This window comes from Oncorhynchus masou, chromosome 12 (genome assembly GCF_036934945.1).
Source record: "Oncorhynchus masou masou isolate Uvic2021 chromosome 12, UVic_Omas_1.1, whole genome shotgun sequence".
NCBI lineage: Eukaryota > Metazoa > Chordata > Actinopteri > Salmoniformes > Salmonidae > Oncorhynchus > Oncorhynchus masou.
This window is the reverse complement of record NC_088223.1, coordinates 27044947-27117035: the sequence shown is the minus strand read 5'-3', so window position 1 is coordinate 27117035 and position 72089 is coordinate 27044947. Positions and strand designations below refer to the sequence as shown.

Here is a 72089-nt window from a genome sequence, read left to right as displayed (position 1 = left end):
CTCATCCATGCTTCACAGTGGGAACTACACATGCGGAGATCATCCGTTCACCTACTCTGCATCTCACAAAAACACGGCAGTTGGAACCTAAAATCACAAAATTGGACTCCTCAAACCAAGGACAGATTTCCACCGGTCTAATGTCCATTGTTCGTGTTTCTTGTCCCAAGCAAGTCTCTTCTTCTTATTGGTGTCCTTTAGTAGTGGTTTCTTTGCAGCAATTTGACCATGAAGGCCTGATTTACGCAGTCTCCTCTGAACAGTTAACATTGAGACGTGTCTGAACTTTGTGAAGCATTTATTTGGGCTGCATTTTCGGAGGCCGGTAACTTATCCTCTGCAGCAGAGGTAACTCTGGGTCTTCCATTCCTGTGGCGGTCCTCATGAGAGCCAGTTTCATCATTGCACTTGATGGTTTTTGTGACTGCACTTGAAGAAACTTTCAAAGTTCTTGAAATTTTCCATATTGACTGACCTTCATGTCCTGAAGTAATGATGGACTGTCATTTCACTTTGCTTGTTTGAGCTGTTCTTGACATAATACGGACTTGGTCTTTTACCAAATAGGGCTATCTTCTGTATACCATCCCTACCTTGTCACAACACAACGGATTGGCTCAAATGCATTAAGATGGAAAGAAATTCCACAAATTAACAAGGTACTGTTAAATAAAATGCATTCCAGGTGACTAATCTCATGAAGCTGGTTAAGAGAATTCCAAGAGTGTGCAAAGCTGCCATTAAGGCATAGGGTGGCTACTTGATTGATGACTACATGATTCCATATGTGTTATTTCATAGTTTTGATGTCTTCACTATTATTCTACAATGTAGAAAATAGTAAAAAGAAAGAAAAATCCTTGAGTAAGTAGGTGTCTAAACCTTTGACTGCTACTGTATATACTGTACAGTACTTTTTTGGACGCATTTCAGTTAATAGGTGTGCCTTTTAAAAGTGAATTTGTGGAACTTCTTTCCTTCTTAGCCTTCTTAATGCATTTGAGCCAATCAGTTCTGTTGTGACAAGGTAGAGGTATAGTTTTGATGAATTCGCTATTATTCTACAATGTAGAAAATGGTAAAAATAAAGAAAAACCCTTGAATGAGGTGCGTCCAAACTTCCGACTGATATTGTATATATGCATGCCATTTTAAGTATGTGTATGTGATCCCGCCAGGAATTGAACCCCCAACCTTGACAAGGCTAGTGCCAACTGAGCCACACACAAGACCACTCACAGTCTTTCGTAACCAGACATTGTAATTCCTTAGGCAATAATATCTCAACCATACAGATTTTTCCCCTTGTTCTTATTTCAGTTAATTGCCAAACATGAGCGAAAGGGAAATTGGTAATCTGGTGAGTTTATGCAGCCTCACAAAGAGCAGCAATTAGGTATTATATTATATAGGGGGGGGGAAAGTGTTTTTTTACTGTATTGTATCGCCCTTTCCTAAACATTACAGTGTCATAGTATTACAGAAGAGGTAATCCTTCCTGAAACCTCAGAGGACGAGCCAGGAGGTAGATATGTCAAACGATCCCCCTCTACGGTTAAATTGGTCCCCTTTGACACTCTACTTCCCCCTTTGAGCAATGTTCAGTTTCATTGAGACAAAATGAACACTCACTGCAGAGCCTAATTGGGACTAGGTCTGCAACCCAAATGGAATGCTATTCACTACATAGTTCACTACTTATGACCAGGGCCCATTAGGGTGCCATTTGGGGTGCATACTAGGACTGCCGGTAGAGGAAGTCCTTATCTAATCCAAAACCACTTGTTATGGTGGCGGTGTACCTCTCATACCAGAGGTACTGGAGAAGGTTAAGTGGTTGATTGGCTCATACAAAAACCATCACTGTGGCTTTCATCAGAATTATGGTCATATCAAATAAAACATTCACAACCCAGCCACTGAACAAAGCTTTTCACACTGTCTGAGTGGATTTGTTGCAGGTTTATTAGACAAGACCATCAACAAACCACTACACTTCTCCACCTGTTTTACGTAGCATACAACTATTTCTGCATGCCTTTACTGTATATGTATGATGATATCAAATGAGGATCTCCTGTCAATCTGTCTTCCTATGATGATATCCTTTGACACAAGGCATTAGCTCATCCACGGCCTAAATTGCGTATTTACAGTGCCTTGCAAAAGTATTCACCCCCTTGGCGTATTCACCCCCTTGGCGTTTTTCCTATTTTGTTGCATTATAACCTGTCACGCCCTGACCTTAGAGAGCCGTTTTATTTCTCTATTTGGTTAGGTCAGGGTGTGATGTGGGGTGGGCATTATATGTTTTGTGTTTCTATGTTTTGGCCGTGTATGGTTCTCAATCAGGGACAGCTGTCTATCGTTGTGTTATGTACTTGAGTGAAGACCCAAAAGCGGTTTTAACAGAAAACAGAGTTCTTTAATGAAAAACAGGAATGGCATAAATCCTCTTCCAACGTTGACAATGGAACAAAAAGAACGTAGTATAGTGCAGGATGCACCTGCCAGGCAGACTCCGACAGGATAGGACAAGGTGGAAGCAAACGAGACGACAGCTTGCTTCTGGCATCAAAAACACAAACAAGAATCAGACACTGAAAGTAGCAGGAACAGAGAGAGAAATAGAGACCTAATCAGAGGGGGAAGAGAGAACAGGTGGGCAAGAGTGAATGAGCTAGTTAGGGGAGATGTAGAACAGCTGAAGAATGAGAGACAGAGAAGGTAACCTAAAAAGACCAGCAGAGAGAGACAGAGTGAAGAGAAAGGACAGGAACAGACATAACAAGACATGACAGTACCCCCCCACTCACCGAGCGCTCCTGGCGCACTCGAGGAGGAAACCTGGCGGCAACGGAGGAAATCATCGATCAGCGAACGGTCCAGCACGTCCCGAGAGGGAACCCAACTCCTCTCCTCAGGACCGTACCCCTCCCAATCCACTAGGTACTGATGACCACGGCCCCGAGGGCGCATGTCCAAAATCTTACGAACCCTGTAGATGGGTGCGCCTCGACAAGGATGGGGGGAGGGACGAGCGGGGGGCGCGAAGAACGGGCTTAACACAGGAGACATGGAAGACCGGGTGAACGCGACGAAGATAGCGTGGAGAAGAAGTCGCACTGCGACAGGATTAATGACCTGGGAAATACGGAACGGACCAATGAACCGCGGGGCCAACTTGCGAAAAGCTGTCTTAAGGGGAAGGTTCTGAGTGGAGAGCCATACTCTCTGACCGCAACAATATCTAGGACTCTTGGTCCTACGCTATTAGCGGCCCTCACAGTCTGCGCCCTATTACGGCAAAGTGCCGACCTGACCCCCTTCCAGGTGCGCTCGCAACGCTGGACAAAAGCCTGAGCGGAGGGGACGCAGGACTCGGCGAGCTGAGATGAGAACAGCGGAGGCTGGTACCCGAGGCTACTCTGAAAAGGAGATAGACCGGTAGCAGACGAGGGAAGCGAGTTGTGGGCGTACTCTGCCCAGGGGAGCTGTTCTGACCAAGACGCAGGGTTACGAAAAGAAAGACTGCGTAAAATGCGACCAACAGTCTGATTGGCCCGTTCGGCTTGACCGGTAGACTGGGGATGAAAGCCGGACGAGAGACTGACGGAAGCCCCAATCAAACGGCAAAACTCCCTCCAAAATTGAGACGTGAACTGCGGGCCTCTGTCGGAAACGACGTCAGACGGAAGGCCATGAATTCGGAAAACATTCTCGATAATGATCTGAGCCGTCTCCTTAGCAGAAGGGAGCTTAGCGAGAGGAATGAAATGAGCCGCCTTAGAGAATCTATCGACAACCGTAAGAATAACTGTCTTCCCCGCTGATGAAGGCAGTCCGGTGATGAAATCTAAAGCGATGTGAGACCACGGTCGAGAGGGAATGGGAAGCGGTCTGAGACGGCCGGCAGGAGGAGAGTTCCCAGATTTAGTCTGCGCGCAGACCGAACAAGCGGCGACAAATCGACGCGCGTCACGTTCCCGAGTGGGCCACCAGAAACGCTGGCGAATGGAAGAAGCGTACCCCGAACGCCGGGGTGGCCGGCTAACTTGGCAGAGTGGGCCCACTGAAGAACGGCCGGACGAGTAGGAACGGGAACGAACAGAAGGTTCCTAGGACAAGCTCGCGGCGACGGAGTGTGAGCGAGTGCTTGCTTTACCTGCCTCTCAATTCCCCAGACAGTCAACCCGACAACACGCCCTTCAGGGAGAATCCCCTCGGGGTCGGTGGAGACCTCAGAAGAACTGAAGAGACGAGATAAAGCATCAGGCTTGGTGTTTTTGAGCCCGGACGATAAGAAATAACAAACTCGAAACGAGCGAAAAACAGAGCCCAACGAGCCTGACGCGCATTAAGTCGTTTGGCTGAACGGATGTACTCAAGGTTCCTATGGTCAGTCCAAACGACAAAAGGAACGGTCGCCCTCCAACCACTGTCGCCATTCGCCTAGGGCTAAGCGGATGGCGAGCAGTTCGCGATTACCAACATCATAGTTACGTTCTGACGGCGATAAGCGATGAGAGAAAAACGCGCAAGGATGGACCTTGCCGTCAGAGAGAGAGCGCTGAGAAAGAATGGCTCCCACGCCCACCTCTGACGCGTCAACCTCAACAACAAACTGACTAGAGATGTCAGGTGTAACAAGAATAGGTGCGGATGTAAAACGATTCTTAAGAAGATCAAAAGCTCCCTGGGCGGAAACGGACCACTTAAAGCACGTCTTAACAGAAGTAAGGGCTGTGAGGGGAGCTGCCACCTGACCGAAATTACGGATGAAACGACGATAGAAATTAGCGAAGCCCAGAAAGCGCTGCAGCTCGACGCGTGACTTAGGAACGGGCCAATCAATGACAGCCTGGACCTTAGCGGGATCCATCTTAATGCCCTCAGCGGAAATAACGGAACCGAGAAAAGGGACAGAGGCGGCATGAAAAGTGCACTTCTCAGCCTTCACATAAAGACAGTTCTCCAAAAGGCGCTGGAGGATTTGGGCCGCACGTGCTGAACATGAATCGAGAGAGACGGTGAAAAAATCAGGATATCGTCCATGTAAACGAAAACAAAAATGTTCAGCATGTCTCTCAGGACGTCGTTAACTAGTGCCTGAAAGACAGCTGGAGCGTTAACGAGGCCGAAAGGAAGAACCCGGTATTCAAAGTGCCCTAACGGAGTGTTAAACGCCGTCTTCCACTCGTCCCCCTCCCTGATGCGCACGAGATGGTAGGCGTTACGAAGGTCCAATTTGGTGAAAAACCTGGCTCCCTGCAGGATCTCGAAGGCTGAAGACATAAGAGGAAGCGGATAACGATTCTTAACTGTTATGTCATTCAGCCCTCGATAATCCACGCATGGGCGCAGGGACCCGTCCTTCTTCTGAACAAAAAAACCCCGCTCCGGCGGGAGAGGAGGAGGAGACTATGGTACCGGCGTCGAGCGAAACCGACAAATAATCCTCGAGAGCCTTACGTTCGGGAGCCGACAGAGAGTATAATCTACCCCGGGGGAGTAGTTCCCGGAAGGAGATCAATACTACAGTCATACGACCGGTGTGGAGGGAGAGAAGTGGCCTTGGAACGACTGAACACCGTGCGCAGATCGTGATACTCCTCCGGCACCCCTGTCAAATCGCCAGGCTCCTCCTGTGAAGAAGAGACAGAGGAAACAGGAGGGATAGCAGACATTAAACAGGTCACATGACAAGAAACATTCCAGGATAGGATAGTATTACTAGACCAATTAATAGAAGGGTTATGGCGCACTAGCCAGGGATGACCCAAAACAACAGGTGTAAAAGGTGAACGAAAAATTAAAAAAGAAATGGTTTCGCTATGATTACCAGAGACAGTGAGGGTTAAAGGCAGCGTCTCACGCTGAATCTTGGGGAGAGAACTACCATCTAAAGCGAACAAGGCCGTGGGCTCCCCTAACTGTCTGAGAGGAATGTCATGTTCCCGAGCCCAGGTCTCGTCCATAAAACAGCCCTCCGCCCCAGAGTCTATCAAGGCACTGCAGGAAGCAGATGAACCGGGCCAGCGGAGATGGACCGGAAAGGTAGTGCGTGATCCAGAAGGAGAGGCCTGAGTAGTTGCGCTCACCAGTAGCCCTCCCCTTACTGATGAGCTCTGGCTTTTACTGGACATGAGGTGACAAAATGACCAGCGGAGCCGCAGTAGAGACAGAGGCGGTGGTGATTCTCCGTTCCTTCTCCTTGGCCGAGATGCGGATACCCCCAGCTGCATAGGCTCAGCATCCGAGCCGGCGGAGGAGGGTGGCAGTGATGCGGCAGGTGGCAGTGATGTGGAGAGGGGAGCAACGGAGAACGCGAGCTCCTTTCCACGAGCTCGGCGACGAAGATCAAACCGTCGCTCTATGCGAATAGCGAGGGCTATTAAGGAGTCCAGACTGGAAGGAACCTCCCGGGAGAGGATCTCATCCTTAACCTCGACGAGGAGACCCTCCAGAAAACGAGCGAGCAAAGCCGGCTCGTTCCAGTCACTAGAGGCAGCGAGAGTGCGAAACTCAATAGAATAATCCGTTATGGATCGATTCCCCTGACATAGGGAAGACAGGGCCCTGGAAGCCTCCTCCCCAAAAACAGAACGGTCAAAAACCCGTATCATCTCCTCCTTAAAGTCCTGAAACTGGTTAATACACTCAGCCCTCGCCTCCCAGATTGCCGTGCCCCACTCACGCGCCCGTCCGGTAAGGAGAGAAATGACGTAGGCGATGCGGGCTGCGCTCCTGGAGTAAGTGTTGGGCTGGAGAGAGAACACCACATCACACTGAGTGAGGAATGAGCGGCACTCAGTGGGCTCCCCAGAGTAACAGGGCGGGTTGTTGATCCTGGGCTCCGGAGACTCGGAAACCCTGGAAGTGGGCGGTGGATCGAGGTGGAGTTGGTGAACCTGTCTTGTGAGGTCGGAGACTTGGACGGCCAGGGTCTCAACGGCATGTCGAGCAGCAGACAATTCCTCCTCGTGTCTGCCTAGCATCGCTCCCTGGATCTCGACGGCGGAGTGAAAAGGGTCCGGAGCCGCTGGGTCCATTCTTGGTCTGATTCTTCTGTTATGTACTTGAGTGAAGACCCAAAAGCGGTTTTAACAGAAAACAGAGTTCTTTAATGAAAAACAGGAATGGCATAAATCCTCTTCCAACGTTGACAATGGAACAAAAAGAACGTAGTATAGTGCAGGATGCACCTGCCAGGCAGACTCCGACAGGATAGGACAAGGTGGAAGCAAACGAGACGACAGCTTGCTTCTGGCATCAAAAACACAAACAAGAATCAGACACTGAAAGTAGCAGGAACAGAGAGAGAAATAGAGACCTAATCAGAGGGGGAAGAGAGAACAGGTGGGCAAGAGTGAATGAGCTAGTTAGGGGAGATGTAGAACAGCTGAAGAATGAGAGACAGAGAAGGTAACCTAAAAAGACCAGCAGAGAGAGACAGAGTGAAGAGAAAGGACAGGAACAGACATAACAAGACATGACACGTTGTCTCTGATTGGGAATCATATTTAGGCAGCCTGTTTTGCCACCTTAGGTTGTGGGATGTTTTTTTGTTAGCGCTGTAAAGCCTACAGAAGGTGACGTTCGTTATTAATTTGTTGTTTTGTTTAGTGGTCTGAGAAAATAAAGAATCACGAACATATACCACGCTGCACCTTGGTCTACTTCATACGATGAGTGTTACACAACCTGTAATTTAAATGGATTTTTATTTGGATTTAAAAATAGTCCAAATTGGTGAAGTGAAATGAAAACAATTACTTGTTTCAAAAAATGTAAAAAAAAAATGGACAAGGGGTGGTGCATATGTGTTCACCCCCTTTACTATGAAGCCCCTAAATAAGATCTGGTGCAACCAATTACCTTCACATGATCTGTCACATGATCTCAGTATATATACACCTGTTCTGAAAGGCCCCACAGTCTGCAACACCACAAAGCAAGGTGCACCATCAAGCAAGTGGCACTATGAAGACCAAGGAGCTCTCCAAAACTGGTCAGGGACAAAGTTGTGGAGAAGTACAGATCAGGGTTGGGTTCTAAAAAAAATCTGAAACTTTGAACATCCCACGGAGCACAATTAAATCCATTAAAAAATTAAAAGAATATGGAACCACAACAAACCTGTCAAGAAAAGGCTGCCCACCAAAACTCACGAACCAGGCAGGGGGGGCATTAATCAGAGAGGCAACAAAGAGACCAAAGGTAACCCTGAAGGAGCTGCAAAGCTCCACAGCAGAGATTGAAGAATCTGTCCATAAGACCACTTTAAGACTTACACTCCAAAGAACTGGGCTTTACGGAAGAGTGGCCAGAAAAAAATAAGCAAACATGTTTGGTGTTCACCAAAAGGCATGTGGGAGACCCCTCAAACACGACTGGCAGGGATATCCTTGTCTCATTGTGCACTAGTGACTCCTGTGGCAGGCCGCGCAGTGCACGCTGACCAGGTCGCCAGGTGTACGGTGTTTCCTCCGACACATTGGTACGGCTGGCATCCAGGTTGGATGGGCATTGTGTCAAGAAGCAGTTGGGCTGTATTTTAGAGGACGTATGGCTCTCGACCTTCGCCTCTCCCGAGTCCATACGGGAGTTGCAGCGATGAGACTGTAACAATTGGATACCACGAAATTGGGGAGAAAAAAGGGGGTAAAAATCTTTTAATAAAACATTTAAAGTACATTCATCTCTAGGAGACAGAACGTGTTGCCTTCCTGAGCGGTATGACAGCTGCGTGGTCCCTTTGGGCCAATTCGAAGCTAGTGCAATACGCCACAGGGTGTTTTTGTGCTGGTCAAGGGCAGTCAAGGGCAGTCAACAATGAAGAATTTCAAAAACTCAGCAAAAAAAGAAATGGCCCTTTTTCAGGACCCTGTCTTCAAATATAATTTGTAAAAATCCAAATAACTTCACAGATCTTCATTATAAAGGGTTTAAACACTGTTTTCCATGCTTGTTCAATGAACCATAAACTATTAATGAACATGCACTTGTGGAATGGTCACTAACAGCTTACAGACGGTAGGCAATTAAGGTCACAGTTATACGGGACAGGTACAGGATGGCAACAACTGCCAGAGTTACACCAGGAACGCACCATCCCTCCATCAGTGCTCAGACTGTCCTCAATAGACTGAGAGAGGCTGGAATGAGGGCTTGTAGGCCTGTTGTAAGGCAGGTCCTCACCAGACATCACCGGCAACAACGTCGCCTATGGGCATAAACCCACCGTCGCTGGAACAGACAGCACTGGCATGATGAGGAGATGCACTACAGTACTTAATGCTGCTGGTGGCCACACCAGATATTGAGTGTTACTTTTGATTTTGACCACCCCTTTGTTCAGGGACACATTATTCAATTTCTGTTAGTCACTTTATGTGTAAGTTGTTGAATCTTTTTATGTTCATACAAATATTTACACATGTTAAGTTTGCTGAAAATTAACACAGCTGACAGTGAGAGGACGTTTATTTTTTTACTGAGTTTATGTATGACGACTGTAATTCCAGCATGTTAAAATAACACCCATAACACCATCACCTAAGATGGAGATCCCATCTATAAAGGGTATGCGGAGGGTTTATAAATGGTTAACAAATAATAAAAGTAATTCATATATCATACATTTTATTTAAGAAATTAATAACATCATATATCTTGCTAAAGAGTGAGACTGATAAACGACTGCTGTCCATGTGAAAATGTCACACATTAAATTACTCAGACTGCTATTATGGAAAAAAAACAACACTGAATTGATTACACCTTTGACAGCAAAACCAGTAACACATTGCTGAGGCTATAAAACAGGCAGTAGGCCTAATTATTGCACTTTCTGTGTCATCCTCTGTGATGTCAGAGACCTGGCCCAGTGATTATCCAAGGCCAAAGGTCGCAATGAATGCACAAATGTACTCAATGAACCCCCCCCCCTAACATTGGAATAATCCACTCAATGACAACACAGGTTATGTTACCTGGCTATTTGCAATTCCTCTTTCTCTATTTTACTAATGTAACCATGCAAGTTGTATTAGGTATTAGGTATGAACCACCACAGCCATTAAGCTGACGATAACACATGAAGTGTGAGTGTAAATACAACCGTAGGGGAAGTTGGTGGGTGGAATTATGAGGAGAAAGCAACAGATTATTAATTGGCGTGAATAAGCCCTTCAAATAATGCCACAGTGTAATATGTCCACAGGGCCACTCCATGTGTGTGTCTGTGTGTGTGTGTGTGTGTGTGTGTGTGTGTGTGTGTGTGTGTGTGTGTGTGTGCGTGCGTGCGTGCGTGCGTGCGTGTGTGCGTGTGTGTGTGTAGTCAGAACGTCTCTCCTCCACCTTATCGGAGTTAAGCAGCCAGGGCTGTGTGACTAAGCCAGCCTAGCAGAGACATCACATGAACCTGCATGCATTTGAAGATGTGTGTAGTGCAGGTGATTACAAACCGGCTGTGGGTAGCCCTATCAAACTAGCTAGAACCAGATATTATTGTGCCTCGTTAGGTTCTGAAACCTGGGTTATTTACACTAAGCCTCATTCACATTGCAAATGTAGCCTCTTAACAATGATTTTCCTGGGATGGTCAGACAGACCTACCCAATCCTAGATTGTACAGTATGTGAGTGAGTTTTATGTTAATCAGGAATCAAACATATAGCTGGGAGTTCCTGGGATTCTCTATAACTTTAATCAAACCAAGTCAGACCCCTGAAACTAAAAACGCATAACACGATCCAGTTCCAGGGTCTGACACCCCTATCCACAGAAAAAAACATTATAGGAGAAATTATATGTTGAAAATCAGCTATTAAAGTTATAGTCATGTATGCGTAGAAACATATTCCCTCTCCACAGGACTGGTTATACACAATAGTATATGCTTCTTTGTCCACCGCTACAGAAATACCTCAAAGGTCCAAGCTCCTTTTTCTGCTTAAATACCAGACTGCTTTTGAAGACTTTCTGTCTGGATACTCTGAAATTTGTCAGGGAATTATTGTAACTCTGTCAAGTCCTCAGCTCTCCACAAATGTTGCAAATTGCATAAATCTCTTGCAAGCTACTTGTGATATGAAGTCAGTGCCTGTTTTTCAGGGAGTACAACTTTCATCAACTGTATATTAGTGTATCGCAGCTGACCTGGAAGAAGCATGGCACGCCTGTGGAGGGATGCTGTTTTTAGTCTTCACTCGCACCATGTTCCTTCCTTCTGTCCCTCCCACCATCTCGCCTGGTTTCTTTCACCCTCTCATGTTCATCTTCACAACCTCTCCCCAAGGCTCTGGAGGAAATCAAAGGTGTGAAACCTCATTGCAATAATCAGCTCGATTTAGCGTGACGGAGATGGCACTCTCATGGTGGTGCTGTGCTATAGGAGAAAGCAAATACGAGAAGGAGCAAGACCATTCATAGCCAGATGATGGTCCTTGCTGTATGTTGGGATACTGAGAACTATAACATAACATATTTATGTTGAAATACGATGTGTATTGAGTTCCTCAAGGCTCTGTTTTAGGACCATTGTTCTGATGATATATGGTGCTACCTCTTTCTCACTGACTTCTTGGAACTTGTATCCTCTGGGAAACTCCTCAGCTAAACCTTTACGGGGTAATTAGACTTGATCTACTGACTTGAGGTTTCTACTGCTAATGGATGCCTCAAACCATCATCTTTGAAGTTAATTTTGTTTCACATTTTCAAGCCAAACACCATTCCACCAAACATCATTACTTCCCTGTGAAGAAATGTATACAAGATAGTGCTATTTTAAAGACAGTGGAAAATAGTCATGTGGAAAATCTAAATTCTACTCCTATTCGAAAGAAACACATAAGAGGTATTTTTCTCTATATCCCTTTACTGGCTCTGGCAGTGTTTCTGACAGCTGAATGTTGTCCTCCTCAACATGTGGACAAGACTCAGACATTTGTATTTTCTTTCTAGTTTTTGTGGTCTCGTTTCAGTGTGTTGATCGTCAGTTTCTCGACAGACTTTAGGGTCTCTTCTCTTCCAGAGAGGATGGAATATGTAAATGCAGCCAGCTAGCTCGTGCCACTGTCTGCCTGTTTGCTTTTATGTAGGATTTGTGCAGTTTGTTAGCAGAGTACAGCTCTACACATCACAACTCACCCAGCAGATGACTTTGGCAGCCAGTTGGCAAAGAGGTCTCTTTGACAATACAAGGCTTTTTGCTTAGGAACTGGATTTTCATTCTGCTTATTTTCCCCAAACTGGGTTTATTGAGTTGAGTTATATATATTTTTGATGTCTCTTGTTTGGAAGGGAGTCCACGGTTAATTATTTCTCAATGACAAGTAGATATCAGCCTCATTAGGAGGGTAAATTTAAAACATTTGAGAGTTTCTCAGGTACAACACGACACCAGGGAGCAGATCACAAGGGTACAACAATGTTAGATGTGAAGGCGTTAATTCAATTAAATTAGCTGTGTACCACCATATGGGCACACTTTGCATGTGTGACACTGCCGATAGTGATATTAACATACTGCCTATTGACATGTTGCCAATTGAATTTCTCTGTGTTTTCTCATCATTTGATGTATCTAATCACATGATTTACATAAGTTTCTGAAGGATGTATAGAACATTATAGGACTCACAGTATATAATAAGGGTTATAAAAACCTCACATTCAGTTTGTGAGTAACACTCTTCATTAGCATACTCACATGATTTCCTCTCATAGGGCCAAACAAGGTGTTGCCTATAAACAGGATCATGGTAAACTGTGTTTATCCCTGTTTCAGCATGGCGCTTATGCCCTCATGCTATCCTACCATGTAGGATAGAGGCCAGGACAGGGAGCAAAGGCTGCATGATAGTCAGGACTCCAGAGAGAAAGGGAGACACTAAACCAATGTCATGGTTTGCGCATACAAGGGATAAAGACTTAAGTAAATAAGACTTAAAAACACATGCAATGTTTATTTACTCTTTGTGGAGAGATGGCAAAATGTGTCTGTATATATGTTAAGTTGTCTTAAACATGTGTAGCTATTGGTGCCAGTGAATCACAACTAATCTGGTGTTGGAAGTGAGGATGGCCATAGCAACAGTGCATCTGAAAAAATAGGAACTCATTCACTTGGATGGTCGATACAGGGTTCCCAAACTTTTTTGGCCCGTGACTCTTTTTGACATCAACATTTTTTCGCAACCCCACCATGTAAAACAAAAAGGTGATGCAATCATTTTTTATTTTTTTATTGCGTGCTATGACAGTCTGTTACAAATCAGTATGACAGTACTTTTGACAGTGTTTCAAATCTGAAGGAAATATGGTTTGAAGTGACTGAAATGCAGCAGAAAGGTACTGGGAAGTTCAGAAGATCATCAGGCAATAATGTTGTATGTTCTTCTGTGTAGAAAATAACCTCATCATTGGTTGTCTTTCCCCCTGCTTTAATGTCTGGTCTTGTCCACTTTGTTCTGATGAGGCTTGTGGGCATTGTAAAGGGAAACATTGTAAAGGGAAACATTGTAAAGGGAAACATTGTAAAGGGAAACATTGTAAAGGGAAACAGAAGACACATACGTGTTCCTGAGAGTCTTATCTTTGATTTGATTTCAGTCTCTCTCTCAACCCCACATTCAAGTCACCTAGTTTGGAAAATGCTGGCCAATAACTTCAACTTCCCAGGATCCCCCTTGTATTCCAAAGCGTCTAAAAAGGGTATTTAATTCAGATGAATGGTTATATGCAATTATTCTTTAAAGAAACCCTGAATATGCTAATGGTTTTCATAGGACCCCCCTGAGTCTTTAATCATACTGAAGAATGTGGAACACCCCCGGACATCTAGGATCCATATCTTTCCATGTGAACACTGCCCGGGACTCGTAACTCCCAGAGTTAAGTTAGTCCATGGAAGGTATTGGAGTACAGAGTCAGACATATCTCAGCTTACTGTAGGTAACATGTAAGTACAATGGTTAAATGGCACTATTACGACACACAGTAGTCTAATGAGACCATGTTGACAGGAGAACAGTGTTGTTGCTGTAACTGTATGTTATTTGAAGTCCATGGAAGATAATTGCATATTACTGTTGTCATTGAATTCTCCTGAGTCCTTGTCTCATCGTACTGCTCACGTGTGCCAGCCTACTATCGCCTGGAAGACAGCACATAAAAGAAGCCTCAGCCTCGAGGGGATCAAGCGGGAGAAATGTCTTAACAGTGTATGAAACACAAAAACTCCCACCGATGAAAATCAATAATGACAACAGGACTGTTTTATGTCCAACTCATGGAAACTTCAAAGCCAGCGAGGCTGCTGGAACCAGGTACACAGAAGCCAACAAGCTGCTGCAGTGTCAGAGACAAATGTATTCACATATAGACAAAGAGGTGTCGCATGTGATGGGAACAAAACAGAGTGCCTACGTAGAAATACACCTGCAGGCCCCAAAACAATGCTTGTTCTCTATCGAGTAAGCCTCTCGTTTTAAAAAAACTTGATGATTTTCTCATGCAGCTTTCAAGTTGACACTTTTGAGAGGTCCAGGAGGATATTTCTTTGTTATTATGAAGGACCCCACGAAGACAGACACACAGACATACACACGGACACACACGTGTTGGAATTAACGGTGTACTGTAGGCCCATCACTCCCAGTGCCCAGCCCTCGGGCCGCAGCTTATTCAAATTAAGCCTCTCAGAAGGCATAGTGGGGTTTGAGTCCCATACAGCCCTTTCTGCTGGCATCATAAGCAGGGTCGTGACGTGGAGGAGAAGGCGTCATGGTCTCTCTGTAGTGTTTCCGTACATTAAAAACCAATGGTGTAAAGTACTTAAGTAAAAATACTTTAAAGTACTACTTAAGTCGTTTTTTGGGGTATCTGTACTTTACTATTTATATTTTTGACAACTTTTACTTCACTACATTCCTAAAGAAAATGATGTACTTTTTACTCCATATATAATCCCTGATGCCTGAAAGGACTCGTTACACTTTGAATGCTTAGCAGGACAGAAATGGTCCAATTCTGAGATTTGGAATGTGCCCCTGGCTATCAATAAATTTAAAAAAACATGAGCAATTGTGCCATCTAGTTTGCTTAATATATGGAATTTGAAATTATTTATATTTTCACTTTTACTTTTGATACTTAAGTATATTTAAAACCAAATACTTGTAGACTTTTACTCAAGTAGTATTTTACTGGGTGACCTTCACTTTTACTTGAGTCATTTTCTATTTAGATATTCTTACTTTTACTCAAGTATGACAATTGGGTACTTTTTCCACCACTGATTAAAACACCCTGTAGGATGGGTAGGGGTTGGACACACACACACACACACACACACACACACACACACACACACACACACACACACACACACACACACACACACGCACACGCACACGCACACGCACACGCGCACACACACACACACACACACACACACACACATATCATAGCTACATTTCCCCCCCATATTTCTCTTTCCTTTCTCTTGAGCTGTGAGCTTTCTTTCTTTAGCCTCTCTAATGAGCTATGGCTGAAGATGACAAGCAGTGTCTCTAATGGCTTGTATTATAACACACATACGCATGTACACACTTGCACACACACCACATGTTCATGCATGCATTACCCTCATATACACGCCCACACTAACGCTCACCCAATAAATCCATTCTAAGAAGTGGATGCATGTTTCATGATTTGATTTTACATTTTAAATTACACTAAAAAGATCACTACACTGGCAACAGTGACATTGTTTTGTGACAAAGGTGGATATAGAATAATTATAGATGAACACAGTTTTACACGGGCAAGGAAGAAGAACATGCATGTTCTGAATATCATTATTTCACTGACTACAAACATTCTGTACTTCATTGTCTTAAATCTCATAGGAATGTAGCCTACATTTAGAACTTGCAATAGACTTGAAACTAAATAAATTATACCTATATATCTGAGCCTATTTTGGGATAATCTATGAAAAATGTATATACCATTTACTATAATTGTCTCTTATCATTGTAGCAGGAATTGTAGCAGCAATCGCCTCTCTTTGAATGAGGGAATATAAAGTTAACGGAAATTATATACATATAAAACATACCACACACACACACACACACACACACACACACACACACACACACACACACACACACACACACACACACACACACACACACACACACACACACACACACACACACACACACACACACACACACACACACACACACACACACACAGTGTGATTAGCATTCAGATGTTATAGAACTACTATGCGAGTGGAGGATATTGACTGAGCTCTGCTATGAGATGCTGTGAAGGGTCTCAGAGTCTGAGTCATTACAGTCATTACTTCACTTAGATCGACTGTGAATGAATGGCAATACTCTTTATGACTCAGACATAAACAGTCCTCTACAGGAGAGCCCATTCCCAAGACTTGATTGTACAGCCAATCCTGCCGCTGTTCACTCCTATGAGAAGAAATACTGAACTGCATGGCCATATAGTTGCATTTGATATCACCAACACTGACATCTTGTGGACGTTTCATGCTATAACTAATATTGTCTAATTGAGTGCTTTATTCATTTAGAATATTGAATATGTAAATGAGAGGGTGTGTCTCAGAAGGCAAATTATAGTGTGTGATAAAGCAAAAGACAAATACACTGTAACTACCACAATACACTTGTCATGTGTAACCTTTAACCAATCACTCCTCAATTACATCATCGGGCAGCCCTGTCAATTTTCTCACAGTAATATATTCAGACTTCTCTATAACTGGTTAGTGTATTTGTTCATTAGAAGGGCTGAATCCATGCCACAGTAATAACACACACACACACACAGGTTGCACAAAGTCAGTCATTCAGCTGATGATCTCTCATATCAGATATGTAAAGCCACATTCTCATTCCTCTAGTGCCCCATCCTATTTCATCTCAACACAGAGGTTGTCATGTGGTTAGTTGGTTGATTCAGGTTTTCAAGGCTGTTTAGGGCTCAATGTTACAGTGTTGGTGATGATTTTAAAAGGCCTGAGGTACTGTGGCATCATCCCAACGCTGCCACCAATTTGTATTTTATTTTATTTCACCTTTATTGAACCAGGTAGGCTAGTTGAGAACAAGTTCTCATTTACAACTGCGACTTGGCCAAGATGAAGCAAAGCAGTTCGACACACACAACAACACAGAGTTGCACATGGGATAAAAAAACATACAGTCAATAATACAGTTGATTTTTATTTTATTTTAATGTAGCTAATGTGTTGGACTTAGAAGGGAGCAATCAGGATGCTTGATCCAGTGACACTATGGTGATAGGGAAGGAATGCTATCTCCTGTGCCGTCGATGTCAAGACCTCTTGGACGAAGATCCTGTTGTGTATATTGTGAAGTTCTTTAAATAAAGATGGCCTGTTTGCCTGTTGATTATAGTCTATCTTTCATACAATAACCACTAGGTGGCACCCTAGGTCATATTATCAATCCATGAATGAATCATTCCATCATATATATCATGGTATAGGGTTTCATACACCAACCATGGCATATGGGCAGAAATGATTTATAACCTACTTTACTATAGGCCTACGGCAATATACATACCTTATAGCTGATGTTAGTCAGTTATAATGCTGTTAGTAAATCAGGGGTTTAAGAAAGGAGTGATGATCTGGGACCTCTGCTCAGTAATCTTTCTGGTGTGGTCCTAAAATCTTGCGATACATTCCTCTCATTTCGCTCCATTGTTCTTCACCAAGGGTACCATACCATTTCTAATCTCCTCCCATAGAGATAGTTAGACGATGCAACATTGTATCTGTCCTATTATGGTGTCTATGCAGCATGGGCTGCTCCATTGATGTAGTCAATTTTGTTTTTCTACTACATCTACGAGTTGGTAAACAAACTGAAAGGGTGAATACTGGCACCTGGAGTGTGTTGTTTGAATAGGTATAAAGCTAAGGTTACTGCCACCTGCAGTTATGTAAATGTTTGCTCAGAAGTATAGTTCATTGGCTGATCCCGCCTGGTGACCTGGATGGAATTATGTGATCCTTCCTTAACCCATAGGATGTCCCAGCCAGTGGTGTAGTGGAGGGTGTACGCAGGTATACACCATATACCCACTTATTTTACAGTGAGCATTGCACATAGTCACTTGTTAATCCCCACGTTGTATATCAAAGTAGTGTAGTACACTGTATCAATTAATAAGGCTGATGGAACAGATGAAAATGTTTAGCTTAAAATGTTGATAAACTATTAGGCTATTTCTTCAATATTTTAGGCGCAGCAATGTGCACCCGGCGGTAGGCCTACGTGCTAATGTTCCAAAATGCAATTTGCAGAAAACACCTTTCTAAATGGTGCACTGCACATGCAAGCGGTTTCATGAATAGAAATGGAAAACATCCATAAGAAATGTAGAGACCTAAAGATGCAACAACTGTCATGGATTGCTAATATGGCTGCTAGACAATAAAATAAAGTTGAAAGAAAACCAATAGAACAGGAGGACGCATATGAGGAAGTCTTTATAAAATAATTGCCTCCACGTTTCTATGGTGGGATTTTATTTATATGCTTCATAGTACAGATGCAGGATCTTAATTTGAGCCATTTTATTCCGCAGGAAAATATCCTGCAGCAACAGGAAATGTGAATTATTATGGGGATTATAATTGAAGACATTTTTTGCAGGCGTTGATACATTTTTCATTTGGGCAAATTAAGTCTGACAATTAAAGTGTCAATTGCAAACTTTAGAAGCCTATTGAAACCTTGAATACACTACAAGTTTGCATTTTCTGCTGTACAGGAACATTCTCAGCAACAAAAGAGTGATACAATTAAGATCCTACATCTGTAGGAAGTAAATAAATTAAAGAACAAGAAAAATATATCAAAGGTAATGATAGGCCTAACCATCTTCTTGTAGATGGAAAGGCTTTCCCAAACACTGTCTCAATTAAATGTTACAAAGTAGCTTATGCCTAAATGGCAGAATGATATCAAGATTATTTGCATCAATGCAGTGGCCATTTCTTTTGCAAAATCCATCTCATGCTACAGAAACACTGGTAACCAAACAGCAGTGCCTGTGCACATGAATTAAAGGGATCTACACTTAAAGGGATCACCACCTCAAATGTGGGCTCCTGGTGTGGTTTAAGCATTGTTATGGACTTAGAACATCTAATTTATTTATCTACACAGTGCAATGTCCCAAATCACTGCCCTGGGGCATTGGAATGTATTTTTTTAGACCAGAGGAAAGAGTGCCTCCTACTGGCCCTCGAACACCACTTCCAGCAGCATCTGGTCTCCCATCCAGGACCACCCTTGCTTACCTTAAAAGGCAAGCCAGCAGTGGGATGCAGAGTGGTAAGCAAAGATTGTGGATAAATGAAGATGTCCAACTCGGGCCATTTACCATTGAAAAAATGGTCACAGTTCTTGTCTGCTTAAGGAGTGGCTCTCCTATAGACACCAATGCATTAGCAACTGGGTCTGGTCTGCTTCGTTCATTGACTGTATATGAACCAGGAAAAAGCAGCGAGTGAGATGTCTCGCTTCCTTTTCCACCTCTGGTGAAAGTCCTCAATGGTGCTGCCCAGGCTTTTAGGTAGTGTAACTGGGATATGTGTACTATCCCCTCAAAGCTTTCGTATCCCCACCCTTTACAATGTACTTGCTGTAAAATGTTTGGATGGGAGAAGTCGAGATGTGGGACATGTGAGATAGATTGCTATGAAGGAGATGTTGAATGTTTAGTAGAAGAGAATGGCCAAGGAGCAAAGCCTTGTAACTGGGGTGGAGCACCTGAAGCGAAATCCTTGGGATGCCCGATTTGGGTGAAAGAGACTGAGGTTGGCAAAATCAGGGAAGTTGAGAGAATCTCTTATGCGAAAGTTGTCAAAAGGGCAGAAAGATCAAATATCACTGAAGGAGTTTGTTTAGGTGCCCATACAAGCCACATTTTTGTATTCATCCTGCAGCGTATTCGCTTACTCCCCCTCAAAGATTTTAATAGCATTGGATTGGTGTGAGAAATATGGTATCTACTCATGGTGAGAGACTTGGAATTTAGCCTCAGATGAACCGGGTAGGTAGGCCTACACCGCAGGCTGAGTATCACCAACAGTACCAAGCCATTTTTAATGTGAAGAAAGTGGACAGTTCTGTCATTTTTAGCAATGGTGGCAAATAGCACTGCCTCTGTGGAATTGATGTTTCTTTTGTACATTTTTTTAACCCCCGTCCAGTTGGCGGCGACAGTACTCCTTTTGCATGTAGTTCGTTATAAGACCTCACCGAAGAAGAATAAGGCTTTTTTTTTTTTGGTACTAGTTCTCTATCTATCTCTATGTCTCCTTCACGTCAAGCAGACAGTTTTGGTCTTACGTGAATTAAGTTGCGTACGACTTTTACAGTTCTGTGGTCTCAGGTGAATTCGTGGAAGGGAATGCCGAGCGGTGAAAGGTCCGTTAGTGAAGCGCCTGGGAACGGGAACATTATGGGTAAGTTCATTCATACTGGAACTTTTGCTATCGTTTGTGTCATCGGGGTAGTCAGCTAACGTTAGCTACTAAAAAACTTGCCAGAATTAGTTAGGTAAGTTAACGTGCTTAACTAGAAAAACAACGATAGCTCGAAAATGACTGAGTACTCTGTGGCATTAACTGTATTTGTTCGACTGTGAAGTGTGTTTGGTCCCTGATACAGAGTCGGCTAGTACTAGCAAACGATAACTAACTTAGCTAACGATACAGTAGGTAGATACCTAACTAGCATTTTGGGATACAACCAGTGAAGTTGTTCAGTTGATATTCTTCACACAGCATATACTTTGGCCAGTAGTCAACTTATCTGGTTCAACCAGAGAAGTTGACTACTAACGTTACTGGCCAAATGATATGCTGTGTGAAGAATGTCAACTGAGCAACTTCAGATGCCAGTTGTGGTGCTTGTGAGAAGTTGGCAACCCCAACAAAGGCTCGTCATAATTAACGTTACGTTTTTAGCTAGCAACATTAACTTACCTACAGTAGCTAACAAAACTAACGTTACATAGCTAAGTTAGTTTACTAGATACTAGTACAGATAGAACGAGGTTAGTTATAAACACGTTTGCCACGAACTAGCGAGTTAGTGGGTTGTGATGCCTGGTTAGTCGGCGTCGCAGTTTGCTTGCTAGCTGTGAATGGCTGCTATTCTGAAAAGCCGACGTAGCTAATGTTAGCTTGGTTTTAGATGTAAAATGTCAGTGTTCGTCAAATAATCCTTAGTTAATTCAAATAGGTTTAATCAATGCTAAAGTCAGTGTGGGGGAAACCTGGAGCAAAGTTATGAATCTACTAACTTCCTCAAACATCTAGTTGGATACACTCAAATGATGTAGGTATCAAAATGTCAAAACAAAAACGTTCTATTGAGCATCAACAAAATGTTTTACTCGGAGTGGGGTAGGATGACTGCAGTATCTACTTTTTTAGAAAACCTAGTCCTTTACATGAGACTGGATTCATACTATGGTACTGTACTGACATGGTGGATGCTCTGACTGAGTGACTGTGCCTCTGTTATTCCTCCATGTGACCTGTAGCATCTGTCATGGAATGGCTTGCAGTGAGTGTAGAGGCAGTCATAGATCTTCACCCTAGCCATTCAAATGTTTTCTCTAGTTGCTATGGAATGCATGCAATGTTATTACTTTAGCTTGAGTAAATAAATGCAGTTTCCCACCATATCTCTGTTATTGAACAATTGCCATCTCTCCATTATTGTGGCTAAGGTAGCCTAGTGGTTAGAGCGTTGGGCCAGTAACCGAAAGGTTGCTGGATTGAATCCCGAGCTGACAAGTTACAAATCTTTCGTTCCGCCCCTGAGCAAGGCAGTTAACCCACTGTTCCCCAGGCACCAAAGATGTCGATTAAGGCAGCCCCCTGCACCTCTCTGATTCAGAGAGGTTGGGTTAAATGTGGAAGATGCATTTCAGTTGAAGGCATTCAGTTGTACAACTGTCTAGGTATCTCCCTTTCCCTAATAAGTTTTGTATCAGTCAGGGCTAGGGGTGTCGGTGACACCTGTGTTTTGTTATTCATAGGATAAATGCCATCGGACTTGTCCTTTTCTGAAAAATCCTCAGGCTCTTCTAAACGAGGAGTATGGAAAATTGATTTTTGTCATGTTTAATTGGTTGGAAACTGAGCATTTCTGGGTTGTAGGCCAATTGAATGCATCACAGATGTTTCCTATGCACTACAGGCCAAGCCTTCCTCAGTGTGATGACCTATTGTCCCCAGTGACACAACAGGAGTCCAGTCTGTGAGTCAGTGTGTCACATGGCGAGGCCTGGGACTGCCAGGATGTCTGATGTCAGACATCAGTTTGTTTAGGTTCCCATAAAATCTACGTTTTTGTATTCTTCTGCCATCATATTCGTTCAGTCCCCCTCAAATATTGTAAAAGCATTGTTTTGGTGTGAGATATGGTATCCACTCGTAGGGCGAGAATTTAAATTTAGCCTCAGATGAACTGGGTAGGTTGTAGGGCTGGGAATTGCGAGGGACCTCATAATACTATCGCTCTAGTAGTGAAGGGAGAATGGATCAACCGTCCATGTAGACCACTCAGGACTGTCTTACTCCTACAGACTTAACATTATTCCTAAGTTACAGTATAGAAATAAAATGGACTGTGATGAAGACACTCTATAGCATGCAAGACAGACTCTGATGGAGAGGAAGGGAAAAACTACACACAACACACACACCGGTAAGTCCAGCGTCTGGGACGATGCAGAAAGGTCATGGGAGGGGTCAGACTTTCTGAAGCAGCACAGAACAACATTCTCTACTGTGTATCCTCTAGTATTTGCAAGCCAATGTCAGTTTACTGTGCTAGGCTAACCTGCTAGGCCTTGCTTTAGGGTTAGCTTAACACACCTCTTTCTAACCTTGGGTTCTCTGAGGCAGACTGGCCTTAATCCCACCACATCTCTTTCGGCAGTTTACCCACCACCAGCAAAGAAGAATAACAAATCTACTCTGCTTGAAGGGACCATGTAGCAATGTGAGTGGGACAATAATGTATCAGGCTATCAGTGCATTGAAAAGCATGGGGAAGAGTGGTGGAGGGGGAGGCCTAAAGGAGAAGGCAGTCTTGCTTTCCTGGAGGTATGTAGTGGCCTTTGTTAAAGCAATTGTTATGAAAGGTTGAGGTGAACAGGCAAGACACAGATGTCCACCACACCATGTCCCTCTCAGTGACCCTGGCCTAGGTGGAAGCTCTCTTTCCAACCTTGACAGTGGTATTGGAAATGTATCATGGGTGTTGCCTTGAAGAAGACCTGACTTGCTTTAGTATATGTCAACAAGCCTCTTATGCCTGCTATATGAGTCAGGAAGCTGCTGTAGATGTAGCCTATATTTTACTCCTTTCTTTTTTTCATAAGATGAGGCTAACTTTTATGACCCTCCCCTTGGACTCACGGAAAAGTATGGACGGCTCATTGTTATTGGCTCTGACTTGCACATCAAACATTTCTCTTCTCAGTGCAAGCTAGCAAAGAGATCAACATTATGATGATGATGCTGCTGTCTCGGCTATGTGCTGAAGTGGTTGCCATTTGTCTGATCAGCGACAGGCACCACTGACAGTTGTACTGTATACGTGACAGACGCTTCTGCTCCAGAGCAGACAGACAGACAACAGGAGGAAGTGGCTTGGGCGGTGAGGCATGCTACAGTAGGCTACATTTGTCAACTTATAACCCTCAAAGACGATGAGCTTGAGTGAAGGATAGGTGGGGCAGATCCTCTCCTATGGAGAGAGGATGATCTGAAAAGCCAATGATCTGAAAAACTGTAGAGGAATGAACAGCCTCCTGCTCTGAGCAGTGCTTTACTGGCAAAAACAGCTCCTCTGCATAATAATCTCTATTTTTGGCCCAACTGTCTCGGTCTGGGATAACCTGAGTGAATGCTCAAATTCTTGCCATCCTGATGTTGATGGCTTTACACTACAATGTTTGAGAGATGAAACATGTAGGAAATTGCTTTTTGTTAGTGTGAGGACTGAAACATGGAGCCTAGCTACTGACTCGGGATGATTTGCTATGCGTCAGTCTCTCCAACGCTGGAAGCCGTGTGAAGAGGCCTGTGGGCTGTCGGCCAATGGGATTTCACAGCTGTGGGCTGGAAGCCAATTGGATCTCATTTCACATTAGCCGGTGAAATGACTGAAGGATGCGTCATCACCTCAACTCTGGGATTAACCAATGACAGCTCCCATTAACAGACCTACAATACAAAACTGACCGTCTGAAGTGAGCTGTAGGAGTGCAGGATTAGGCTATTTGAATGCTAGATTGGTTGACCGTGTTTTCCTCTCTCTGTCTGTCCTACTGCTTTAGCCTGAACTTGTCTGTCATTACAGTTGGTAAATAGGTTATTTTTCTTCTCTTAACTGTGAGACATTCTTTGGCTTCTGAGCTTTAGTAATGGCTGCTATCGTATTTAGGTAAAGACCCGGTATTGAGGGTTTTTCATGTCACTTTACTGGCAGCCAGGGAGCTGTAAAATAATCTGAGGCTAAATTCCAGTTTTCTGGAATAGACTCGTCATGAATTGTGATCCATGTTTTACTCTCTCTCAAATTCAAGCTGCTTTATTGGCATGAAAAACATTGTCAATATTGCCAAAGCAACAATGTATACAATATACATTGTAATAAAATTATAAACAATAACAAATAATATAAAATGGTAGTTGATAATAATAAAATTAAATACAAAAATAATAACAATAAAATGGCAACAGTCAATAGTAGAATGTAATGTTATAAATATGGAAAATGAAACTATAACAAACTTATAACTAAATAACGGTCATCTTTACCATTACATCAGTACCACAACTACTATCATCCTCTCTCGCTCTCTTGCTCTCTCAAAAATATTGAATATCTTGATAAGTGTTTAGAGGCCCATTATCAGCAACCTTCACTCTTGTGTTCCAATGGCACGTTTTTAGCTAATCCAAGTTTATCATTTTAAAAGGCTAATTAATCATTAGAAAACACATTTGCAATTATGTTAGCACAACTGAAAACTGTTGTCCTGATTAAGTAAGCAATGAAAATGACCTTCTTTAGTCTAGTTGAGTATTTGGAGCATCAGGACATTTGTGGGTTCGATTACAGGCTCAAAATGGCCAGAAACAAATCACTTTTTTTCTGAAATGCAGTCTATTCTTGTTCTGAGAAATTAAGGCTATTCCATGTGAGAAATTGCCAAGAAACTGAAGATCTCGTGCAAAGATGTGTCTTACTCCCTTTACAGAACAGGGCAAACTGGCTCTAACCAGAATAGAAAGAGTGGGATGCCCCGGTGCACATCTGAGCAAGAGTGAGAAACAATCTAATGTACTTATAAACTAGTTAAACGCCTCACAAGTCCTCAACTGGCAGCTTCATTAAATAGTACCCGCAAAACACCAGTCTCAACGTCAACAGTGAAGAGGGGACTCCGGGATGCTGACCTTCTAGTCAGTTGCAAAGAAAAAGCCATATCTCAGACTGGCCAATAAAAAATCAAATAAAAATATTTAAGATGGGCAAAAGAAGAGACACTGGAGAGAAGAATTCTTGCCTAGAAAGCCAGCATCCCGGAGTCGCCTCTTCACTGTTGACGTTGACTCTGTACGCCTATGTAAATACGCCATAAAAAATCTGCCGTTTCCAGCTACAATAGTAATTTACAACATTAACAATGTCTACACTCTATTTCTGATCAATTTTGTTATTTTCATAGACAAAAATGTGCTTTTCTTTCAAAGACAAGGACATTTTCTATGTGACCCCAAACTTTTGAACGGTACTGTGTATGTGTGTCTGTCTGTCTGAGACGTTTATGCGTGGGTTTGACTCCAAATAACCTAGCCCAATAAAACATTGGTAACATCTCTTCAAATAGAATGAAGAAACTGAGTTGGAAAAGAATGGTTATACTCCTAGTTATTTGATAAAAATTACATTTTTGGTGAAAGAGATGCAGAAACTAGCATTAACCAAGCAAACCAAAATGATGTGTACCCCCACCACACATCTGCTGTTCTGATTGAGTGCTATGGGCAAAATAGAGAAGCAAGACCTATCAGGTGTGATTGACACCTGAGAGTGCGTCAGGGCTTTTATCCGCAGGCATGAATGTGTTATTCTGACACAAGATGGATGGTGGACTCATTTGTCGGTCTTCACTGATATACTGTATTTCACTCTTTTTTATGGTGTGGTGCTCCACCTGTCTACCTTGGTCTGTGAATCATTCTGCATCTCCTCTCATCCACCACCACCTCACTGTCAACCATCTTGACCTGCACACACTCCAAACCAGCTGTGAGTATTATTGTGACTGAATACCTAACGATTACCACTGTACATTTAGGCTATAATATTTACTTATTTGACACTGTTAAGAGACACAACATGAACAAAAGTATATGTGGACACCTGCTTGTCGAACATCTCTTTCCAAAATGATGGGCATTAAAATGGAGTTGGTCCCCCTTTGCTGCTATAACAGCCTTCACTCTTCTGGGAAGGCTTTCCACCAGATGTTGGAAGATTTCTGCGGGGGCTTGCTTTCATTCAGCCACAAGCACATTCGTGAGATCAGGGCTCTGTGCAGGCCAGTCAAGTTCTTCCACACCGATCTCGACAAACCGTTTCTGTATCGACCTCGCTTTGTGCACGAGGGGCATTGTCATACTGAAACAGGAAAGGGCCTTCCCCAGACTGTTGCCACAGTTGGAAGCACAGAATCGTCTAGATTGTCATTGTATGCTGCAGCGTAAAGATTTTCACTCACTCGCTCTGGAAAAGAGTGTCTGCAAAATAACTTAAATGTAAAAATGTCCCTGCACTGGAACTAAGGGGCCTAGCCCGAACCATGAAAACAGTCCCAGACCATTATTCCTCCTCCACCAAACTTTACAGTTGGCACTATTTATTGGGGTAGGTGGTGTTCTCCTGGCATCCGCCAAACCCAGATTAGTCTGTCGGACTGCCAGATGGTGACGCGTGATGCATCATTCCAGAGAATGTGTTTCCACTGCTCCAGTCTAATGGCGGCGAGCTTTACATCACTCCAGCTGATGCTTGGCTTTGTGAATGGTTATCTTAGGCTTGTGTACGGTTGCTCTGCCATAAACACATTTTATGAAGTTCCCGACAGCACAAGAACGGTTTGATGTTGCTTCCAGAGGCAGTTGGGAACTCTGTAGAGGACAGACAATTTTTACGCACTACTCCCGTCAGCACTCGGCGTTCCCATTCTGTGAGCTTGTGTGGGCTACCACTTTGAGGCTAAGTCGTTGTTGCTTCTAGATGTTTCCATTTCACAATAACAGCAGTTATAGTTGACCAGAGCAGCCCGAGCAGGGTAGAAATTTGACGAACTGCCTTGTTGGAAAGGCGTCCTCCTATGACGGTGCCATGTTGAAAGTCTCTGAGCTCTTCAGTAAGGCCTTTCTACTGTTAGTGTTTGTCTCTGGAGAATGCATGGCGGTGTTCTCGATTTTATACACCTGTCAGCAATGGGTGTGGCTGAATTAACCAAAACCACTCATTTGAAGGTGTCCACATACTTTTGTTGTATGTATAGTTTAACCATGTTAGATTGGGCATAATAATTAAATTATCTGATGAATGATTGAATTCTATTCAACAAATTGTCCATGTTGCTGTTTAAAAAAATGTATTTCCTGAACCTGTCAAGTCATCAGTTATTATAGGCAAGTGATATCCCAGTTACTGAAGCAATAAGTCAACAGTGTTGGTAACCAGACTTTTGTTTAGCCTTGTTACCTGCCTGGACAGTTGAGGAAAAGCATTAACTAATGTTTTGGTCTACAGCAACAGAAGGTTCTGGAAGGTTATGTGGGCTTTGCCAATCTCCCAAACCAAGTGTACAGAAAGTCTGTCAAGAGAGGCTTCGAGTTCACTCTCATGGTTGTGGGTGAGTAGAGATCTTTGCATCCTATTTTACGTCTCCCGCTCTTTTCCAAGTAAAACCCCAAAAGAACAGAAAAAAGAAGCCGGTATTCATCTGGAAAAACAGATGGCGATGTTACTGCTGTGTAAAAAGCTGTTTGCATATTATTGTATGGATTAGTGAAGTATGCATGAAAATGACTGTTAGAAGCTCCGTCTGTGTCCCAAATGGCACCGTAATCCCTATGTAATGCACTACTTTTGACCAGGGTCCATAGAGCGCTGATCAAAAGTAGGTTGGTATGGGGAATAGGGTGCCGTCTCTGTTTGAAAGATGCGGACACATCTGTGTAAGAAATGTATGTGGATATGTAATATAGCCTACACAAGGCCATAGACGTTCATGTCTATGTTCAATTTTACAGTCAGGAATCTTGTCATGCCGTAGTGCTGGCAGCTGGCTGTTAAAATGCATTAGCGATGCTTTCTGTTGCGTTGGGATAATTTGTCTTGCATGTAAAGCGGGACTTGAAGAAACCATATTTAAAACAAATGTGCTTGAGCAATGGAGGGTAGGCAGGGTTTATTTCACCCATACTGTGGAATGTGTTTGTACATTTGTGTCGTTGTTTTGGTGTTTGAGGTGTGTATAATGTGCCTTTTGGATTGTGGGTGGAAGGTTTCCTGTAATTCCATTCATGCAGCCAGAGTTGGAGCCTGAACATCTGAAGAGAGTGAGGGATAGAGGGAAAGAGACACAGGGTGTAGGCACCGTTACATCCCTGCCATTCTCCACTCCGTCCTCTCTGTTCCATAAGTCCTGCCCAGAGGTACAGTGCCTTCAGAAAGTATTCACAACACTTGACTTTTTCCACATTTTGTTGCTACAGCCTGAATTTTAAATGGAATAAATTGCGATTGTGTGTCAATTATGCTTTTAGTAATGTTTACAAATGTAATGAAAAATGCTGAAATGTCTTGTCAAAATGTATTCAACCCTGTTGTTATAGCAAAAAGTTGCTGCACAAGTCACATAAGTTGCATGTACAATTGAAGTTGGAAGTTTACATACATCTTAGCCAAATACATTTAAACTCAGTTTTTCACAATTCCTGACATTTAGTCCTAGTACAAATTGCCTTAGGTCTTAGGTCAGTTAGGCTCACCACTTTATTTTAATAATGTGAAATGTCAGAATAATAGTGGAGAGAGTGATTTATTTCACATTCCCAGTAGGTCAGAAGTTTACATACACTCAATTAGTATTTGGTAGCATTGCCTTTAAATAGTTTAACTTGGGTCAAACATTTCGGGTAGCCTTCCGCAAGCTTCCCACAATACGTTGGGTGAATTATGGCCCATTCTTCCTGACAGAGCTGGTGTAACTGAGTCAGATTTGTAGGCCTCCTTGCTCGCACATGCTTTTTCAGCTCTGCCCACAAATTTTCTATAGGATTGAGGTCAGTGCTTTGTGATTGACACTTCAATACCTTGACTTTGTTGTCCTTAAGCCATTCTGCCACAACTTTGGAAGTATGCTTGGGGTCATTGTCCATTTGGAAGACCCATTTGCGACCAAGCTTTAACTTCCTGACTGATGTCTTGAGATGTTGCTTCAATATATCCATATAATTTCCCTCCCTCATGATGCCATCTATTTTGTGAAGTGCACCAGCCCCTCCTGCAGCAAAGCACCCCCACAACATGATGCCGCCACCCCTGTGCTTCACAGTTTTCTTCCTTGCTGAGAGGCCTTTCAAGTGGTGTTGATATAGGACTTGTTTTTCTGTGGATATAGATACTTTTGTACCTGTTTCTTCCAGCATCTTGTGGAAGTCTACAATTTTTTTTCTGAGATCTTGGCAGATTTCTTTTGGTTTTCCCATGTCAAGCGAAGAGGCACTGAGTTTGAAGGTAGGCCTTGAAATACATCCACAGGTACACCTATTGACTCAGGCTAATTGACACCATTTACCCAAAACTTCTAGAGCCATGACATCATTTTCTGGAATTATCCAAGCTGTTTAAAAGGCACAGTCAATTTAGCTCATGTAAACTTCTGACCCACTGGAATTGTGATACAGTGAATTATATTAATTATGTTAACAGTTGTTGGGAAAATTACTTGTCATGCACAAAGTAATGTGACCTAACCGACTTGCCAAAACTATAGTTTGTTAACAAGAAATTTGTGGAGTGGTTGAAAAGAGTTTTATTGACTCCAACCTAAGTGTATGTAAACTTCCGACTTCAACTGTATGAATGACTACCTCATCTCTGTATCCCACATATTCAATTGTCTGTAAGGTCTCTCAGTAGAGCAGTGGATTTCAAACACATTTTACCACAAACACCAGGGAGGTTTTCCAATGCCTCGCAAAGAATGGCACCTATTTGGACGAGGGGAAAAAGAAAGAAAAAAAGACTTTGAGCATCCCTTTGAGCATAGTGCAGTCATTAATTACACTTGGATGGTGTATCAATACACCCAGTCACTGCAAAGATACAGGCGTCCGTCCGAAGGAAGGAAACCGCTCAGGGATTTCACCATTAGGGCAATGGTGACTTTAAAACAGAGTTGCTGTGATGGGATAAAACTGATTTCTGAATCAAAAACATTGTAGTTACTCCACAATACTAACCTCCTAATTGACAGTCCAAAAAAGATGCCTGTTTGCAATAAGGCACTGAAGTAAAACTGCAAAAAATGTGGAAAAGAGAACTAAATGACAGTGAATAGAAGGATGCCCGAACCTTATGTCCTGAATAGAAAGCGTTATGCTTAGGGCAAACACTATACATCACTGAGTAACACTTCATATTTTCAAGCATGGTGGTGGCTGCATCATGTTATGGGTGTGTTGGTCATCGGCAAGGACTATGGAGTTTTTTTTAAGGATAAAAAGAAACAGAATAGAGGTAAACACAGGCAAAATCAGAGGAGAACCTGGTTTTCTGCTTTCCAGCAGACACTGGGAACAAATTCACTTTTCAGCTGGACAATAATAACAAGAGCAAATATACACTGGATTTGCTTACCAAGACGACATTGAATGTTGTACAGTTTTGACTGAAATTGGCTTGACAATCAATGGCTTGACTTGAAAATGGCTGTCTAGCAATGATCAACAATCAACTTGACAGAACTTGAAAATGGAATAATGTGCAAATATTTTACAATCCAGGTGTGTAAAGCTCTTAGACTTACCCTGTAAGACTCTCAGCTGTAATTGTTGCCAAAGGTGATTATAACATTTATTAATTGAGGGGTGTGAATAAGATTTCTGTATTTCTTTTAATAAATTTGCACACATTTCTAAAAACATGTTTTCATGTTGTCATTATGGGGTATTGTGTGTAGGTGGGTAGAAAAAAAGAAAAGCAATGTCATCCATTTTGAATTTGGGCTGTAACACCACAAAATGTGGAATAAGTCAAGGGGTATGAATACTTTCTGAAGGCACTGTACCAATCTTGGTTGTACAGGAAATGGCTGTGAACTCCCGAGTGAGGTCATTTTCTGTCCCCTGGCCCTGTGGTTGGCTGCGGGCTGTTGAGTCAACCCATGCCCACCTGCCCCAAGGCCAGGAGAGTGGGAGGAGGAGAAAAGGGGGAATGCCTGCCTGTTATAACAGACTCGCTCGTGTCAGTCTGAGTAGAGTTGAGAAGCATTCAAGTGGTCTTTCCCTTGATTTTCCCCTCTGCTGCGCTCGCAGGAAAAAGACTGTTATAGGTTACATTTTGTCTTGAGCATGTAATTAGAATGGCAGGGTAATTGAATCTGAGCTCATGTCATGCTGTAGGAGATGCATCATCTGATAGTAGTGCATGTTGTTTACTCTGCTGCTTCGCTCTGTGTTTTCTTAATTACCAGAGAACTCATGTAATGTCCCTGGTTGCAATGTGAAGTGTGCCAAAGTATTTTAAAGGTGCCCGTATACTAGGTTTAATTTGCTCCTAGCAGAACTCTGCATGATGACGCAAACGTCTCGCATACTTTAACTTCTTGGTGACTGGGGGCCAGTAGAGTAGCTTGGATGAATACGGTGCACAGAGTCAACAGCCTGCTACTCAGCCATAAAAACTAGAATATGTATATAATTAGTATCTTTGGATAGAAAACACTCTGAATTTTCTAAAACTGTTTGAATGATGTCATGAGTATAATAGAACTCCTATGGCAGGCGAAAACCTGAGAAAAGTCCAACCAGGAAGTGGGAAATCTGAGGTTTGTAGTTTTTCAACTCATTGCCATTCCGACATAGTGTCTGTGGGGTCATTTTGCACTTCCTAAGGCTTCCACTAGATGTCAAGTCTTTAGAACCTTGTTTGATGCTTCTACTGGGAAGGGGGCCCGAATGAGAGGCGATTGAGCCAGGTGTCTGGCAGATTGCCACAAGCTCCTGACGCGCGGTCATGTGAAAGTTAGCTTGCGTTCCATTGCTTTTCTATAGACAAAGGAATTCTCCGGTTGGAACATTATTGATTTATGATAAAAACATCCTAAAGATTGATTCTATACTTCGTTTGACATGTTTCTACGACCTGTAATTGAACTTTTTGGACTTTTCGTCTGACCTTTCGGCTGGACTTGAACGCGCATTTGGATTTGTTTACCAAACGCCCTAACAAAAGGAGGTATTTGGACATAAATTATGAACTTTATCGAACAAATCAAACATTTATTGTGGAACTGGGATTCCTGGGAGTGCATTCTGATGAAGATCATCAAAGGTAAGTGAATATTTATAATGCTATTTCTGACTAATGTTGACTCCACAACATGGCGGATATCTCTTTGGCTGTTTTGGTCTCTGAGTGCCGTACTCAGATTATTGCATGGTATGCTTTTTCCATAAAGTTTTTTTGAAATCTGACACAGCGGTTGCATTAAGGAGAAGTTCCATGTATAATAGTTGTATCTTTTATCAATGTAAATTGATGTGGCTCTCTGCAAAATCACCTCATGTTTAAGAACTACTGAACATAACACGCCAATGTAAACTGAGATTTTTGGATATAAATATGAACTTTACTGAACAAAACATACATGTATTTTGTAACATGAAGTCATATGGGTGTCATCTGATGATCATCAAAGGGTAGTGATTAATTGTATCTATATTTATGCTTTTTGTGACTCCTCTCTTTGGCTGGAAAAATGGCTGTGTTTTTCTGTGACTTGGTGGTGACCTAACATAATCGTTTGGTGCTTTCGCTGTAAAGCCTTTTTGAACAACAGCCAGTATACACTTCCTCAAAATATTGAAAATTAATCAAAGATAAATCAAGAAATTTGTAATTAGGCCTCCCAAGTGGCACAGCGGTCTAAGGCACTGCATTGTAGTGCTTGAGGCGTCACTACAGCCCTGGGTTGAATCCAAGGCTGTGTCACAGCCGGCCATGACCGGGAGACACGTGTGGTGGCTCACAATTGGCCCAGCATCGTCTGTGCTTAGGGAAGGGTTTGGCCGGCCGGGATTTTCTCGTCCCATTACACTCTAGCGACTCCTTGTGGTGCCTGCAAGCTGACTTCGGTCGCCAGCTGGGCAGTGTTTCCGCCGACACATTGGTGCGGCTGGCTTCCAGGTTAAACGACCAGTGCGGCTTGGCAGGGTCGCGTTTCGGAGGAGGCATGGTTCTTGACCTAAGCCTCTCCCAAGTCCATGTGGGAGTTGCAGCGATGAGACAAGACTGTAACTACCACTTGGACATCAAATTTGGGAGAAAAAGGGGTAAAAGAGTATCTGTAATTAAATTTGGACTTTTTTAGGGGGGGGGGGTCTTAGTTGATAAATTTTACATCAGATGTTTGTTGCAGTATTTCTCAAGTGGGAAAAAAAGGCGCATGAAAACCAGTCTCTCGTTGAATGACAAGCATTTCAAGCATTCCCACCCTCCTAGGAGTAGTACTGTTGACCAATCACTAACAAAGAGGCATAGATTTCGGCTACTGAACTTCGACTTGCCTCAAGTGAAAAAGTTGTGTGCACGAACAGCCCCCCCCAAAAACTGCCGAACACTAAAATGAACAAAAACGTCACACAATTGTCATAATATATGTGTGAACTGTTTCGACTGGAAAGCACAGTAGCATGCGACAGGCTTTCGGCTCTCTTGGTCAGAACTGATTGTCAGCAGCCCAAGTCAGTGAAAGTGGGCCACAGCAGTCAGATGTTTGCATCCATCGGAAAAAGTCAATATTTGCTAATGATTTACCATGTTTGACCTTGATCTTGGCCAGAATGGCTACTGCACCGCAGGCAGCTGTAGTTCAGCTCATTGTGGTTGCCCTTCGTTGACACACTTTTTAATGCATTTAAGTATTTATCTTCTCTGGAAACTATGTCCCTGACTAGTAGGATTTGACTTGCACACTGACTCGTTAAAGGAAATTGATGGGTTTGCCAGAAGATATTTTAAAGAGTATTGTCACGTGCTAGCCAGACTTATAAAGTTTTATCGTCTTTTTTCCTGTTCCCAATTTGAAGGGAGAATCCCCTTTTTCAACACACACACACACGCGCTATCATCTGATACATACTTTACCTGAACGTTAAATACAGTGAAAGCAGGGTTACCTCAGCCAGTTTCTGAACAGAAGCACTTTTTAATTTCAGCAGTCAGTGTATTTTCTGTCCCGTGTCAATGCAGTAGAATGCAGCGCCGTCAAATGAACTAACAAACTGTCTCCCCTCCCTCTCTGCAATCCAAACTTTTCCTGCTTCCCCCGCCCCAGGAAGCTCCTCTCTCCTTGCACGCAGAGCAGGGTGAAGTTCCTCTGAATAAGCCTCCATGGTTGACACAGCTGCTGGAAATTTCCTTTAAAGGAAGTATACTGCTGGCTGGGTTGGTTGCTGACAAGGAGTGCCACTGGTGGGGACGGGCTAGGCAGGGCTGCACTGAGAGGGTCATGCTCTGGTCTGGTGGCACTTGAATGCTAATTTCTAGGTCCAGGTCACATAAACCAGCATAGCATCCAGATCTAGCTGTACAATCAGAGGTTTCACCTAATACTGTTAATGTGTCAGATCTGTCACATCGTTACAAACACTGCAGTGCTTCAAGGCTTAATCTATTCCATTGCCCTTTGTAGATAGATAATCAATTGACTGGTTTTCAGACGATGACACATTTTGCGTTGGGGGGTTAGGCTAAAACAGTAGCATCCATGCTAACTGCTCTCCGGTTTTCCCTGTCATCAGACCACTGCGGATGATCCCATCCCAGTGCAGGGAGATCCCTTCCCAGGCCCCAGCTATCGCCCAGTGTAGGGAAATCCCAATTCTCATTTCCATGGCCATAAGGATTTAAGAGGCCTTTCTCTGAGGCTTACTCCGCAAACAAATTCTGCAACTCAAGCTCTGAATAGCTTATATCAGCTTTGATATCCCCCCTCACCCTCTTTCTTATCCTTTCTTCATCCATCACTCCCTCCCTCTCTCTCCTCAGAAAACAAGCAGACCCAGCTCTGAAGTCTGAATAGACAACTTGCTTTCTGGTATCCCGCCATCCCCCTCTTTGCTCCATCCCTCCCGTTCCCTTCCTTCTCTCTATCCCTCACTCCATCCTCCCACCCAGAGAGATGTTTAGTGTTTTGTCTCCTGTCTTCTATGTGGCCATAGAGCTAAGCTTCCTTTCTCTCTGCCCATCAATGCTTCTGAATCTGTATTGGACCAGCTTCACAGACACTGAAGGCTGAATCTGCTTGGGTCTGCCATTCTGTCAGCTTATGGTTTCCCTAATGCAAGCTGACATTTTCAAGACAGGCGTATTTCAGCCAGCTGTTTTCACAAGACCGCAACACGTCCCCTCCCCACCTTCCATCATTCTCCAGCCAGCTCTCGGTGAGGGGAGTAGGCCCTAAATCCTGACTTCCATCCTGAAGACATATCCACGTTGTTTCTCAACAGCCCAACCGCTAGAACATTTCCATTATTGTGAGATCAGTGTGGCTGTAGCCCTTGCAGGAAACATTTACCATGTGAAAGAGTGCGTAGAGAGAGCTTCTTTGAGCGAAAGAGCGAAAGAGTGCTCTCCTTTGTGTGGTGTCTCTTGCGCTCTCCATCTCTGCCTCTTTCTCGCTCTCACTCTCTTTCCCTGCACACAAGTGTTCAGTAGCTGGTTAATTGGCAGTAGTGAGTTGTTGGAGGCTGGGCCTAACCACTCTTCTAAAGGTCAGGAAAAACGCAGGGCAGGGGCAGTACGGTTGGTGCACGCAGCAGTAGTGTGATGCGGTCCTGTGCCAGCCCAGCATGTGACTCCAGACCCGCTCCCTTCACACAGCTCCCATTGTTCAGCCTCTCTCATTGCCCCCGTCCCAATGCCAACCGTTGCTATGTATACTGTTGATGGCGTTGGGTTACCCAGACATAAGGAGGCACCTGGGATTGTTCTCTGAAAATCTGACAGATGTTGAAGGAAAATGTAGCCCATATACAAATTCCAGAGCTTATTATTGAATGAGAGTACTATGGAACAAATATTTGGGAATGTTCATTGAAATACACTAAGTCAATTAAAATCATGGCAAAGAGTTGGATATAGTCTCAATATACAGCATGTTGGAAAGGGAGACACTGAAGTTGAACCATTATTGTATCCAAGACAAATTCCCTAAATATTTTGTGGTTAGACTTAGTCACTGTAACAGTATGATGACTTTGCCATCCCCAGGCTTCCCTCATCAGAAGAATCCCTGATTTAGATTCCTGAAATGCAGACAGGAAAATAATTTGACTGGGAGGAAATGATATTCAGCCCACACTCCCTCCCTCGCCTGTCTCTCTCCTTCTCTCCATCGCATATTACATTTAAACACTGCACAACTTACAAGTGTAAATATTGACTATAAATCATGCCTTCCTATATAATACTTATGATAAAATATTTATTCTATTCTACCGAGCCATTTACTTTGTTTGTATTAAGAAGGAACCTGCAAGTAAGCATTTTGTTGGATGGTGTATACCATGTGTATCCTTCACATATGACTAATAATAAAAGTTGACTTGACTTAATGCTTGTTACATCAGTTGATGCAGCTCAAATGGTTTTATTTCCTGTTAATTAAAAAAAAAAGTGAACCATTTTAAAGGATTCTAAAAATTGGGAGAGCATCTCGAGATTGTCATGTTGCCACTCGGTCTGGTGTGAACAAGGATTAGAAAAACGGTGTGAAATGTAATCTTTCTACCCCTCTCTTTGCCCCCCCCCCCCCTTTTCTCTAGGTGAATCTGGTTTGGGGAAGTCTACACTGATCAATTCCCTCTTCCTGACAGACTTGTATTCTCCTGAATACCCTGGTCCCTCCCACAGAATCAAGAAGACTGTACAGGTAAACACTAAGATGCCCCATCTATTTGATTTATTCATCGTATATTTCAATGGGAACAGATAGAAACGCAAGGAATAAACTATTCATTATATGTTGCACCATAGCTTCAACTCATTTTCAACACCCTACTTGTGTTTCTCTCTCGGAGAAAACATACTTCTGTCCCTTTTGTAACAGATTAGTAGATACCGTCTCTCCCGCCTCTAAAAGGAAATGACTGTTCTTTTCCCAAAGAAGATAAATATTTCAGCTCACTCGCCACATTAAAAAAATCTGTTTCCCCTTTCTGTTGCTTTAAGTGCAGGGTGGAAGCTAGGTAACGTGTCTCCATCCTGTCTGACTTACCCATAAGTTCCTCTTTTGGACACAAACGGCCTGCTCTTCTCTGGTAAATTATCTGATGTGCCCCAGCCAGCTCCCACCCAGCCCTTTCTGTGTTGTTTTGGGTCGTTAATGTCACAGCCCTGGCCCTCCCTCCACTTCATACCTGCTCTCTGACATGCTTCAGACTAGGTCACTCATAACCTGTTACACTCTGACGGTGGTATCTACTCATAACCTGGTACCACCGTTGCCCTGTCTTCTGTCTGAACAGCAAGGCCTACAACCAGTTCATCTATTTAGACTAGGAGGAATGACTGACTGCAAAGAGATGGGCCTCTGTAACCATACAGAACATCAGTGGGTGGCGACTGACTCATCGACTGGGAAAACGAATGGTGTGCAAAACAAATAGCAACAGGGAGTTTTTGCTGGAAAGATAACTAGTACAGTGCCTTGCGAAAGTATTCGGCCCCCTTGAACTTTGCGACCTTTTGCCACATTTCAGGCTTCAAACATAAAGATATAAAACTGTATTTTTTTTGTGAAGAATCAACAACAAGTGGGACACAATCATGAAGTGGAACGACATTTATTGGATATTTCAAAAAACAAAAACAAATCAAAAACTGAAAAATTGGGCGTGCAAAATTATTCAGCCCCTTTACTTTCAGTGCAGCAAACTCTCTCCAGAAGTTCAGTTAGGATCTCTGAATGATCCAATGTTGACCTAAAGATTTAACTGCTGGCTACTATTCTTCTGTGGTTTAACCCAACGAGTCATGGTCACAAGTGTTTCTCTTAAAGCTGTCTGGGTTTAAACATCTTCTATTGTACAGAAAGTGAATAGCTTAGTCTATTGATAGTGACAGTTAACTTCCCAAGCAAAGTCTATTTTTTTTAGTTTGTAGCTCAGCCTCAATGTCAAAGAAACCAAACAATTTTATATATACAGTTGAAGTCGGAAGTTTACATACACTTAGGTTGGAATCCTTAACTCGTTTTTCAAACACTCCACAAATTTCTTGTTAACAAACTATAGTGTTGGCAAGTCGGTTAGCACATCTACTTTGTGCATGACACAAGTCATTTTATAAACAAGGGATCTGGGAAATCAGTTTACAACCAACCAGACCACACACACACTCACAATGTCATTTTTCATTGAAGCAGTGAAATGGTTGAGAGTTTTAATATTTTTGTGTAGGATTATGGATTCACCTACACTTTTCCAAACCAGGGTTTTTCTACTGATATAGTGGTAGTGGTTTTGACAGTGGGATATGAATGGTATTAGTGATTTTATAGATAGAGTAGGAGGGACTATTTGCCCACACGTTGAGAAATACTTGTCGTCTCCCGTCAAGTTTTATCACGGACACTGCCATGTTTCTGTATATGGTATATTCAAACGTCTGTGAAAGAAGTGTCTCTAAAACATCCCATAGTTGATTTGCAACACGTTTACACCACTGCAGACACCTATTTGTAAATGTCAGTTTTGCTGAGAGAGCTGGCTATCTGTTTTAATGAGCCTAATGGATTCCCAAAAATGTCCCATCCTTTTGGTTTATTCTATTCATCTTGCTGCTGCCTGAATGAGTTCCCTAACTCTCACACACACACACACACACACAAGATCTGTCTGTCGTTGGATCTCATTTAATGTCAAGTATGGCCTCAGACCAATTCCTGGTGTTGAAAGCCATGAACAGCCTGCAGTGTGTTTGTGAACGCCATTGGATTGGCTATGCACGTGCATCACAGCACAGAGGGGCACGTGCATCACAGCACAGAGGGGCGCGTGCATCACAGCACAGAGGGGCGCGTGCATCACAGCACAGAGGGGCGCGTGCATCACAGCACAGAGGGGCGCGTGCATCACAGCACAGAGGGGCGCGTGCATCACAGCACAGAGGGGCGCGTGCATCACAGCACAGAGGGGCGCGTGCATCACAGCACAGAGGGGCGCGTGCATCACAGCACAGAGGGGCGCGTGCATCACAGCACAGAGGGGCGCGTGCATCACAGCACAGAGGGGCGCGTGCATCACAGCACAGAGGGGCGCGTGCATCACAGCACAGAGGGGCGCGTGCATCACAGCACAGAGGGGCGCGTGCATCACAGCACAGAGGGGCGCGTGCATCACAGCACAGAGGGGCGCGTGCATCACAGCACAGAGGGGCGCGTGCATCACAGCACAGAGGGGCGCGTGCATCACAGCACAGAGGGGCGCGTGCATCACAGCACAGAGGGGCGCGTGCATCACAGCACAGAGGGGCGCGTGCATCACAGCACAGAGGGGCGCGTGCATCACAGCACAGAGGGGCGCGTGCATCACAGCACAGAGGGGCGCGTGCATCACAGCACAGAGGGGCGCGTGCATCACAGCACAGAGGGGCGCGTGCATCACAGCACAGAGGGGCGCGTGCATCACAGCACAGAGGGGCGCGTGCATCACAGCACAGAGGGGCGCGTGCATCACAGCACAGAGGGGCGCGTGCATCACAGCACAGAGGGGCGCGTGCATCACAGCACAGAGGGGCGCGTGCATCACAGCACAGAGGGGCGCGTGCATCACAGCACAGAGGGGCGCGTGCATCACAGCACAGAGGGGCGCGTGCATCACAGCACAGAGGGGCGCGTGCATCACAGCACAGAGGGGCGCGTGCATCACAGCACAGAGGGGCGCGTGCATCACAGCACAGAGGGGCGCGTGCATCACAGCACAGAGGGGCGCGTGCATCACAGCACAGAGGGGCGCGTGCATCACAGCACAGAGGGCGCGTGCATCACAGCACAGAGGGGCGCGTGCATCACAGCACAGAGGGGCGCGTGCATCACAGCACAGAGGGGCTCGTGCATCACAGCACAGAGGGGCGCTCCAAACAGACTTTCCTGTGATGATTGAATGGCTGATAAAACATGGGTCTCTTTTATCAGAGCTGACCAACATGCCTCTGAAGATGCATGTGTATATATGCACACACAAATAGTTCCTCATAATATTATGACACCACACCTATCCCATGAGATCATTATTAGTCCCATATTCTACTTGACTTGAAGGGTTCTCAATACGAGTATGATTGTAATGTTGTGTACATGCCAGGGAGCAGTAACCTGGGTGTCAGCCTTTCAGTCATGCCAGCAATCCCATAAGGAGTTGCAAAGAGCGCAGGAATGACTCGCCCCCAGGCTAAGGTAGGTGAGGATGCATGTGTTAATAGTGCTGTACTGATGGTCATGATGTCATTGGGCTGGTCCTGGTGTGCCTGTAGAGGGCCCGAATTTAGTAAAGTGGTTGAGTCGTGCCAGGTTTTAGGGCCTGCCAGGATGATGTACTGTACTTCTGCAAGCCTGTTGCTTCATAGCTGTGCAATCCTCAGTCTGCTGGTGAGTCACTTTTAGTATTTTGTTAGGATCCACATTAGCTGCCGCTAACGAAGCCGTTATCCTCCTGCGGTCAACACAAAACATGAAATAATACAGAACATTATAGACAATGACAACTCATGGACAGGCTAGAGCGTTGGGCCAGTAACCTCAAGGTTGCTGGATCGAATCCCCAAGCTGACAAGGTACAAATCTGTCGTTCTGCCCCTGAGCAAGACAGTTAACTCACTGTTCCCCGGTCGTCAAAAAGATGTGGATGTCGATTAAGGCAGCCCCCCGCACCTCTCTGATTCAGAGGGGTTGGGTTAAATGCAGAAGACACATTTTCAGTTGAATGCATTGTTGTACAACTGACTAGGTATCCCCCTTCCCCTAAATTGAAAACAATACACACTTTCATACACTTAAGTCTCAGCTGTCCATTCTTAGTAACATTACACAAAAGCCGGCACATAGATACTATTTCGTTAATCTTAAGATGATAAATACCACCCAGTGGGTCATAATCTTGGTGATCTTGGTGGAGTTGTTCTTTAAAAAAAAATTAAGGCACACCAGATTGGAGCCGTTTTCCCAATCCCATATGTACTGTATGTTGCCTCAGCAACCGTGAAGGCCTTGACTTTACATAAAATTTTAGTCACCTCCAGATATAGTCGGTGAAAGTATAAGTAAGCTGAACAGCGTTACACTGGGGTGGAGCCATTCACATCAGTTTCCTCCAGCTAAAGCCTAGCTAATGTCATGTGGAGAAATAGACATGGAGAGACAAATCTGTTCCCATCTCGCCACTTTCTCTTACAGCCTGTTTGAGTTCAGAGTGCCAATGGCACATCTTATCTTTAACCCAAACACCAGATGTTCTTGGGAGGAAGAGGAGTGGATAGATTTTATTTTTAACTAGTTTTTTGGTCAGTAAGGAGAGGCGTTGTTTTGTGAGGTGCTGTTTTATTTGTTTTCTGAAAGAAAATGTTGCTGTTTGCTTGAGTGATTTGAAGAGGCAGGTAGTTCCACTCAATCATGCCTCTATATAATACTTTGCATTGACTTAGTTTTATATTTTGGGACTGTGAAGAAACTTGTTGCATGCCTTATGTTAGCTGATTGAATAGACCATTTGGAATTTGTAACACAAGAAGTGATGCAGTCAATCTCTCCTCTGCTCCTGGGTTGACTACCCAGGTTATTTGTGTATTTGTTTTTTGGGGCAGCACTGGCAGTAAAAGTCCCAGTCCTTGCTAAGGGTTCTGGATTTGAAGGTTGAGGGAGGAACGGAGGGAGACTGACAAGGAGAGGAGCGGGCGAAAGAAGGGAGCGGGAGGATCTGATCTGTCTGAGTGTCACTACTACCACTACTTGCCGCCATGCCAGTTGAAGAAGAGGAAGTAGTCATAGTACTAACAGGAAGTAGTACTGAAGGTGCCAGACTTGTGGTTTACTATCTTATGATGACATCATCACCTGATCAATGGTTAGCCATTTAGTTGGACCTGCTTCCTCTCCTGGGCCTTCAGCATCAGGTTACTGTAGGTGTGCAGCAGGAGTGCTATCTCGTTTTCAGACTTCACAGAAATATCCCTCCAAGAACGATGCCCACATTGTATTGTACCTCCCTTTTTGAAGTTGCATGAAAGTGATCCCGTTTCTATGATTCACTGCCAATAGAAACAGCCTCTGCCTGGGTGTGTGGTATTCCATGTAGCTAGCTTTCACCCACAGAAATCTCTTTAATTGTTCCATCTCAACACTAGTCTAAATCTCCACTAAGCCCAGACAGCAGTCTGCTCTGTTTTTACCCAGCACCCACCAATGTGTTTCCCTGCGCATTACACACCCTTAAGCACTTATTAGAGTGTATCTGTGTTTTCTCTGCTTCCTTTGGCTCCAATAGTGAGCATTATGCCAGAGGTTTGGTGATAAACTTGGCAGGGTCAGGATCCAAGGAGGAAAGAGTAATTAGTGGGAACTCTCTGCTTGTTTATCCTAGAGGAGGAGGAGGGATGAATGACTAGAGCCCGATAAGGGTTATGTTATATTATGTTATTGGAGGGATGGCACTAGCCTGGTCCCAGATGTTTGTCCTGTTCAGCCAACTCCAGTGCTCATTGCCACTAACCAAAGGAGTTGGCTGAACAAATCTGGACCTGGCTAGGGTAGGCGTCTGTTGGTTAGTTAGGAACAGATGGAGAGGGTATGGGACGAGGCTAGCGCTTAGCATGCTTAGTCTGTCAGCCCAATGTCCTTGTGAAACACAGCTGAGCAAACCAACCGTAGTGGAGAGGAGTGTGGCGAAACGGTCAGTGTTGTTCCTCTTCCCTGTCTCTGTGAGGTCATTGTGGTTACACACACACACACACACACACACACACACACACACACACACACACACGGAAGATCCCTCTCCTCCTACCGTTACACTGTTTAGTACCATCTAACTCATGCCAAACAGGGAGTGGTCCATGTGTTGTTTTTGTTCATTCAATGTCTCACACTAGCTCTTGCCATTCATGACACTGTAAAGGGTGCAGTCGGTTGAATAGCATGAATGAAACCATTTAAAAATAATAATAATTTATGCCACTGTCAATCATCTTTGCTATGATGGAGCCTGAGAAGATACAGTTGAAGTCAGAAGTTTACATACACTTAGGTCGGAGTCTTTAAAACTCAACCAATCCACAATTTTTTTTAACAAACAATAGTTTTAGCAAGTCGGTTAGGACATCTACTTTGTGCATGACACAAGTCATTTTTCCAATAACTGTTTAGAGGCAGATTATTTCACTTATAATTCATTGTATCACAATTCCAGTGGGTCAGAAGTTTACACACACTAAGTTGACTGTGCCTTTAAACAGCTTGGAAAATTCCAGAAAATTATGTCATGGCTTTAGAAGCTTCTGATAGGCTAATTGACATCATTTGAGTCATACCTGTGGATGTATATCTAGGCCTACCTTCAAACCCAGTGCCTCTTTGCTTGACGTCATAGGAAAATCAGCCAAGACCTCAACATTTTTTTTTGTAGACCTCCACAAGTCTGGTTCATCCTTGGGAGCAATTTCCAAACGCCTGGAGGTACCACATTCATCTGTACAAACAATAGTACGCATGTATAAACACCATGGCACCACGCAGCCATCATACCGCTCAGGAAGGAGACACGTTCTGTCTCCTAGAGATGAATGTACTTTGGTGCGAAAAGTGCAAATCAATCCCAGAACAAGAGCAAAGGATCTTGTGAAGATGCTGGAGGAAACCGGTACAAAAGTATCTATATCCACAGTAACACGAGTTGTATATCGACATAACCTGAAAGGCCACTCAGCAAGGAGGAAGCCACTGCTCCAAAACCGCCATTAAAAAAAGCCATGCTACGGTTTGCAACTGCACATGGGGTCAAAGATTGTACTTTTTGGAGAAATGTCCTCTGGTCTGATAAAACAAAAATAGAACTGTTTGGCCATAATGACCATCGTTATGTTTGGAGGAAAAATGGGCAGGCTTGCAAGCAGAAGAACATCCCAACCATGAAGCACAGGGGTGGCAGCATCATGTTGTGGGGGTGCTTTGCTGCAGGAGGGACTGGTGCACTTCACAAAATAGATGGCATCATGAGGTTGGATATATGTGGATATATTGAATCAACATCTCAAGACATCAGTCAGGAAGTTAAAGCTTGGTTGCAAATGGGTCTTCCAAATGGACAATGACCCCAAGCAAATGTAAGGGTAGGGCAGTAAAAGGCAGCACCACACACACACTGTGAGCTGGAATAAACAGCCGTGTTTTTACCCCCAGTGTCTGGTCTGGTGCATTGCAACCTATTATTGCCAAAAGCCCTGGTCTGCCCTTGAAAGCCTATGTAAATTACGATCGCCAGAACGACCCCCACAATTTTTGTTGGTGACTGATTTTGGGCTCAAATTAGTTTATGATGAAGTTTGATCCCCACTGTGAATTATTAAAAATGTGGCTACAAATCTAGATAACCATTCTGAATACGACTTTCTTGTAACACAGTGCTGACACAGACCAATCACGGGTCGGGAGTCTCCCAGGTGACACTCTCAGGCAGGATGAGAATGACTACATTGACCATGATCCTTATCAATTTTTGTTGTTGGTGCCATTCAGCCCCATTCAGCAATTTGGCACGCTTCAAATTCAAGTAATTCTGGCTTCATGCGACATTGGGAGTTTTCCATAGCACTGATGTCATTCACGTATTCCTATCACCATCTACTGGTTTTAATGTTTGGTTCTAGCAGGGTTAATGGATGAGGAAGGAGGTCAACGTTTCACACACACACAGTAAAGAATCCTCCCAGGGGTGACAGACGTGTTGTCACGCTGCCCTATTAAAAAAAAAAAAAGCTGTATGCATTCCAGCGCTGACGATTGAGTGACTCTCGTCAACCGACAACTCTGTAGATTTACTGCCTGGAAATAAATATAAATCGAACCGTGCAATTTTTCCCTCATCGTTTTCCCTGAGGTTAAACTGTTCTGTGGCTAGAGCACACACACACACACACACACACAGATCAGTTCACACATGTGACATATCATCTTTGTTTTCAAAACTTGCTTCAGAAGAGAACCCATCGGTTTTGAAAAGTATGCAATTTTCAGGGTCAAGAATGGTTGTCGAAAGTATCCATTTCCTGCTTGTAAATGTAGTCTTTTAAATCAAAGTTGGCGTTATTTTCTGTAAACTGTTGAGGATGTACATAGATGATACCTGTGAAAAATAAGTGAAAGTTACACCTGCTTTCAGTGTTCTTTCTTTCTGCCCAGCCAGCTAGCTGCTCTAAATGGTTTCATTATTAGTGTCGTGGCCTGTTCAAACAGCCGCATGTTTGCGTCCTACATAGAGCTCTAGTCAAAAGTAGTGCACTATGGGCCTGGTCCAAGTAGTGCACTATAAGGAATAGAATGCCATTTGGAACACAAGTCACCCACCCAGAAAGCAGACCTACCTCTTTAGGTTCAACACTGATCCCTTTCACTAGCTGACTGGAAATGGATGCTCACCCACTAAACACTTGTTTTCAATTTTATTACCTCAGTCTCTCTCTTTTTTGGGGGACTTTGAGTCAGTTTCTCTTATTCTCTCGCTCTCCCTTCTCTCTGGCCTAAATCAGTTTGATTATCACCAACTCTCAGGGCGTTGCTCTGTGTTGGCCGGTCAAGGGGTGGCCTGCCCACAGTAGGGCTGTGTGGGGAAGAGGAAGCCTTTAGCCAGGGCCCAGCTAGTGGGCTGAGTGAGAGCAGCCATAACCCAGCCTCAGGCCCAGACCACGGGCATTCTGTGGTTCTGTCTAAGTGGAAGATGACGGCTCAGTTTGGCTGCCTGTGGTTAAACCCAAATGTGCTGCTCTTTGGAAAACCAATGGCTGCCGGCTGGGCTGGCTTTGTCAATGTTCCTACGTCAAAGAAGCATGCCATCAAGTAAACAAAAGGCTGCTTATGTCACGAAGTACATCCGGTTGTGACGTGTGTGTGTGTGTGTGAAAGCATGAGGTATAGTAGGGTTTTATGTTGTGGTCTGTGTACAATTAATAAAACTGAGCTTGCTTTTACTGTACAGAGAGCTGCATTTAAAACACAATGATGGCTTCCATTGCAATCTGAGCGGAACACGACATGCACTCACTCACCAGTTCCTCCTGGTTTAATCATTGAAGTGCAGCTCATCTGCTAATTACAAGGGCTGGTCTGGATCGCCTGCTGATTTTAAAGCTCTGATCAGCTAAGAGGCCAATCTGCAAGCAGCTCTGTACACCCTGTACTGGACACTCCAGGTGGGCAGCCAAATATAACTAGAGCTCTCTCTGGGTCTGAGGTCAAAGATCTTCTAAGACCATGTTGCTGGATTCATCTTCAGTCTGCCTGGCTGGCAACCCTCCACAAGTATATCGCCATCTGTGATTTATATTTGTTAATGCTCAACAAAATATTTACCTGGGCTTTTGTAGTTTGATGTATAGCTAACTTCTCCGAACAGACACATTCTAGATTAAGATGAAAGGACTATGTCAGACTTCCCAACCAAGCCCCTGAGTCTGAGCCCATCCCCTCAGAGGAGAAGTGCTCTGAGGTGGAGATCTTGCCAAACTGTCACGATTGGTGCAAGTTATACACACACTATGATGCAATGCATGTTTGTACATGTCCCTATTCCAGTGTTTCCTAAACTCGGTCCTCTGGACCCCAAGGGGTGCATATTTATTTTTCCCCCCACCTAAGCTTGATGATTAGTTTATTATTTTATCAGCTGTGTAGTGTTAGGGCAAAAACCAAAATGTGTACCCCTTGGGGTCCCCAGAACCGAGTTTGGGAAACCCCATCCTTCAAATGAACCATAAATGGGGAGATATTGATGTCATGGTGTTTTTAGAAGTTCACCATGATTCCGTGCTGTCTGTCTTGTAATTATTTAGTGTTTTCTACAATCTCAGGTGGAGCAGTCTAAGGTGCTGGTAAAGGAAGGAGGAGTTCAGCTTCTTCTCACCATCGTTGACACGCCAGGGTTCGGAGACGCTGTCGACAACAGTAACTGGTACGTCTGACTGACTAACCTGCCCTATATCTCTATCTGAATGTTTGTATTCTACATTAAATGTAGTCACTGTTACCTGACATTGAGTAATGTCTGTGCTCTGCTCTCCTATAGCTGGCAGCCAGTCATTGATCACATCGACAGTAAGTTTGAGGATTACCTCAACTCAGAGTCCCGGGTCAATAGACGGCAAATGCCTGACAACAGAGTGCACTGCTGCCTCTACTTCATCACCCCCTCAGGACATGGGTAGGTACTGCAGCTGGTATGGTCTCCATTCTGAAACACAACTTTGAAATTCAGTGTTGAATCACAGTTGATATTGTGTCACTTCTCAAAATGTGAATAATTCTTCAAGGGTGAAGAATCCAGTATTTTCATTCTCTCATTTGAGATTGAGCATGATCCTATGTCTCTTGAGAATGTTCCCTAACAGGGCAGATGGGGTATTGGTCACGGGATGAAATCAGTAGTACAACTACTGTGTAGCCTAAGACTGTTTACATGTTACTAGCTGGTCATCCACACTCCTGCCCCTGGTGAGGAGTCTAGCTGTCAGTTTTCAATTAGGCCTAGCTCCCCGCCCCACCCTCGACCCCACGCTGAACCCTTACTTGGACTGCTGAGAGGCACACTGGGACAACATTTATGTAATCTGTCCTCTCCTGGGTTCACTTTGTTTGAGGCTGTTTCTCCTCTGTATCTTGGCTCCAGTCCGTGCTCTGCTCTGCTCAACACACAGCTGTCCCTGCTGTTACATTACATCCCTACACTGGGCTGCTCTGTGCTCCCCATAAACAAAGGTTCATTTGAGAGGCCAGCGCTCTCTCCATTTGGGTGTCAGTGCCCCTCACCATCTTGGCCCAAAGTGTCTCTCTCTGACCAAGTCCTTGTTCTGTTCTGTTCTTCATGTGCCTGGCTGGCTGGCAGCAGTCTGTGGTCATCCAAGAGGACTAGCACCGTATGGCTCCATTCACAGTTAACATCTGTCTCCTCTGTGTCCCCACGGGACTCTCATAGCACATTACCAGCACAGCTGGAACCAGGGCAGAGAGCGAAGTGTGTGTGTGTGCACAAACTGATCTTTCAATATGAAGACTAAAACACAATTATTTCTCAAAAGTGCGACGATTCATTCTGTTCTTTTGAGCGATCTCTCTGAACGTAAAGTTTCATCTAGCCACAGCCAGCCAAGTCAGACCGGAGACTTGTACTTATTGGCATGCCCTTTAACTTTTTCTTGTCTGCGTGCCAGGATTCAACGTAGCTTAGATGTCCTAGCATCTCCTTTCACAAACAGTCTGGAGTCTGTAACTGTATGAAATACCAATGTGATGGCTGTTTGAACTAGAGCTGTTTTCAGGCAGACAGAACAGAAGAATCCTGTTCTGCTCAGTGGATTTACAATGTGTTGTGGGCTGGCCAGATGTGCAGTTTCAGCAGCAATGCTGCCATTGAGAGATTCATTCTGGAAACAAGAAATGTTTTTTTTTAGTCCCGAGGTGGGCCAAGCTGTGCAATCTGAGTTTCTCTTCTCTCTCTCCAGGTTGAAGCCTCTTGATATAGAGTTCATGAAGCGGTTACATGAAAAAGTGAACATCATCCCCCTCATCGCCAAAGCGGACACAATGACTCCTGAGGAGTGCCAACAGTTCAAGAAGCAGGTGTGTGTGTGTGTGTGTTGGCTCTGTGTACATACCGTGTTCTATGGGTGGCCTGCGTGTTTATGGTTTGTTAAAAAAAACACGTCTTTCTCTGAATGCAGATGTCAACAGTTTGGGAGTGTGATTAGTATTTTATGCAAACTATTCCTGTTGGAGAGAACACATGCAATAAATCAGTGCTGCACAGTTGTTGCACAGAGCGCGTGTGTGTGCTGAGCACAGTTTCCTCATCCTCTGTATTGACTGACCCTTCAGTGTGAGGGAGAATTGATATTTGTGACTCGTTGCCCAAGATGGACAAAACAAGAGGGGAGCGAGACTCATCTCGATCATCTCTATCGTCTCGGCTCGCTGTCTCTCCTCTCGGTCTCGGCTCGCCGTCTCTCCTCTCGGTCTCGGCTCGCCGTCTCTCCTCTCGGTCTCGGCTCGCCGTCTCTCCTCTCGGTCTCCCGCAATGAGACCGGTCTCTTGGTCTCGTTGTCTGTCTCGGTCTTGGACTCGTCGCGGTCGGTCTCTCCGCTGTGTGTCTCGCCCTCGTCGCTATGGCCTCGCTGTCTCGCCGCTGGCTGTCTCGCTCGCTGTCTCGTCGCTGTCTGTCTCTCGGTCTCGTCGCTGTCTGTCTCTCGGTCTCGTCGCTGTCTGTCTCTCGGTCTCGTCGCTGTCTGTCTCTCGGTCTCGTCGCTGTCTGTCTCTCGGTCTCGTCGCTGTCTGTCTCTCGGTCTCGCCGCTGTCTGTCTCTCGGTCTCGCCGCTGTCTGTCTCTCGGTCTCGCCGCTGTCTGTCTCTCGGTCTCGCCGCTGTCTGTCTCTCGGTCTCGCCGCTGTCTGTCTCTCGGTCTCGCCGCTGTCGGTCTCGTCGCTGTCTGTCTCGTCGCTGTCTGTCTCTCGGTCTCGTCGCTGTCTGTCTCTCGGTCTCGTCGCTGTCTGTCTCGTTCGTTGTCTCGTCGCTGTCTCTCGGTCTCGTCGCTGTCTCTCGGTCTCGTCGCTGTCTGTCTCTCGGTCTCGTCGCTGTCTCTCGGTCTCGTCGCTGTCTCTCGGTCTCGTCGCTGTCTCTCGGTCTCGTCGCTGTCTCTCGGTCTCGTCGCTGTCTCTCGGTCTCGTCGCTGTCTCTCGGTCTCGTCGCTGTCTCTCGGTCTCGTCGCTGTCTCTCGGTCTCGTCGCTGTCTCTCGGTCTCGTCGCTGTCTCTCGGTCTCGTCGCTGTCTCTCGGTCTCGTCGCTGTCTCTCGGTCTCGTCGCTGTCTCTCGGTCTCGTCGCTGTCTCTCGGTCTCGTCGCTGTCTGTCTCTCGGTCTCGTCGCTGTCTGTCTCTCGGTCTCGCCGCTGTCTGTCTCTCGGTCTCGTCGCTGTCTGTCTCGTCGCTGTCTGTCTCTCGGTCTCGTCGCTGTCTCGTCGCTGTCGCTCTCGTCGCTGTCGCTCTCGCTGTCTGTCTCTGTCGCTCTCGCTGTCTGTGTCTCTGTCGCTCTCGCTGTCTGTGTCTCTGTCGCTCTCGCTGTCTGTGTCTCTGTCGCTCTCGCTGTCTGTCTGTCGCTCTCGCTGTCTGTCTGTCGCTCTCGCTGTCGCTCTCGCTGTCGCTCTCGCTGTCGCTCTCGCTGTCGCTCTCGCTGTCGCTCTCGCTGTCGCTGTCGCTCTCGCTGTCGCTGTCTCTGTCGCTCTCGCTGTCTCTGTCGCTCTCGCTGTCTCTGTCGCTCTCGCTGTCTCTGTCGCTCTCGCTGTCTCTGTCGCTCTCGCTGTCTCTGTCGCTCTCGCTGTCTCTGTCGCTCTCGCTGTCTCTGTCGCTCTCGCTGTCGCTCTCGCTGTCTGTCGCTCTCGCTGTCTGTCGCTCTCGCTGTCTGTGTCGCTCTCGCTCTCGCTGTCTGTGTCTGTCTCGCTGTCTGTGTCTGTCTCGCTGTCTGTCTCTCTCTCGCTGTCTGTCTGTCTGTCGCTCTCGCTGTCTGTCTGTCGCTGTCTGTCTGTCGCTCTCGCTGTCTGTGTCGCTCTCGCTGTCTGTGTCGCTCTCGCTGTCTGTCTGTCGCTGTCTGTCTGTCGCTCTCGCTGTCTGTCTGTCGCTCTCGCTGTCTGTCTGTCGCTCTCGCTGTCTGTCTGTCGCTCTCGCTGTCTGTCTGTCGCTCTCGCTGTCTGTCTGTCGCTGTCTGTCTGTCGCTGTCTGTCTGTCGCTGTCTGTCTGTCGCTGTCTGTCTGTCGCTGTCTGTCTGTCGCTGTCTGTCTGTCGCTGTCTGTCTGTCGCTGTCTGTCTGTCGCTGTCTGTCGCTCTCGCTGTCTGTCTGTCGCTCTCGCTGTCTGTCTGTCGCTCTCGCTGTCTGTCTGTCGCTCTCGCTGTCTGTCTGTCGCTCTCGCTGTCTGTCTGTCGCTCTCGCTGTCTGTCTGTCGCTCTCGCTGTCTGTCTGTCGCTCTCGCTGTCTGTCTGTCGCTCTCTCTGTCTGTCGCTCGCTCTCTGTCTGTCGCTCGCTCTCTGTCTGTCGCTCGCTCTCTGTCTGTCGCTCGCTCTCTGTCTGTCGCTCGCTCTCTGTCTGTCGCTCGCTCTCTGTCTGTCGCTCGCTCTCTGTCTGTCGCTCGCTCTCTGTCTGTCGCCGCTCTCTGTCTGTCGCCGCTCTCTGTCTGTCGCCGCTCTCTGTCTGTCGCCGCTCTCTGTCTGTCGCCGCTCTCTGTCTGTCGCCGCTCTCTGTCTGTCGCCGCTCTCTGTCTGTCGCTCTCTGTCTGTCGCCGCTCTCTGTCTGTCGCCGCTCTCTGTCTGTCGCCGCTCTCTGTCTGTCGCTCGCTCTCTGTCTGTCGCTCGCTCTCTGTCTGTCGCTCGCTCTCTGTCTGTCGCTCGCTCTCTGTCTGTCGCTCTCTGTCTGTCGCTCTCTGTCTGTCGCTCGCTCTCTGTCTGTCGCTCGCTCTCTGTCTGTCGCTCGCTCTCTGTCTGTCGCTCGCTCTCTGTCTGTCGCTCGCTCTCTGTCGCTCGCTCTCTGTCTGTCGCTCTCTGTCTGTCGCTCTGTCTGTCGCTCTCTGTCTGTCGCTCTCTGTCTGTCGCTCTCTGTCTGTCGCTCTCTGTCTGTCGCTCTGTCTGTCGCTCTGTCTGTCGCTCTGTCTGTCTGTCTCTGTCTGTCGCTCGCTCTCTGTCTGTCGCTCTCTGTCTGTCGCTCGCTCTCTGTCGCTCGCTCTCTGTCGCTCGCTCTCTGTCGCTCGCTCTCTGTCTGTCGCTCTCTGTCTGTCGCTCTCTGTCTGTCGCTCGCTCTCTGTCTGTCGCTCTCTGTCTGTCGCTCTCTGTCTGTCGCTCTCTGTCTGTCGCTCTCTGTCTGTCGCTCTCTGTCTGTCGCTCTCTGTCTGTCGCTCTCTGTCTGTCGCTCGCTCTCTGTCTGTCGCTCTCTGTCTGTCGCTCTGTCTGTCGCTCTGTCTGTCGCTCTGTCTGTCGCTCTCTGTCTGTCGCTCTCTGTCTGTCGCTCTCTGTCTGTCGCTCTCTGTCTGTCGCTCTGTCTGTCGCTCTGTCTGTCGCTCTGTCTGTCTGTCTCTGTCTGTCGCTCGCTCTCTGTCTGTCGCTCTCTGTCTGTCGCTCGCTCTCTGTCGCTCGCTCTCTGTCGCCGCTCTCTGTCTGTCGCCGCTCTCTGTCTGTCGCTCTCTGTCTGTCGCCGCTCTCTGTCTGTCGCTCTCTGTCTGTCGCTCTCTGTCTGTCGCTCTCTGTCTGTCGCTCTCTGTCTGTCGCTCTCTGTCTGTCGCTCTCTGTCTGTCGCTCTCTGTCTGTCGCTCTCTGTCTGTCGCTCTCTGTCTGTCGCTCTCTGTCTGTCGCTCTCTGTCTGTCGCTCTCTGTCTGTCGCTCTCTGTCTGTCGCTCTCTGTCTGTCGCTCTCTGTCGCGCGCTCTCTGTCTGTCGCGCGCTCTCTGTCTGTCGCGCGCTCTCTGTCTGTCGCTCGCTCTCTGTCTGTCGCTCGCTCTCTGTCTGTCGCTCGCTCTCTGTCTGTCGCTCGCTCTCTGTCTGTCGCTCGCTCTCTGTCTGTCGCTCTCTCGCTGTCTGACGCTCTCGCTGTCTGACGCTCTCGCTGTCTGACGCTCTCGCTGTCTGTCGCTCTCGCTGTCTGTCGCTCTCGCTGTCTGTCGCTCTCGCTGTCTGTCGCTCTCGCTGTCTGTCGCTCTCGCTGTCTGTCGCTCTCGCTGTCTGTCGCTCTCTGTCTGTCGCTCTCTGTCTGTCGCTCTCTGTCTGTCGCTCTCTGTCTGTCGCTCTCTGTCTGTCGCGCGCGCTCACTGTCTGTCGCTCTCTCACTGTCTGTCGCTCTCTCACTGTCTGTCGCTCTCTCACTGTCTGTCTGTCTCGTCTCCTCGCTCTGTCTCCTCTCTTGGTCTCATCTGTCATCTCTAGCTCTCTCTCTCATCCATGTCTCCTTCTCCACCCCCATTGCTCTCACCTTTCTATATTTTTCTCTGTCTGTCTCTCTGTCTGTCGCTCTCTGTCTGTCGCGCGCGCTCTCTGTCTGTCGCGCGCGCTCACTGTCTGTCGCGCGCGCTCACTGTCTGTCGCGCGCGCTCACTGTCTGTCGCTCTCTCACTGTCTGTCGCTCTCTCACTGTCTGTCGCTCTCTCACTGTCTGTCGCTCTCTCACTGTCTGTCGCTCTCTCACTGTCTGTCGCTCTCTCACTGTCTGTCTGTCTCGTCTCCTCGCTCTGTCTCCTCTCTTGGTCTCATCTGTCATCTCTAGCTCTCTCTCTCATCCATGTCTCCTTCTCCACCCCCATTGCTCTCACCTTTCTATATTTTTCTCTGTCGCGCTCTCTCTGTCGCGCTCTCTCTGTCGCGCTCTCTCTGTCGCGCTCTCTCTGTCGCGCTCTCTCTGTCGCGCGCTCTCTGTCGCGCTCTCTCTCTCTCATCCATGTCTCCTTCTCCACCCCCATTGCTCTCACCTTTCTATATTTTTCTCTGTCGCGCTCTCTGTCGCGCTCTCTGTCGCGCTCTCTGTCGCGCTCTCTGTCGCGCTCTCTGTCGCGCTCTCTGTCGCGCTCTCTCTGTCGCGCTCTCTCTGTCGCGCTCTCTCTGTCGCGCTCTCTGTCGCGCTCTCTCTGTCGCGCTCTCTCTGTCGCGCTCTCTCTGTCGCGCTCTCTCTGTCTCGCTCTCTCTGTCGCGCTCTCTCTGTCGCGCTCTCTCTGTCGCGCTCTCTCTGTCGCGCTCTCTGTCGCGCTCTCTCTGTCGCGCTCTCTCTGTCGCGCTCTCTCTGTCGCGCTCTCTCTGTCGCGCTCTCTCTGTCGCGCTCTCTCTGTCGCGCTCTCTCTGTCGCGCTCTCTCTGTCGCGCTCTCTCTCTCTCATCCCTGTCTCCTTCTCCACCCCCATTGCTCTCACCATTCTATATTTTTCTCCTCCCCTTCTCTCTCCCTCCCCTCTTCCCCCCCTCTCCCCCCCTAATCTCTTTATAGATCATGCGAGAAATCACAGAGCACAAAATCAAGATCTACGAGTTCCCAGAAACTGACGATGAGGAGGAGAACAAGATAGTCAAGAAGATCAAGGTTTGGTTTCTCCCAATGCGCTCATGCGCGCGCACACACATACACGCTGCTTTTATTCTCCACGCAAGAGATGGAATTGAATAGGAGAAAACTTGACCTGACAAACAAACATGAACACGCATCACTATCTTTATCCCAATTGCGATATGTCATGTTTACAGCCCCCATAACATAAATCTAACACTAGTGTTTTGGCTGAGCTGGCCCCAACAGCCCCAGTATTGACAATAGAAGAGACTGACTGGTTTGTTGGCGACCGTGGAGACTGACTGACTGGTTCGTTGGCGACCGTGGAGACTGACTGACTGGTTCGTTGGCGACCGTAAAAAAATATTTAAAAAAGTTTTATTTTGACCATAGAGCCATACAGAGAAGTTAACTAGCTATCATAGAGATATACAGAGAAGTTAACTAGCCACCATAGGGCCATACAGGTAGAATTAGTATTGATTCGGTCACACGATCACATGTCCTCTACTGGTCCAGCACACTCTGCACTTATATTGTCACACACGCAATCATATACATGCAAGCAAATACACACAAACATATATACACACACACACATACAATGTCTTGCAAAATTATTCATACCCCTTGGTGTTTTTCCTATTTTGTTGCATTACAACCTGTAATTTAAATGGATTTTTATTTGGATTTCATGTAATGGACATACACAAAATAGTCCAAATTGATGAAGTGAAATTTAAAAAATAACTTGTTTTAAAAAAATTATAAAACATTTTGACGGAAGAGTGGTGCGTGCATATGTATTCACCCACTTTGCTATGAAGCCCCTAAATAAGTTCTGGTGCAACCAATTACCTTCAGAAGTCACACAATTAGTTAGATTGCACACAGGTGTACTTTAAGTGTCACATGATCTCACTATATATACACCTGTTCCCGAAAGGCCCCGGAGTCTGCAACACCACTAAGCAAGGGGCACCGCCAAGCAGGTTGCACCATGAAGAACAAGGAGCTCTCCAAACAGGTCAGGGACAAAGTTGTGGAGAAGTACAGAGCAGGGTTGGGTTATAAAAAAACATCCCACGGAGCACCATTTTAAATCCATTATTAAAAAATTGAAAGAATATGGCACCACAACAAACCTGCCAAGAGAGGGCCGCCCAACAAAACTCTCAGACCAGGCAAAGAGGGCATTAATCAGAGAGGCAACAAAGAGACCAAAGAGAATCCTGAAGGAGCTGCAAAGCTCCACAGCGGAGTTGGGAGTATCTGTCCATAGGACATATTTAAACCGGTCGCTCCACAGAGCTGGGCTTTACGGAAGAGAGGCCAGAATTAAGCCATTGCTTAAAGAAAAAAATAAGCAAAACACGTGTGGTTTTCGCCAAAGGTATGTGGGAGACTCCCCCAAACATATGGAAGAAGCTTCTCTGATCAGATGAGACCAAAATTGAGCTTTTTTGGTCATCAAGCAAAACGCTATGTCTGCAAACCCAACACCTCTCATCACCCCGAGAACACCATGTTTTTCATCGGCAGGGACTGGAAAACTGGTCAGAATGGAAGGAATGATGGATGGCGCAAAATACAGGGAAATTCTTGAGGGAAACCTGTGTCTTCCAGAAATTTGTGTCTGGGACGGAGGTTCACCTTCCAGCATGACAATGACCCTAAGCATACTGATAAAGCAACACTCGACTGGTTTAAGGGGAAACATTTAAATGTTTTAGAATGGTCAAATCCCAGACCTCAATCCAATTGAGAATCTGTGGTATGACTTAAAGATTGCTGTACACAGTTTTGCCTTGAATAATGGGAAAAAATCCCAGTGGCTAGATGTGCCAAGCTTATAGACATATACCCCAAGAGACTTGCAGCTGTTATTGCGGCAAAAGGTGGCTCTACAAAGTATTGACTTTGGGGGGGTGAATAGTTAAGCACGCTCAAGTTTTCTGTTTCTCATCTTATTTCTTGTTTGTTTCAAAGTGGTAGGCATGTTGTGTAAATCAAATTATACAACCCCCCTCCCAAAAATCTATTTTAATTCCAGGTTTTAAGGCAACAAAATGTGGTGGGTGTGTACTTTTGCAAGCCACTGTACACACACACACTAAGCACTGTTCTCAACTGTCACTGAGCTGGTGTGATCTCAATACACTACTTTATCTCCAGTCAGTTTTCCATCTAATTTAAAAAAGGGAAACCTGGTGAATATACTTGACTGCAGCGAAGGTCACACTAGAGTTGACTTCTGCAGACTGTGTGTGTGCAGAAACCTGTTAGACAAGGCTATTCATTTATTTTTGTTGTGTGTCAGCTGTGTAACACTTGTCCCTCCCTCCTGCAGGATCGCTTACCCCTGGCTGTTGTTGGTAGCAACACCATCATCGTGGTCAATGAGAAGCGGGTGCGAGGGAGGCAGTACCCCTGGGGTGTGGCGGAAGGTGAGGAGTCATGGGTCAAAGGTCACAGTCAGGTACTGGCCTGGACACACACACCAGTCTTTGGGTGTTATTCAATATTAGCACAAAAGTTGTCCTACACATACTTTTTAATTTGAAAGGTTTATGTCTGGAAGAAGTACAAGCTATCTCACCCTACTATGTGGTCAGTACATTATCTGGGAAACTGCACTCTTCTTATAGTTTGTGCGTCTGTGTGTGTGTTGGGGGAAGTGCATCTGCAGGTGATGTTGATTTAGAGTGACAGTTCTGCTTTGCCCCATAGGCCTGCTCTGTGTCTCAATGCAAATGCTCACATTTCTATCTATCAAATGTATTTAAAGCCCTTCTTACATCAGTTGCGTCACAGACTGCTGTACAGAAACCCAGCCTAAAACCCCAAACAGTAAACAATGCAGATGTAGAAGCACACTGGCTAGGTAAAACTCCCTAGAAAGGCCAAAACCTAGGAAGAAACCTAGAGAGGAACCAGGCTATAAGGGGTGGCCAGTCCTCTTCTGGCTGTGCTGGGTAGAGATTATAACAGAACATGGCCAAGATGTACAAATGGTCATAAATGACCAGCAGGGTCAGATAATAATAATCACAGTGGTTGTAGAGGGTGCAACAGGTCAGCACCTCAGTAGTAAATGTCAGTTGGCTTTTCATAGCCGATCATTCAGAGTATCTCTACCGCACCTGCTGTCTCTAGAGAGTTGAAAACAGTAGGTCTGGGATAAGGTAGCACGTCCGGAGAACAGGTCAGGGTTCCATAGCTTCAGGCAGAACAGTTGAAACTGGAGATGCAGCACGGCCAGTTGGACTGGGGACAGCAAGGAGTCATCAGGCCAGGTAGCCCTGGGGCATGGTCCTGTGAGTGAGAGAGATTTAAATTCACACAGGACACCGGGTAAGACAGGAGAAATTCTCCAGATATAATAGACTGACCCTAGCCCCCCGTCACAAACTATTGCAGCATAAATACTGGAGGTTGAGACAGGAGGGAGACACTGTGGCCCCGTCCGACGATACCCCTGGACAGGGCTAAACCGGCAGGATATAACCCCACCCATTTTGCCAAAGCACAGCCCCCACACCACTAGAGGGATATCTTCAACCACCAACTTACTATCCTGAGACGGGGCGAGTATCGCCCACGGCATGAACCCGGGGGGGCCAACCTGGACAGGAAGATCACGTTAGTGACTCAGCCCACTCAAGTGAAGCACCCCTCCTAGGGATGGCATGGAGCACCAGTAAGCCAGTGACTCAGCCCCTGTAATAGTGTTTGAGGCAGAGAATCCCAGTGGAGAGAGAGGAACCGGCCAGGCAGACAGCCAGGGCGGTTTGTTGCTCCAGTGCCTTTCTGGTCACCTTCACACTCCTGGGCCAGACTACACTCAATCATAGGACCTACTGAAGAGATGAGTCTTCAATAAAGACTCACATGGATAGGCAGACCATTCCATAAAAATGTAGCTCTATAGGAGAAAGCCCTGCCTCCAGCTGTTTGCTTAGAAATTCTAGGGACAGTAAGGAGGCCTGCGTCTTGTACGTGTAGGTATGTGCGGCAGGACCAAATCTGAGAGATAGGTAGGAGCAAGCCCATGTAATGCTTTGTAGGTTAGCAGTAAAACCTTGAAATCAGCCTGAGCCGAAGCCAGCGTAGAGTCCCATCTAAGTTTCCAGTTTCAGCTTACATAGTTGAAGTGACACAAGTATTTACATGACTGCAAAAAGTGTATTAAATGTCACACTTCCTATACTAAACATTAGATTACTAGAACCAGGTTAAGTTCAGTAGCCTCCTGCCCAACAGTTGACATTTAGAGGTATGTTGTGTTATCAACAGACTTGTTATGTTTTCTCTGGCCCTGTGTGTCTTGAGTGATAAAACTCTGTCTGCTAAAACTCAGTATTATCTACTGGTGACATAATGACCATGGAATGTTCTAAACAAATAGAGTAGCACTTATGTCATATTGCATACAGCGAACATGACATTTCTTAATCTAAAAAAAAAAAAAGACAAACATTGAGATTGTATGACTGTTGCTATGTATCGACTTGTAACTATTTAGTTCTGCTTCCACTCAATAGAACAGGCCCTTTAGATGGAGAGGTGTGTTTTGAGCAGGCAGTACTGTATGTAGATGAGACGTGTTCTACTCAACAGGATATGTGTGTTATGTTCTCTTGGATGCTAGACAGACAGACAGAATGACAGGAAGCTGCAGGAGTGCCTTAGCACAAAAAAAACAACAAATGCATCCGACTAAGAAATATGTGCATGCAGGAATGCAACAGCTTCCTGGGAGAGATGATTTGAAAGAGGATAGGTTTACCATTTAACACGCGGCTCCTGTTCATGCCTCTCTGCGTCTCGTCTTCTTTACTCAAACATGTTAAGAACAGTTGTAAGTTAGTCTACAATCTACAGCACTGGTCTTAGTCGAGTAGACATGTTTATGAAGTTTAGCTAGCTCTTCTGAACTTTAACCTCATGACCCCAGCAGTCATCATCCCAGAGCTCAAATCACACACACATGAATACCCTCTAACCCCATAACTTCTTCATGTCCCCCCTCTGCTCCCCACTGTTTTCTACCCCTGCATGAGTATATGGTAAAATCAGTTGTAGCCTAAACTCTACCATTCAGATACAGCTCTTTATCTCTGTCTATGACCAGATAACAAGGCATGATCTTTGACCTGTAATCAGTTGTGTGGCTGTAATTCTGGATAAGACATAGTTGTGTGCTCTCGACTGGATGAACTGTGTGGTTACTACTACTAGAGAGTACCTCTGTGGTGGTTCCATGTTATCCGCCCATGGGGAGTGAGTTTTGGAATTTAAAAAATGTTTCAGGCACCATGTAAGTGTGTAAATACAGAGAGGGCGGGAGAGGGCAAGGCCACTCTTCAGCTTTGTGATCCACTCCCTACAGCAGTCAAACAGAAACCTCAGAGGAACTGGTGTATGTGGAAGAGTATGTGGTGTCTGGCACCACCCTGTGGCTGCTGACAGTATTACACCCATTCACTTCTCCCTGTCTCCTCCCCACAGCTCTCTAGGAAAAGATCTCAATTGCATCTTCCCTGGAGCTGAGCCTAGCTCTCGAGCACGCTCTCTCTCTCTCTCCTGTGACTGCCACATCCCCTGGTGGCTACTGACTGCACTCTCTCTAACTCTTTCTCCGTTCTCTCTCGCTCTCTAGTGGAGAATGGAGAGCACTGTGACTTCACCATCCTGAGGAACATGCTCATCAGGTAGCGTTACAGCACACACACTCTCCTCTGCATTATGGTCATGCTCCACTGAGTGTCCTGGTTTAAACGCTGCCTGAGCAGTAGCAGATGGTTGGGAGATTATGGTGCCAGTTTTCAGTGCAATGTCATTCCTCACTGCTCTCTCTGACTGTTTAAAGGGATTTTAGTGTCACTATTGTTTTTTTACTGTAAAGTGTATTGCTGTGGTTAATTTTAGTTGAAATAAAGTTGTATTTGATTTCAGTGGTTCTGTCTTCTTGTTCCAGAACTTACATGTCATCTAAATAAAGTTTTAATTTGATTTTGATCCAGAACTCACATGCAGGACCTGAAAGACGTGACCAACAATGTCCACTATGAGAACTACCGCAGCAGGAAGCTAGCAGCCGTCACATACAACGGAGTGGACAGCAACAAGAACAAGGGACCAATGACCAAGTGAGTACTAACCAAAAGTTGACCAAAGGTGTTTGTATGTGGTTCTGTTTTCCATTTCTCTCCACTCCAGGTCTTCTGTAACAGTGGATGAAGGGAAGGAGATGAGGCCCTGCACTAACGCAATCCACTCCTCTGATCACAGGGACTAACAGTCATCCACACACAGCCCAGCATCTGGGCTGGATCTAACACAGTCACATAAGCCTGAGCCACTGCTAATTCACAGCCAAGTATAGAGAACCTCACTAAAATGATGCACCGTAAAATCACAGTAACCACCAGCATTCATTAGCTACCTAATAGCTCTCTAATGCACGGTCATCATAATATCAGCATGCTAAGTGTGTGTATGTTTTTTTTTTTTTAGATTTGACACAAATGAAGGCATGTAAGTGTCATTTCAGTTCTTCAAGAACCCCTTGTTAGCTATGTTTCCATACTCTCCTCTCTGTTTTTCCCTCGTACAGATATCTGTGTTGTATAGAGATGCTGTTCTTTATTTGACACTAGAGGCCCCTACCAGGTCATGAAATGGATGATGTCACTCTACAGCACTCTAGCAAACTGCCCAGTCTTCATTGAATACTTGTTGGCAGAATAGTCTCCAATAGTCTTCCTGGAAAATCGTATTTGTTGTCCTGTGAAGGGGCTCTTGCTTTCTTTGCGAGCTTCACTCAGCGTCCGTACCAGTAGAGCTTGTTGGTGACTTGGCGTTCACTAACTCAGCGACGCAATGGCTTGGCTTTACTAACACAGACAGAAATGGCTATTGAATCGCTGGGTCTTCCTCTCCCATGTTCCTCCTCATCCTCCTCCAGGCATAAGTGTATGCAGGAGAGATCGTGACAGGAATTTCCATCCTGGCCCAAAGTCTGAGTTTGACTGCTCTGGGGTGCAAGGCTTTAGACTGATGGATGTTGTGTGTGTGCACATGCCTCAACCCTGCAGGAGTCCATTGGCCCAGATGGAGGAGGAGAGGAGGGAGCATGTGGCCAAGATGATGAAGATGGAGATGGAAATGGAACAGGTGTTTGAGATGAAGGTCAAGGAGAAGATCCAGAAGCTCAAAGACTCTGAGCAAGAGGTACAGGAACCTAACAGAACACCTTCACACCACTCAATCAAATCACTGAAATACTCTGTTTGTTCCCATGTTTATGTGTGTATTTTCCATACAGTAATCTCACTAAAAAGACGCACCACCGTTTGAATGGTTAAATGGATTTAATTAACAGAAAAAGAGATAATAGGCCTTATCTTACCTGACGTTAACACTACAAAATGCATCATTAGTCATTCAAAATGGGTACAGTTCATAGAGGGCTTGAGCTGTCAATCAGAGGATGATTTAGAGGCAGGCAGGAAACCCATCACTTCAACACCCTCAGAATGGCTTCCAGTTTCTCATCAGAAAAGAGACACTGCTGGTCACTCCTCCCAATCCAAAGTGGCAGGTGTTTTAGTGGTTAGAGTCTAGTGGTTACAGCGTTGGGCCAGTAAGCGAAAGATTGCTGGATCGAATCCCCGAGCAGACAAGGTAAAAATCTGTTGTTCTGCCCCTGAACAAGGCAGTTAACCCACTGTTCCCGGTAGGCCGTCATTGTAAGTAGGAATTTGTTCTTAAATGACTTGCCTAGTTAAATAAAGGTTCAATTTAAAAGCCTTTCTCCCCTCGTGCTGCATGATTCTGTCTAGGATCTATCTCACTGTCGCTCTGTGAAAGAGAAACATACTCCTCACCTCCGTGTACCAGTCAACCAGAAGCTTCTGCTCCTGCTCAGACGGGTGCTGGCTGTGTTCAAGGAGAATGGTCACATGTCTGAGCTGGGATGTCCAGTACTGCTCACACTGCCAGAGACCCGGGCTGTCTCCCTCAACCTCTGCTATCCATGATGCCATCCATGGTACAGCCTGGACAAAATGCTGGATGAAGTCACTCAAGCTTAGATAGGAGAGACAGGTCACGTCTAGTCTTGGGGTGTTACCACCAATCTGAGTTCCAAATCAACATTGGCGCCTTACAACCAAACATTCTAAATTCAAAACATTCTACTGAAGTTGCTCTATTTAATTGTGATATCATCATATTCAAATGTAAATCTATTCTTATGATTTAGAATCACCAAGGGAACGGCAGAATGCTTTCAAATCATCACCAGCAGACATGATGAAATGTTTTAATATGGTCATAGCTGTGATAACATCATACTCAGTCAAACACACACATACTGTATATGCACACACACACACACGACTCCAGCCATGCAAATGATGCAAATTGTCCTGTCTGCAGCTCCAGCGGCGCCACGAGCAGATGAAGAAGAACCTGGAGGCCCAGCACAAGGAGCTGGAGGAGAAGAGACGCCAGCTGGAGGATGAGAAGAACAACTGGGAGGCACAGCAGAGGGTGCTGGAGCAACAGAAACTAGACTCCTCCAGGTACAACACACTACTACAACAGCATTACATGGAGTCAACTATGAACAATTATTCATCCTATCTATGTGGTGTTGTATAATACAGTATTTATTTTTCTACTCCTCACCTCTTCCTGTACCTTCATAGAATATGATGGAATATTACTTAGTGTCCATTTGAGACAAGTCTGTTTCTCAACAAAGGTTGGAGGAAAGGGCAGAGATCAAAACACACAACCTTTGAGACAATACACACCTGTTGAAAGTCTGAAAACGGCACAGGGCTCAGCCAAAGTGCTCCTTGATATCACACACACTGCAGCCAATACTGTATATACAGCTCCTTTTGAAGAGCGCTGCCTCTTAATCAACATAGCTCTCTCTCTCGCCCCTACAGGACCTTGGAAAAGAACAAAAAAAAGAAGATATTTTAAAAGTATTGCAGGAGGACCACCATGTAACAATGTACTAGTTGCCAATTTACCAGCCTGGACCGTCAGTTTGCCTGTCGACCAACAACCTGTTACTGATACTGTATGTGTGACGGAGCAGCGTGGTCTGTCTGGGGGAAGTTGGGTCTAACTGGGGGACAGAGGGAGAGAGGCTCCTCCATTAAACTCAAACTCACTTTCAGACAGACTCAGTCCTGGAACATGCTATATCACTGTACTATTTCTCCTTTTATCCCTCTTTTTTATGGATATATGTATTTTCTTCCTGAAGTGGGCACATTAGATGGTTGTACAATCATGTTTTGTGTTTCACAGTGTGACACACAGAAAAAGGATTTTAGGAAGGATTTTTTCTCACTTTAAACCCCAGAATGCCACAACTGTTTTTCTTTCACTTTCTTATTCTCTTTCTAGTTAGATGGCCTTGGAGACGGACTGCACTGCTATGTTGTAGTGTTCTATTTAACGCCAAATGACCAAACGGCAGAGTAGGAAGCTACTCACCTCAAGCTACACACCTCAGGCGTTTTGTTTTGTAACGTTTTTGTTAGTTAGTTGTCCCTTTTATTTTTGTAATCCTGATCCCAAAATGATATGCTCTTCCATCCCTTGCCATTTAAATGATCTAGCCATGGACGGCGTGTTAGAACATTTCATTTATTATTATTGTCTGTTTAAAATGTTTGGTTCTCTTTATATTGGCCCTGCTACAGTAATCATTTGTTCATTATTCGTTTCATGTTTGTTTGCAGGCGTTTTCCAGTCTGGTCTTGGGGGTCTACTGTGCACACTGGATTTCACTCCAGCTGACACATAGTAGGCCCCCTTGACCACGGCTAGAGAACCCTGTTTTAGAAGATGGTGGGGGAGGAATGCTTGGTTGTTGACTCAACCCGTTAACACAACCCTATTGTTGTTTACTTACAATTTCGAATATCTGTAAATAAACAAGTTTATATTGACTGTAATAAACAACTGTGGGGTTCCCTTCCCAAACATCACATTTAACTGTGTTCATGTACTGCATCTCTATTTTTATTTGTCTTTTGCTTTGTTTTTATAGTCCCGTAATAAACTTGTGATACAACCCAGCGTAGTTTTATTGAAGTTTTTTGTTAAAATGGAAGGGAATTATTGTGGTAAGATGTGGCTTTGCTCACCCTTGAGTCAAATTACAAGCCATAAACTGTCTTCTGAGATGTATTGTCCTTCTCACCAAGATGCACGCTATATTTCACCAGCAGGGGGCAGTCAATAACTACTGACTCCATCATATCCCAGCAGGGATATGCAGGGATCATCAACTAAACTCAGCAAAAAAAGAAACTGCCCTTTTTCAGGACCCTGACTTCCAAAGATAATTTGCAACAATCCAAATACCTTCACAGATCTTCAGTGTAAAGGGTTTAAACACTGTTTCCCATGCTTGTTCAATGAACCATAAACAATTAACGACCGTTCCACAGGTGCATGTTAAGACACTACCAGCTTACAGACGATAGGCAATTAAGGTCACAGTTATGAAAACGTAGGACACTAAAGAGGCCTTTCTACTGACTCTGGAAAAACACCAAAAGAATGATGCCCAGGGTCCCTGCTCATCTGTTTGAGCGTGCCTTAGGCATGCTGCAAGGAGGCATGACTGCAGATGTGGCCAGAGCAATAAATTGCAATGTCCGTACTGTGAGACGCCTAAGACAGCGCTACAGGACAGACAGCTGATCGTCCTCGCAGTGGCAGACCACGTGTAACAACACCTGCTCAGGATCGGTACATCCGAACATCACACCTGTGGAACAGGTACAGGATGGCAACAACTGTTCAAGTTACGCCATGAACGCACAATCCCTCCATCAGTGCTCAGACTGTCTGCAATAGGCTGGGAGGCTGGACCAAGGGCTTGTAGGCCTGTTGTAAGGCAGGTCCTCAGAGACCTCACCGGGAACATCGTCATCTATGGGCACAAACCCACCGTCACTGGACCAGACAGGACTGGCAAAAAGTGCTCTTCACTGACGAGTCGTGGTTTTGTCTCATCAGGGGTGATGGTCGGATTCGTGTTTATCGTCGAAGGAATGAGCGTTACACCAAGGCCTGTACTCTGGAGCGGGATCGATTTGGAAGTGGAGGGTCCATCATGGTCTGGGGTGGTGTGTCACAGCATCGTCGGACTGAGCTTGTTATTGCAGGAAATCTCAATGCTGTGCGTTACAGGGAAGACATCCTCCTCCCTCATGTGGTACCCTTCCTGCAGGCTGAGTTTAGATTCAGTCAAGTACAGATAACCTCACTAAAATGATGCACTGTAATATCACAGTAACCACCAGCATTCATTAGCTACCTAATAGCTCTCTAATGCACGGTCATCATAATATCAGCATGCTAAGTGTGTGTATGTTCATTTTTTTTTTTTTTAGATTTGACATAAATGAAGGCATGTAAGTGTCATTTCAGTTCTTCAAGAACCCCTTGTTAGCTATGTTTCCATACTCTCCTCTCTGTTTTTCCCTCGTACAGATATCTGTGTTGTATAGAGATGCTGTTCTTTATTTGACACTAGAGGCCCCTACCAGGTCATGAAATGGATGATATCATTCTACGGCACTCTAGCAAACTGCCCAGAAGTCTTCATTGAATGCTTGTTGGTAGAATAGTCTCTAATAGCTGTCCTGTGTTTAGACTCTTGCTTGCTTCGTGGGCTTCACTCAGCATCTGTACCAGTAGAGGTTGTTGGTGGCTTTACTAACACAGGCAGAAATGGCTATTGAATCGCTGGGTCTTCCAGGGCCTTCCTCTGCCCGTCATCATCCTCCTCCAGGCATAAGTGTATGCAAGAGATCGTGACAGGAATTCCACCCTGGCCCAAAGTCTGAGTGGATGTGTGTGCACATGCCTACACCCTGCAGGACTCCCCTGGCCCAGATCGAGGGAGCCCGTGGCCAAGATGGAAATGGAACAGGTGTTTGAGATGAAGGTCAAGGAGAAGATCCAGAAGCTCAAAGACTCTGAGCAAGAGGTACAGGAACCTAACAGAACACCTTCACACCACTCAATCAAATCACTGAAATACTCTGTTTGTTCCCATGTTTATGTGTGTATTTTCCATAGAGCAATCTCACTAAAAAGACGCACCACCGTTTGAATGGTTAAATGGATTTAATTAACAGAAAAATAGATAATAGGCCTTATCTTACCTGACGTTAACACTACAAAATGCATCATTAGTCATTCAAAATGGGTACAGTCCATAGAGGGCTTGAGCTGTCAATCAGAGGATGATTTAGAGGCAGGCAGGAAACCCATCACTTCAACACCCTCAGAATGGCTTCCAGTTTCTCATCAGAAAAGAGACACTGCTGGTCACTCCTCCCAATCCAAAGTGGCAGGTGTTTTAGTGGTTAGAGTCTAGTGTTTACAGTGTTGGGCCAGTAAGCAAAAGATTACTGGATCGAATCCCTGAGCAGACAAGGTAAAAATCTGTTGTTCTGCCCCTGAACAAGGCAGTTAACCCACTGTTCCCCGGTAGGCCGTCATTGTAAGTAGGAATTTGTTCTTAAATGACTTGCCTAGTTAAATAAAGGTTTGATTTAAAAGCCTTTCTCCCCTCGTGCTGCATGATTCTGTCTAGGGTCTATCTCACTGTCGCTCTGTGAAAGAGAAACATACTCCTCACCTCCGTGTACCAGTCAACCAGAAGCTTCTGCTCCTGCTCAGACGGGTGCTGGCTGTGTTCAAGGAGAATGGTCACATGTCTGAGCTGGGATGTCCAGTACTGCTCACACTGCCAGAGACCCGGGCTGTCTCCCTCAACCTCTGCTATCCATGATGCCATCCATGGTACAGCCTGGACAAAATGCTGGATGAAGTCACTCAAGCTTAGATAGGAGAGACAGGTCACATCTAGTCTTGGGGTGTTGCCACCAATCTGAGTTCCAAATCAACATTGGCGCCTTACAACCAAATATTCTAAATTCAAAACATTCTACTGAAGTTGCTCTATTTAATTGTGATATCATCATATTCAAATGTAAATCTATTCTTATGATTTAGAATCACCAAGGGAACGGCAGAATGCTTTCAAATCATCACTGACTGACTCTTAGCAACAGACGTGATGAAACGTTATAATATGTTCATAGCTGTGATTACATTTATAGGGTGCATTCATAAATTCACTCTGGCTATCTACTCTATTTCAGAGCACTTTTGTCTGAGTGTGTCAGAGCGCAGAATAACTGATGAAATTTCAAAAGCTCAACACCCGTTGAATATGACCGGTGTCAGTTAACGTCATTAAATTGTTGCTAGCAGCACAGTTAGTCACCAATGCGCTGGATAACATGAAAACAACCTAACCCAGCTCTGCTAGGGCGAGTAAAATCGTCAGTGAGCTGTTCTCTCATTTGTGTCTGGAAGTAGCACGCAAACTCTGCCAACGTTGGTTCTAACTGGGGGATAGAGGGAGAGAGGCTCCTCCAACATGCTATATCACTGTGCTTTTTCTCCTTGCTTTTCTCTCCCTCTCTCTTTCCCCCTGTCTCACTCTCCTCCCCAAATACCTTTCTTCTTCCTTCCTGATGTGGGCACATTAGATAGTTGTACAATCATGTTTTGTTGTTCACAGTCTCACACACAAACATAGTCACACACACACACACACACACACACACACACACACACACACACACACACACACACACACACACACACACACACACACACACACAGACACCGTCACACACAGTCTCACATATACAGTCTCACAGTCACACACACACGCACACTCACACACACACACACAGTCTCTCACACACACAGTCTCTCACACTCACAGTCTCACACACAAACATAGTCACAGACACACCGTCACACACAGTCACACAGACACACCGTCACACACAGTCTCACACACACAGTAACACACACACACACACAGACACTGTCACAAACAGTCTCACACACACAGTCTCACAGTCACACACACACACAGTCTCACACGCACACGCACACACACACACACACAGTCTCTCACACACACAGTCTCACACACACACAGTCTCACACACACACATGCAGTCTCACACACAGAAAAACAAAACACACAGTTATCAGCTCTTTCATGATTTCAGAGAAGATTTCTTTTTAAACCCCAGAAAGCAACACCACTGTTCTTCCTTCTTTCTTTTCACTTTCTATTTCTCTTTCTAGTTAGATGACCTTTCTATTTCTCTTTCTAGTTAGATGACCTTGGAGACAGACTGCACTTTCTATTTCTCTTTCTAGTTACAGTGTCTTGCGAAAGTATTCGGCCCCCTTGAACTTTGCAACCTTTTTTTACATTTCAGGCTTCAAACATAAAGATATAAAACTGTATTTTTTTGTGAAGAATCAACAACGAGTGGGACACAATCATGAAGTGGAACGATATTTATTGGATATTTCAAACTTTTTTAACAAATCAAAAACTGAAAAATTGGGCGTGCAAAATTATTCAGCCCCCTTAAGTTAATACTTTGTAGCGACACCTTTTGCTGGCACTGTATATGGCCTTGGAGACAGACTGCACTTTCTATTTCTCTTTCTAGTTAGATGACCTTGGAGACAGACTGCACTGCTTTTCCTCTTTCTAGTTAGATGACCTTGGAGACAGACTGCACTTTCTATTTCTCTTTCTAGTTAGATGGCCTTGGAGACAGACTGCACTTTCTATTTCTCTTTCTAGTTAGATGACCTTGGAGACAGACTGCACGTTCTATTTCTCTTTCTAGTTAGATGGCCTTGGAGACAGACTGCACTTTCTATTTCTCTTTCTAGTTAGATGACCTTGGAGACAGACTGCACTGCTATGTTTGTAGTGTTCTATTTAACGCCAAATGACCAAATGGTGGAGCAGGAAGCTACTCACCTCAGAGGTTTGTTTTGTAATGATTTAGGTTTTTCAGTTATTTAGTCGTCACTTTTATAAAAAAAAAAAAGTTTTACCTTCATACCAAACTGATATGCTCTTTCATCTCTGGCAATTTAAATGATCTAGCCATGGACCCCATTGTATAACTTCAGTCACGTTAGAACGTTTCATTTATTATTATTTTGTCTGTTTTACATTTCTGGTTCTCTTATATTGGCCCTGCTACAGTAATCGTTTGTTCGTTATTCGTTTCATGTTTGTTTGCAGGCGTTTTCCAGTCTGGTCTTGGAGGTCTACTGTGCACACTGGATTTCACTCAACAACCAAGCATTCCTCTCCAGAAGACTGTGGTGAGGAATGCTTGGTTGTTGACTCAACCCGTTAACACAACCCTATTGTTGTTTACTTACAATTTCCAATGACTGTAAGTCTATATTGACTGTAATAAATAAATGTTGTGTTCCCTTCCCAAACATCACATTTAACTCTGTTCATGTCCTGCATCTGTATTTTTTGTCATTTTGTTTTTACAGTTGAAGTCAGAAGTTTACATACACCTTAGCCAAATACATTTAAACTCAGTTTTTCACAAATCCTGACATTTAATCCTAGTAAAAATTCCTTGTTTTAGGTCAGTTAAGATCACAACTTTATTTTAAGAATGTGAAATGTCAGAATAATAGCAGAGATAATAATTTATTTCAACTTTTATTTCTTTCATCACATTCCCAGTGGGTCAGAAGTTTACATACACTCAATTAGTATTGGTAGCATTGCCTTTAAATTCTTTAACTTGGTTCAAACGTTTCGGGTAGCCTTCCACAAGCTTCCCTCAATAAGTTGGGTGAATTTTGTCCCATTCCTCCTGACAGAGCTGGTGCAACTGAGTCAGGTTTGTAGGCCTCCTTGCTCTCACACGCTTTTTCAGTTCTGCCCACACATTTTCTATAGGATTGAGGTCAGGGCTTTGTGATGGCCACTCCAATATCTTGACTTTGTTGTCCTTAATCCATTTTGTCACAACTTTGGAAGTATGCTTGGGGTCATTGTCCATTTGGAAGACTCATTTGCAACCAAGCTTTTTTGAGATGTTGTTTCAATATATCCACCTAATTTTCCACCCTCTGATGCCATCTATTTTGTGAAGTGCACCAGTCCCTCCTGCAGCAAGCACCCCCACAACATGATGCTGCCACCCCAAGGCTTCACGGTTGGAATGGTGTTCTTCGGCTTCCAAGCTTCCCCCTTTTTCCCCAAACATAACGATGGTCATTATGGCCAAACAGTTCTATTTTTGTTTCATCAGACCAGAGGATTTTACTCAAAAAGTACAATCTTTGTCCCCATATGCAGTTGCAAACCGTAGTCTGGCTTTTATATGGTGGTTTTGGAGCAGGGTCTTCTTCCTTGCTGAGCAGCCTTTCAGGTTATGTTGATATAGGACTTGCTTTACTGTGGATATAGATACTTTTGTACCTGTTTCCTCCAACATCTTCACAAGGTCCTTTGCTGTTGTTCTGGGATTGATTTGCACTTTTCGCACCAAAGTATGTTCATCTCTAGGAGACAGAATGTGTCTCCTTCCTGAGCGGTATGACGGCTGCGTGGTCCCATGTTGTTTATACTTGCGTAGTATCGTTTGTACAGATAAACGTGGTACCTTCAGGCGTATGGAAATTGCCCCCAAGGATGAACCAGACTTGTGGAGGTCTTCAATTTTTGTTTGCTGATTTCGAAGAGGCACTGAATTTGAAGGTAGGCCTTGAAATACATTCACAGGTACACCTCCAATTGACTCAAATTATGTCAATTAGTCTATCAGAAGCTTCTAAAGTCATGACATCATTTTCTGGAATTTTCCAAGCTGTTTAAAGGCACAGTCAACTTAGTGTATGTAAACTTCTGACCCACTGGAAGTGTGATACAGTGAATTATGAGTGAAATAATCTGTAAACAATTACCTAACTAACTTGCAAAAACTATAGTTTGTTAACAATAAATTTGTGGGGTGGATGAAAAACAAGTTTTAATAACTCCAACCTAGTAAACTTCCGACTTCAACTGTATAGTCACATAATAAACTTGTGATGATTCAACCCAATGTGGTTTTATTGAAATCAACATTTTTGTTGAAAAAGTTTTGGTTAAGATGGAAGGGGATTACTTTGGTAAGATGAGGCTAAGCTCACCTTTGAGTCAAGTTACAAGCCATAAACTGTCTTCTGAAATTCATTGTCCTCCTCACCAAGATGCACGCTATATTTCACCAGCAGGGGGCAGTCTAACTACTGACTCCATCATATCCCAAATAGCAGGGATCATCAACTCGATTCAGCCATGGGATGATTTTGTTTCTTGAGCAAATGGTCTGGGAGCCAGAACATAATTACAAATCAT

The 72089-nt window shown here is 44.9% G+C and overlaps 1 protein-coding gene across 4 annotated transcripts; it reads left to right on the top strand.

The window, feature by feature from the left end:
- Window positions 1-20385: 20385 nt before the first annotated feature.
- LOC135549783 (septin-7) lies at window positions 20386-64875 on the top strand. Of its 4 annotated transcripts, none has more exons than XM_064980078.1 (14): window positions 20386-20572; window positions 21250-21251; window positions 27969-28071; window positions 37277-37383; window positions 47565-47665; window positions 47780-47914; window positions 49212-49329; window positions 54704-54796; window positions 57114-57210; window positions 60426-60477; window positions 60790-60915; window positions 61864-61999; window positions 63209-63354; window positions 63730-64875. In XM_064980078.1, the coding sequence occupies exons 1-14, from the start codon at window positions 20518-20520 to the stop codon at window positions 63764-63766; spliced, it is 1308 nt and encodes a 435-aa protein (XP_064836150.1). In that variant the 5' UTR covers window positions 20386-20517; the 3' UTR covers window positions 63767-64875. The 4 variants fall into 4 exon arrangements, with proteins under 4 accessions (XP_064836150.1, XP_064836147.1, XP_064836148.1 ...); XM_064980077.1 differs by lacking the exons at window positions 20386-20572; window positions 21250-21251 and adding exons at window positions 25718-26450; window positions 61283-61303; XM_064980075.1 differs by lacking the exons at window positions 21250-21251; window positions 27969-28071 and adding an exon at window positions 61283-61303.
- Window positions 64876-72089: the final 7214 nt, after the last annotated feature.

Coding starts and splice junctions, on each gene's coding strand:
- LOC135549783 (XM_064980078.1), top strand. CDS start 20,518: ATGCCGAGCGGTGAAAGGTCCGTTAGTGAAGCGCCTGGGAACGGGAAC. Junction 57,211..60,425: donor CCCCTGGGGTGTGGCGGAAG/GTGAGGAGTCAT, acceptor CTCGCTCTCTAG/TGGAGAATGGAGAGCACTGT. Junction 60,916..61,863: donor AACAAGGGACCAATGACCAA/GTGAGTACTAAC, acceptor TCAACCCTGCAG/GAGTCCATTGGCCCAGATGG.